The 72,089-nt window shown below is 37.7% G+C and overlaps 2 protein-coding genes across 4 annotated transcripts; both read left to right on the forward strand.

The window, feature by feature from the left end:
* The first annotated feature begins 11,764 nt into the window (after window positions 1-11,764).
* LOC110681172 lies at window positions 11,765-48,025 on the forward strand. The gene is made up of 6 exons (XM_021856944.1): window positions 11,765-11,953; window positions 12,049-12,779; window positions 38,013-38,815; window positions 46,421-47,576; window positions 47,651-47,718; window positions 47,788-48,025. The coding sequence occupies exons 1-6, from the start codon at window positions 11,892-11,894 to the stop codon at window positions 47,833-47,835; spliced, it is 2,868 nt and encodes a 955-aa protein (XP_021712636.1). The 5' UTR covers window positions 11,765-11,891; the 3' UTR covers window positions 47,836-48,025.
* A 6,716-nt stretch (window positions 48,026-54,741) lies between these two features.
* Window positions 54,742-66,301, forward strand: LOC110681173. 3 transcript variants are annotated; one of them, XM_021856946.1, is made up of 2 exons: window positions 54,742-55,116; window positions 65,151-66,301. In XM_021856946.1, the coding sequence occupies exon 2, from the start codon at window positions 65,165-65,167 to the stop codon at window positions 66,284-66,286; it is 1,122 nt and encodes a 373-aa protein (XP_021712638.1). In that variant the 5' UTR covers window positions 54,742-55,116; window positions 65,151-65,164; the 3' UTR covers window positions 66,287-66,301. The 3 variants fall into 3 exon arrangements, with proteins under 3 accessions (XP_021712638.1, XP_021712637.1, XP_021712639.1); XM_021856945.1 differs by lacking the exon at window positions 54,742-55,116 and adding an exon at window positions 64,319-64,521; XM_021856947.1 differs by lacking the exon at window positions 54,742-55,116 and adding an exon at window positions 64,883-65,024.
* The last annotated feature ends 5,788 nt before the right edge of the window (window positions 66,302-72,089 follow it).

Below are 72,089 nucleotides of genomic sequence, written 5' to 3' on the forward strand. Positions count from 1 at the left end.
TGGATAGTTGAATAGCATAGGATACATTGATAAGGCCTACAAAACACAGCTGTCCAATCCTTTGAAAGTATTTCAAGTAAATTTGGATGGTCATACTGATTAAACTTTAGGACACTATAACTTTACTAACCGAACCAGCTATCTTTAAGAAACCGGTCCGGGGTATGCTGAGAGCGTTCAGGTAGGACGGATCCAAAGTTCTCTATTTTTTCGCATTAGTAGTAACGCGCACAAACTCTGGTATATCCCAGAGCAAGAACAACATGTAATATCTCGGGATTAATGGTGAGCGTAATGGTTTATCCTCAATATTGGTTATTGAGGATGTAACGGTACACACGGGTTACACGATGGACGGAGGTGTCGTAGAACGTTATTTATGCGAGATGTGACTTAAAACTCGATAAGCTTAATTTTTGATGGAGTAATCCTCCAAGCAAAAGCCTTCGACCGACGAGTAGTGCAAAATCTGATGAATTCGAACTTCGTTTATCCTATAGCGATCCCGCTGGGCGGACTGATAATCTCCAAATGTCATTTGAACATCTCGTCCGATGGCAAATTCTCAAAGGAGTGAGAATACATCCTCTACATAACCCGATCTCATTCAGCAGCCCTCTCTCGCGTAGAGCAACCGGCTCAAATAAATAATATGTGCTGGAAGCATGGTAGGCATCACACTGAAGTCTCTTTTCTGCTTTCCGCACAGAAATCATGTGTCAACACTAGATGCCGCACTCCGGATCTACAAATTGTCATCGGCGCTTCGCAAAGAAATTATGATACACCGGCCTCTGTTTCTTTTAATTCTCTTTCCACCGTCGGGCTAAACAGGTGAGAGATACCTATTATTACTCGGGTACGTGGCAGAAGCACACACCAGGTCTTGTGTGTATAGAAATTACTGTCACCGCACTTGGCAAGTCACTTTCCACTGCATCCTGGTATTCTATCATCGCCATCAGTGTCGTCCGGATTATTCGATTCATCCGTCTTCATTCGCTATCAAACAGGATACGTCCTCGCTTCAGCACCATTAACTCTCCTCCTCGATTGCCGAGAGCTGGGAAGTGGGAGGGATGGGCGAAACGTCCCCAAATCCGTCCCCCTGCCCGTGGGGACTGCGAGCTGACAAACGACGCCGGATACGTCGTCTACTCGGCCCTGGGGTCCTTCTACATCTCCCATGTTCGTGATGCTGTTTCTTCATTACTGGCGCATTTTTATCGGGCGCCGAGCGGACCACACGTGCCATCAAATCAGGGATTTTAGGACACCAAAGGTAAGTGGAAATGCAGAACGAAACTTCCCCCAGACCCAAAAGTTTCTCTCCGATTAACTTTCCCTGTTTTTCTTTTTTTTCTTCTGCGGATGTTTTCCTCCACCTGAATCCGTTTTCCGCCGACAACAAATTGTCATATGCGCCTATGTCCTAAGGGGTTTTTATGCAATTTTCGTGTTCCTCTAGTGATTTCTTCACAGGAAGTTGCTCTTGGTCAGCATACCAAGGAAGGGTGAAGTGGCATAAAACCCCGTTATTGTCATAGCGTGTGCCATTTCATTTGGGATGATTCAAAATATACGTAATGGTAAATTTGTCAATTTGCCCCCTCCCTCCCCTTGGTCGCGTTACGTTATATTTGAAAGATCCCCTTCGCGGCCAAAAGGGGCAGTGTTGCCAAACTTTCACATCCAAAATGCATCGTGTGACTCTTTGCCTCTTGCAACACTGCCTACTGTCTCTTACCCTGAACGCTCATTTCTGGGGTTTGTCCTCAACATTTCATAACCTTAAATATCTTTTTTAAAATATTGGGTTTTCCCCCCGGTGGAAAAAAAAAAAAAAAAAAAAACAAAATTTAAAAATGTGGGGGGGCCCTACTCGTGTTTCTAACCCCATCGTAATGGAGAGAGATTACTCCTCGCTAACCCAACCCGACAACAGCGGATACACCATCAACTGATTTAATAAAAATTCCATTCCGAGAGATTGATGGCTTGAATCTAACCCTCGTTTCCCCGCACACATATTCCCACACCCACACGGCACACAAAAAACTGGCGGGAGTCGAATGGTTTCGACCAGTCACAATCATTTTTGTTCACCTTGCGCGTGCTTCATTTCACGTTTTTATACAAGAAAATACTTGCACTTCTGGACCATTTTTATTTTTGGGAAAAATCGTTTCGACGAAAAAATTTTAAGTTACACGTCAAAATCGTTGATTTTGTACAATAAACTTGTATTTTAACATACAAACAATCACATAAAACGCAGTTAATGTCGTAAAGCAGTTTTATGTGGTCATAATAAACTTTGATGAGATATTAATAATTGAAAAATTATTGGTAAGCTTTTCTTCCAAAGAACACGGTTCCTTCAATTAGGTTTTCCGAATTATTCCCAAAAGCTGTCATATTTTGTTTTTACTGATGGTACAGCGGAAATACGCTGGGTTAGAAACACTATTGCCTTCCAGACTAGTGAATCCGATTCTTAGTTGAACGAACTGACAGCTAGCGAAATGTCAAACACTCTCCATCTGAGAGAAAATCGGTCACGAAACGCCACATTTGTTCTAATATGGAGACTTCAATGCGACGGCGCTCAAAAACCATCAAAACCAGTTTGAAAAATCTATTCTTCGAGACATTCGAGTGCTTTTTAGCTGAGACGAGACTCGCGAAGACGAGTCTTCTTTTTTGATTGCTGAGGTTTTTCTTATTCCACTTTGTGTTTATGCACCATGCGCAAGCCGGTCAAACCCTTACATTGACGCCTCTCAAGCAGAAAATGATTGCGTTTTGCATCACATCGAATTTATACAATAGCCTTTTTTGAGTGAAATTTCAATGGCCACAAGCGTAGCAGACAATTAGAAATAACTAATCTTGTGTTAAGACTTATCAGCAAACTTGGGAAAAAACTGCTCCGTCGACATGATGTTTTTAAATAAACAGTTAGTGCGAATACAATACTTTTCACTTTTGAGCCAAAAAAGATAGCCTGCATTAAATTTATTATTATTATTATTTCTTTATTACGAGATTTGGCAGGCCCGAAGGCTGGCTCAATCTCGGTCCTGCATTAAATCAATTTTTGACGTTTCGGCACATTGGAAATCTGGGCTGCATATGACGTTTTTTTCTGCTTCGCGAGTTCTCTCTCAGCATTTAGTAAGGGAATTTATTCCAACCAGCGAACATCACCATCGACCGATTCCATGTAACAGAGCCAATGTATTTCCAAGTGTCTGAACGACATGAAAATGAAAGCTTTTAGTCTAATTTGAGTTCGTCAATGTTATGTAGTCTGGATTTCTTTTTCTAAAACCTAACCATTTTTTTTCTGGCGCATCAAATGGGCTCTGCACTGTTTTTGATTTTGCATGGGATTTTGACGTTTACTGGCCTGTTGTTTACAAATTTGTGAAGGGGTGAAAGAGAGGAGAAAGATTAATTGTGCAAGCCCCATATTATACTAGTGTTTTTATGGTGAAACATCTTTGGAATCCAAAGATGGCCGTCACAATGCCGAATTGTGCCCTTACTCACGCCTCCTAAAGCACAACTGAGATAATGAGTTGAAAACGTTTCCGATGCTTCTTATTGTTTAAGCATTTCCGCTAGTGACCAGAGCAAAAATAAAAAAAATCAACGTGTTTGTTGGATGCTTTCTTCGCAAAGATTTGTGCCTTTGAAGTTTCAGTTGCAATGCTAGAAGCTAATTTCCAAAAGTGTGTCACCTTAAAAGTGAGTCCGATTGACGAATCTAATCTCAACATCCCTCAAGAATTCATTTTGGACTCTGCAAGTAGAATGCTGCAATGTAATGAGTTTTTGGTTATGAAAACAGCGGTAATGTACTAAAATCAACGATTATTCAAAGTTACGCCTTAGGAAAGGCGTAAAAACCTTCTAAAGGGCGTAAATCAAAATGCAATCTAACGACTCTCCTAAGCACATTAACCTTCCTGTTGCATTCGGGTCAATATGACCAAACGGCGCCTTTTGACGCACTTTAACATTTTAAACGGGAACCACCTTTGCTTTGAAAACTTTGGTGACTTTTTCCTGTTTTCTGGAATACTGTGTTCTGGGCAAAAATCAAATTTTCCTAGCATGTTTCTGAAGGGGCGCCCGAACAAAAAGTTACACTTTTAGAGGCAATTCGGCGTCATATGTGGACCCGGATTTGACATTGCAAATTTTGTAGGTATTTTCCAGCAAATTTCAACTATTTATACTCAAAAGGAAATCGTCAGTTCATGATTTTAAGAATTTGAGCGTGACAAGCTAAGAATTGACCAGGTTTTAACGGCTTAGAAATTGGCGACAAACGGATCAAGGTTTAGCTATTCTTGAAGACCCGAAATGTGGCCAAGTTTGGCTATTCCGCTAGAAACCAGCCATGGGACATATCAAAATTTGCAAGAATTTCATACAAAAAAACATCCGAGGTAATCTGAGCAGTCCTGAGCATGATTTGCCTACTCGGTGCCAAATAATGCGTTCCGTAAGGTTTCCCCAGAGGTCCCCGGTAATGTGGCCAATTTTCCATTTTCCAGAATCCCACCAATGCCTGACTATCCAAAATAGGCAGAATTTTATGAAAAATCGTCCTAAGCTAATCTAAGCAGATAAATGGGGCCATGTATCACGCCCATTTTGTGGCCATATAATTCGTTCCGTATTTTAAGAGGTCCCGGCAAATGAGTCATTTAATACTTTCCAATAAGAATTCACTCCCATGCGAAATGTATCAATATTTGATGTTTTTTTTTATGAAAAGAATCACCTGATGTTATCAAGTCCACTCTCCACAAACTCGGATATTCTTTAACCGCGATCCTCTATATCCTCGTGGGTTCTCACAAGGGAAGGGTCACGATGTGTTACACGGGTTCAACCGACTATTTTTTTGTTTAGATCCTACATGACGAAATATGAAAAACCCCAAAGCCTTTCGGGTGCCTGGAACTACGTGGTGTAGCCAGGAAAGGGGCTCTGAAAAGGGTTAATTTTTTGCGTATAATAATATTATTGATTTAAATTAAAAATTTGGACGAAAAGATTTTTTCAGTATTTTTTGTGATAGTAAAGAAGAGAATTTGTATAATGTTTGTTTATAATGTATTTTTTCGTGCCATAGGCGTAACCAGTATGGAGTTTTTATCTTGAATATTATTAAAATAAAAAACAGAATTTGTTTTAGGTGTTGATATTCGTGCATTCCATGGTTTTTCTTATTTCTTTACATAGAAGACATGCCATTTTTTTCAATATAGTGCAACAGAAAGGATTGGTCAAAAGAATGAAGCAGTAGTGTAGCCATAAGAAGTTCCATGTGGAATCATTTTGCCACTTTACCTTTTTATTTTTTTTTTGTTTTTTTTTTGAGCCCTGGTTATGGAACTAATGTGTACTGTTTGTATGCTTGATAATTCAGTTGTAACAAAATATAAAATTTAAGGTGAAACTATATAGATACTACAGTTGCACTAGCCTGTATTGTAAACTTAACGTCCTACAGCTATGTCGCAAATAAACTGTAAGAATGGTTTGTTGACTACTAAGTTGCGTATATAAATTACCCGTATGCTGTGTTTTAGGAGACAAATAACTCGAGTGATATATCTTTCTGCACGTTTAATGGTCGCGATAAAGAGAAATTACTGAGATTGGCATGCTAACACAACCAACATGCTGAAATGAGACACAGAGCAAATGATGATTTAGAGACATGTTTACTTCTTCGAGAAATCAATAATTAAAGTCACTCTTAAGAGGTAGCGTGTTTGTATCTTCTCAGAGTTCGAAGTTTAGTTTTCATTATCGTTTCGCACTTCTCCAGATTACCCATCGCATTTTACCAAAGGTAGATTTATTTAGCTAGCAGGCTGGCAAAACCCGGAGCTCTTCACATACTTACTGATTCGTTTGTAATTCCTGACTCCAGCTCGCATGGAAGAAAAAGATCCTCCTGATTATAGTCGCATTTGATGGATAAAGTCACAACATCATATGTACACACTCATTCGCTCGAGCGTTACTCATATACAATGCAAGTAAAATGTATCAAGAGAAGAATAATTGGAGGCGATTTAGGGGATAGGTTGACTAGGGAAAAAACGAAACAATCCCTGAAATTCTGAGGATATTTATTCTACATTTGAGAAAATGTAGAAAAAAAGGAACGCTAAATAGAAAGACATGGACCATTAAACGAATGCAACAATTTACAAAACAAAAATGTTGGCGGAGTGAGGGAATTGAATGAAATATTAAGTGAAATACTAGTATTAGAGTTATGTAAATGACGTAAAATGTTATCAATTCATGTATAATAATATCATGCTGTGTTTGTACTGCCACGCTATCTAAGTTTATTTAATAATGTCATAACGCAGAGACTGTAATTATACATATATAACTAAAAGAATGCTGAATATGGTGGTGCTTTGTTATTGTCAACGAAGAATTGGCTCACAACCACCGGTACCAACGGGCAACGGATTTGGATGATTCTTTTCCATTTTTGTTCATCAAAGGGTTCCTACGTGTTTGTGTGTATAAAAGTTCCAGATGTTAACCGGTAAAGTAGGAAAAACGGGACGAACGGAACTTGTCATTTTGTATGGGACGATTCATAGCGGTTTTCAAACAGCCTCTTGATGGCAAACGAAGTTTGGCCAGGGAACCGACTCCATTTAATATATTTGGAATATTAGAAAATAATCTGAAAAAAAATACAAAAATTTGCTTACATCGATGCTTTTTACTGACTACACTACTGGTTTACGACTGGATACGTGTTGCAACAAACTTTGGAATTCTACACATATTTGCAATCTGGAAACAGTCCATTTATTGAACCTCGTAGGAATTTTTCTTGGCAATAATCTTGTCAAGTACTAATTTGATCTCCATGATCTTCTTCATTATTCACTGGCCCTTTCCAAAGCTTTCTTACTACAACACTAAAAAAATAATATAAATAATACACTAAAGCAGAAAAAACATTAAGTGGTCAATGTGTTCTATTGATAGTATGTATCTGAGAATATACACGATCAGGAGAGTGGTGAGGGCGGAATAAGAAATATTGACTCACAATAAATAATTTGATTTATTGGAAAAGTTGACAAGAAGACTTATTCTAGTTAACGCCTATTGGCATAAAATACATTTTAACAGGCAAATCCCAGGTCAGTTGAGACAGTTATAGTGATAACTACTTCTAGTTTGTGGTTACATTCATAAACAAAATACTGTCAGGATTGAAAATAAAGATGGCAATGACTGTTTTGAGTAAAAACGTGAACTGTACATATCGAATAAGAATATTATTATATAGGCGTACAAGAAATTGTCCTCTTCTCTGATGTCAAGCCCCTCCTGGCTACACACACATGGCCCATCACCGAAAGGACCTCCTTGGGGTGTTACAACTAATTTCCGTGTACTTGTGGTAAATACGCATGCAAAAAGTAGTTCCGATTCGTGAAAACGCAACATGTGTTAACCTACTCCCACAAGTGAACGCCACATATCAGTTTGCTTTTAATATTTCCATAGAGGTGCTGCCTCTCGACAAAAGTCATATAATATGCTAAATCGAGAATCTCTTCCAACAGAGTCCGATGTGCAACGTAATTTTCTGTCTCCTTCCCAATACTAGATATCATTATGAACTAAAATCCGTTAATATTGGGTACATATATGAGATCAAAATTCCTGTGTTTTGACAGTGAATAAATAACTTGGCAAGTGCTAAACGAATGTTCGAGAATAAAGCCTAATATATCAATAATATCTGTTCCATGAAGCGAATAATAGGTTTGATATAATTTACTATAACGTGCAACAGAGAGAATATTGAGTTTTCGTGAGAAGTGTATTGCTTATTATTTATTCGCGGAAATATCACAGGGGCTCAATTACCAGAGCGATTTTTTTTGGCACAAATATGGACACAATTCGTTTCAGTCTGGCTCCAAAAAAACGAACCCGGTGGCATAAAATCGGCAACAGCCATTTTATTATATCAAGACTAGTATAAAGCTAAGACCTCTCACCCATCGGTTCATGAATCGAGCAAAGAGAAATTGAGTTGCACAAGGCGTTCCACTTCACACAAAACTTTTATTTAATTGCTGAAGAATATAATCACTATATATGATGTTTTTATATGCTTATGCTAATTACTATTTTGTACACTGGACCAGTATCGAAAACATAAAGCGAAGCAAATAACGTGATCATTCTAATTCAAGAGATGACAACACACACCTCGGAAAGATCACAAAATATGATGCGGTGTGTGTGAGAACTAGCAGAAAAACAACAAATTTCGAGAAAAATTTCAGTCCTGAAAATTGTAATAAAGGATGCTTTCCAGGCGTGTCAAACTATGCAAATCATCATTCTTGAATAATCGCTGTAACCTTAACCGAGCCAAGCAACCACATAACAAGATTATGAGAATACACGAGTCCCTGATCTAGCTCGAGCAAGGTATATATAGAGAAATAAATCAGAATTAATGAATACAATTGTGTCATTAATCAATAGGACTTTCGTTGTCTCAACTTTGGTCTATAATTTCAAGTTACGACATTCCATTAGCTAACATTCTTATGTATATTTAACATCGTCGAATGTCTTCTCATACAGTCCGTTTATGTAGCTAAATAAGATTATGGAGTAAATTCGGAAGGAACAAGATCGTTGAACGCCAATATGCACCGTGTAGTGATGGTTATTTCCAAAGATCATCATCGGTGTAACCTACTTTGATAGCGGACTGGTACGACAGAGAATACAGACCTGCTAATAAGGAAACTGTGGTGAAACGAGATTGCGACAGGTTTTTTCACGTGTCCGGCGAACTGCGTACATTGGGTCCAGGCAGGTATCAGAACGGTGTCTACGCTGTATTATTCGAAAAACCAAACCTCAAATACCAAATGGGACCAACCCACGAAAGTTAAGAATTACTCCATACGTGCCGTCCGTTCACGTACACCTGGCGTGGACTATTGCGGTCCATTTCCTTCGTGAAAGTAGGTCGAATTTTGGTAAACGTTGGATCGCCCTTTTTACTTGCAGTGACCGTGCAGAGCAATTCATCTAGAAATGCTTACAGCTTGTCTGCTGACTCGTTTAAATGGTAAATAGGCTTTCATTGCTCGGCGGGGTGACTCCTTGAAATCTTTAGCGACAATGGCACAATTTTCGTGCGTGCAAAGTAACGAGCTGAAAGAGGAGATAAAGATGATCAACCAAGAACTTGGCGGCTCACTTCACAACACCCGACCACAAAGTGGAGATTAATCCCGCGTTAGCTCCGCACATGGGAGGCTGCTGGGAAGACTTGTTGCGTTCCGTAAGACGGCAATTAGCGGGAGATTAGAGATGGTCGGAAAAACCCAGAATGATGAGACATATCGAATTAATGGTTGAAGCCGAAGCTATGTGAACTCTCGGCCCTTAACGTAGTTCCTTTAGACACTGTGGAATCAGGAAGGCGGTAACGCTAACATTTCAATGACTGCTGAGATTCAAGTGGAGTGTGTCAGCCGCCGAAGGAAGTTAGTTAGATGACAGAACGCAGATGAGGACAATTGGGGTGGAATACAGCATTTGCTAAGCAGTTTTGGAACCTGGATAAAAGAGTACTTTGCCCGACGATAACGAGGAGAACCAAGTGGTTTAACGAGGTCAAGCCAGTGAAAGATGGTGATGTGGTGATAGTGGTTGAAGAAGGTACGAGGAATGGATGGATACGAGGTCGGATAGTGCGAACGCTACCAGGCAAAGACGAACGAGTCCGACAAGCTGATGTGCAAACAAGTAATGGAATACTACGTCGGCCGGTTGCAAAGATAGCGGTTTTGGAGGTAACGAAGGGTAAAAGCTTAAGGAGCGTTACGGGTCGGGGAATGTTCGTGTCCGTGTGTTGCCGGATCGATCAGTTTTACAACACGGCTCCTGATCTTGATAAGGTAGATCGCATTGTTTGGGTGATTTGTTGTCATGTTCAAAGGTGATGATCATTGTGAAGAAGATAGTTGAATGTGAAAGTTAAATTATAATTGACGAAATTTATCAATATTATTTGAAGCTAGAATGCGCTAGAAGAGGAAAATTGCTGAAAAGATAAAAAGGTAAATTAGTTATATGGAAAAAGAAAACGAATCTTACCTGTATGACTAACTTGTAGACACTATCTGTGAGGCACGATTAGTATCGGTAACCAATAATCCTATAATGGTGATTTTCAATAGCCATGTAGTAATGTTGGAATCACACTATATTTGCTTAATTTTATATTGTATAAATTATTCAGTAGGCCTCGAAGTAGTAGGCAGACCAGATTTGGGTTCGGATTGGTCAAACGAAAATCAAGAATTTGTAGGTATATAGATGTTGAAATGAAGATGATGAACTAATTAAATTTATTAACAGTTTGAGCTGTCTGCAACGAGATTGCTGCAAAAACACGATTTCGTCTAATCCGAACATAGGCAGTACATGTATAGATTCGGGCACTCAGAATCTCCTGTGTGCTCCAAAATTGTGCTGGTGTGGAGAAAACAGCGGAGCATGTCGTGTTCGATTGCCCGTGTTTCATTATTGTGGCATGTCGTATGTTCGTTACATACGGAGGGGACACGTATAATCCAGAGAATGTGTGCGGATGCCGAGAAAACACAATAATGGTGAATGTGACGTATTCTCAGTTTATAACTGCGTTAGTAATTCCCATAGATGTAGTTTTTGTCCCAATGCGGACGTTATGCCAGGTAGTAAAAAAAAAACTTCTTCTAACCGCGAGGAAGCTATAGAGTACCGTCAACGTACCAGTTCCCGCTCATGTTCCAATAGCCCGCTCATGAGTTTAAGAAGTAAGATAATTTGAGTAAATACACAAAAAATGGTCCGCAGTATAATTCAATTTGTGGATTTGAACTGTATAGCGGTTCTTCTTCTTTCTGGCGTTACGTCCCCACTGGACGGAGCCTGCTTCTCAGCGTAGTGTTCTTATGAGCACTTCCACAGTTATTAACTGAGAGCTTACTTATGCCAATGACCATTTTTGCATGCGTATATCGTGTGGCAGGTACGAAGATACTCTATGCCCTGGGAAGTCGAAAAAAATTTCCAACCCGAAAAGATCCTCGACCGGTGGGATTCGAACCCACGACCCTCAGCTTGGTCTTGCTGAATAGCTGCGCGTTTACCGCTACGGCTTTCTGGGCCCCTCTGTATAGCGTTATAGTTTTTCAAATTTACTTCGTGTAAACTTATCTTTTTTCAGTATGAGCGGGCTACTGGAACATGAGCGGGTACTGGTGCACTAATGGTATATTTTTGAAGAACTTTTCTCTTAAGAACTTTAAGGTTTCGATCAAGTTATAACGTATACGGGGAGTTTCTTAAACAGCTTTAAAGTTTAACAACGATATCACAGTGAATTTCACTGTGAGCACTTATTTTACGATATAGCCTTATATTAAACGGAAAGCGAATACAAGTGCTATTGTATTACTTGAGTAACATAGACACTCTTCTGTGCTATACTATCAGTACATTATAAAACGTAAATGATCTTTTTAGAATAAACCAAAATAGGATTCAATATTGTAATGTGTGATATTGAATCCCTTGGAAGGTTAAGCACAATATTAATATATGGATTCCCAATCACTTAATATTTACAGGATATAGGTACCTTCACGTTCAATCGCAACGTTTAAGGCTAGCCATCTGGTCTGTGCAAAACTGAATTATAATCCAACGGTTAGCTATTTGAGGGGTGACCATTGGCCATCGCATCTGAACCTTGAAATGTCGAATGCTTATGTCCGAGGATTCATAAAAAACCTATGCTACCACCCCCACTTTCTTTACAACACATTTCCACTGAAGCCGTTCTGCGTGGATCCATGTAAGTATACAACTGTGCCATAATTTTCTGGTTCAGAAAAACTCATCACATGTTCGGCCCCCATAACGTATTACTTCGACTGCCCCTTTTTATAGGTCCACTGTGTCAGGCCGTAAAGTCTTCACTGGTCAGCTTCATACCGATACCTTGGTTGCAGATGGAGTCGATGCAATCAACGTTCAAAGCTTGGCAACTGACTTCAGCACTATGGCGTTCCTAGACGGAGTCAAAGAAATTGAACATTTCTCATCAGAGGAATGTTATATCGAGCTGCTCGGTGGATTGACATTGCAAGAGTACCAGAACGTCTCCTTCAACGCTATAGTGGAGAGCACTGTAAATACGCACAACCCGCAAACTCTGGAGTATTTGTTTCTGCCGGATATAAAAGTTGAACATTTCCGAGCAGCGCTGATCAATGGAGTTAACGCAGAAGATTTCATAACCGAAATAGATAATTTTACGTATCGTGTAGATCCCTTCGCGGCGCAATTTAAAATCGATAACCTCATTGTTAAGAAAAACGTGATTTCCACCAGCCAAATGTTCATGGACTATTTGAACACAATCGCTGTGAAGGAATATTTCAAACTGCTGACCCTAAAGGGTGATAGTGACAAAGCGCAGCAGTGGGAAATCGGAGGCAGCAAAACCTTGCAGAAAGGCATGGCCGTCGATGGAAAATTGAATGTGGTTCACGTAAATCGGCTAATCCTAGTTAACATACTCTATAATTCTGCCAGGAAAACAGGTCCTATGAATATTGCGGGATTATGGAACATAACGAAACTGGCGACGAAGTACTTGGCGACCAAACAAATAAACGGTAAGTTGTTAAGGTGTTATCCATCAGTGTGAAAGAAAACGGTACTTCTGGCCATTATCAGACATATATCTAATCTAATCTGTGTTCACCAGTTGATGTATGTGGCTAAACTGGAAAAAATAAAAAATAGTGGGTCCCGTTTTGGACTTACGTCCTTATTGGACAAAACATTTTAAAATGATCTACTTTGGTAGGCTAGATTTAAGTTATTTCATAATTTGAATTTCACCATATATTTTTGAGTAACTGATGCGTGTTTGTCTGTGCAAAAAATATCTTCTTAACTTGTTCTTTCACCGAAATTTACAAATGTTGCAGATAGGGTAAATGATGGCTTCGGCACCCTGAGGGTGTTTTCGGCAGCACTAACTTATCGTCCTTGTTTAAATTTATCTACGGAACAAGAGTTAACTTCAATGTACTCAACATATTCCTTGAACTATAATCTTCCATGTAAATCACATCTTACACAAAAATATAATATATCATGGGTTTTATCATTAAATCAAATAAATGCTTACGAAATTATCGTCATTTGTGAGCTGCCGAATAAAACAACACAAGAACAGCTTACAAAAACTCACCACTTTAAAAGGTCCAATTCTCCGCTCCAATGCCATTTTTCTACAAAAGCTACGCACCGATCACTTATGCACTATTGAACTTTTGATTTATATATAAAGCACTCGATAATACTTAATTTTTATGCTTTAAATCACAAATTGAAATTAATGCACTTTGATTTCCTCGGCAATCACTTTTTATTACTGGACTAGGTTGCCAGAAAACCATATTCAATTGCGGTGTATTTATCATTCACGATTTAAATTCACCGAAGAAATCGAACACAACAAATTAATTTATTTGAATTAGGCAACAAAGCATGCATTGGTAACAATTGAGCCTTTTAATACTTTTTTATTAGAAGATTGTAGTGCATAATCTTCAATATATTGAGAAACATATAAAATATACGTCTTTTAATAGTTGAACTATTTTGGCAACACTCCTGTTGTTCTACAGGCAATCAGAGGATGATGTTTTTGTGTCAAGTCATAAGTGAATTGATTTGCAAAGGGCCTATTCTGATTTTCTCATACACTGAGAAAAATGGGAACGCAAATAAATTTTACTGGCAAAGTTTGGATTTTGATCTGAATGAGCCGATCGAACAATATTCATAAACCAAAAAAAAGTCGCATTCGGAATTTTTTTTAATGTTACCATTCATTCTCTCGGTAATAACTTGATGATAGAGCGTTCAAGAGCAGCAACCTTTACAGACCACAACCATATCGAGCCATTCAGCGTGTCAGCGAATAGTTCAACTCATGGTGAAATTATTTACCTTTCGAATTTAAAGAAATTCGAAAACAAATGTGCAAGTACCGTCGTTGGGGGTGAGATTTGGCCAAAAATGCGTTAGTCCTCATTTATTTTTGAACAAATTTCGCAATTTGACTTGATGTGTCCGGCTAAATAAAAAAAAATATGTATACTCATTGCAAATTCTGAACAAACAATTGAAATTTGATTATTTTCCTTTAAATTGAAGACGTAAAATTTCCCTACCCATAGTGATAGTATCATTTGATAGTATCAAAAGATGGACGTGATAATGATAAATGAGAGGGATAAATTTGAAGCCTGTTACCTGGAATCGAACCAAGAACCTTGTGATCGATAGGCTCGTGCGCACTCCCCTCGTCTATCGGGTTTATGGACAAAAGGTCGAAAGACAAAAGGTCGAAAGAACAAAAGCAGTGTTGCTCAGACTCATTTCCCCGAAAATAACATTTTCCGAACTACGAAGCCACGAACTACTACAACCATGCTCTATCCTCCTAAGCTAGAAAAGCAGATGGTTAAGCTTGAGTACTGCACTCAAAATCGATCAATTTTGATCCCAGAGAGCCACAATTGAAGTTTCGGTGAAATGAAATGAGTGAGTGAGTGAGTGCGAATCATTTCACCGAAACTTGAATTGCGGCCCCACCGAGATCGAAACTGTCGAATCCCATGTGCAACACTCAAGCCCAACCACCTCCCCCTCCATCTCAGGAATACAACGCACAGTTATAACAGTTCATGGCTTCACAATTCGAATTTCGGGGAAATGAGTCTGGTCAACACTGATCAAAAGGTCGAAAATGATTTGCTTGGTGGTAAATTTTTCTTTCTTTGAAAAAAGATTTTCGACCTTTTGCCCCCCTATTTTGTTCTTCGACCTTTTGTCATTTCGACCTTTTGTCCTTTCGACCTTTGTCTTTCGACCTTCTGCCCTTGACCTTTTGTCATAGATTACGTCTATCGACGCCTTGATGTGGGGTGATGCTAAAACGATACATAAAGCTTTTGTATTGCAATAATCGTTCCTTCTTTCTTAAGGCAAAATGTATGAATTTCTATAGTCCAGATCGCCGCGTGTTGAATTGATACGCAATAAGAACAAATCAAGCTAATCGTGTTCGACCATTCCCCCCTCTGCAACGGTCCTTGTATGAAAAACATATATTTTGTGTTTGGGCCGCAACGTTTGAGCCTACTCCCACTCCCCCTAGAGCGTTACGTAATTTGTGGACGGCGCCTTAGTCTGCACAAATTTAGTGGCGTTGTGTATTCAATATGACTCTCAGCTATTCTATTTATACCTGCAATGCTGTTCTCAGTGTAGTCTGTATTTTTCTGCTTTGGCCCTTTCAACAAATAGAACATAATGAGTGACGTTCAATTTCAGGCATTGTCAACAAAAACAAAAAAGTTATCAATACATAACCTAGTTTTTGTATATTTTTGGATTGCCGAAGAGAACAATTTTGTTGCCGACAATAGTAATTGCATTGCCGATAAAAGAACAAGTACCTCGTGACTTTGGTGACGAAAAATAGTCGATTTAGAGAACAAAATAGTGTTTTGTGCATAATGATTAATAAATGAAGTGTGCTCAAGTGTAGTTCAGGTGTCTCCTGTTAATTATTGTGCTTTGTTGTTGTGTATAATTGCCTTCCTAAAAGTTCAACTGCTTAGGCTGCCGACAATACGTAAGTTCCCCTACCTATCAAATATATATATTTTTTTTTTTTCATTTTCATTGAATAGTGGTTCCGGATAAATTTTATCTGGTAGCAAGACAGTTGGCTGTTGAAAATCTCTCATACAATGTGTCACCAGATTTGTCTTCTTTCTTGACGAATACAAAAATGGACGAATTATGAAAATCCGTTGACCCGTTCTCAACCCAACTCGTGACAACAAACACCATTCCATTTTTTATATAAATAGATTAAAATTCACTGCAGTCAAACCGTTATTGCTTTTGAATTCGTGATTCAACTAAACATACCTATAGGTATGTAGAAATTCAAGTTCGGTCTGACGTGCTGTGAAATTTTATTCAAATTGTTCCAAATTGTTCTCAGCCTCAAAAGTTGACCATTTTGTATGGAAGCGTTGGAAGTCCAATACTGCATATGAGGGATTCCACGGAGGCATGCAAGTCGATTCTGATCGACCATTTCAAAAATATCTGTAACTTTGCACAGTTTTTCAGTTCCATCTAAATCGTCATTTCCGGAATCAAATCTTCAAGTTGAGTCACGACTAACTTTTCAAAAGGGTGTATGTGTAAATGGTTCAAAAATATTCAAAAAGCTGCACAGCAAAAACGGTTCGTTCGATTGTTAGACAACTAAAGAAACAAAGTTAGACAACTAAATAAAGATTCCAAAAAAAAATACACACAGTAAAAAAAAAAATTTTGCATTAAAAAACATCATTTTTGTCACAAAAACTAAAATATCTCAAAACCCTATCGGAATACCAACGTAATTTTTTGAGGGAAAACGGTCCATTATCTACCATAAAAATTTGGTGATGGTAAGCCAATAAACAAAAAAGTTATGACATTTCAAATATTTCACAAATTTGACACTTAGTGAAATTTTTTTTTTTTCATTGTTAATTTTTTTTAGGACCGCAGTTTGTTGCTGATTTTTTTGTTAAGGGTACCACATGAGGTTAACAAGTTGTTTTCATGATATTTTATTTAATTATTCATAACTATTATAGCATCTATTAGAAAGTTAGACGCGATCCAGTGTTGTGATCTAAAGTCTTGATAGTGTCATATTTTTTATTGTACGTAACTGAAGAAAAATTCTCTCAATAGTGTTGAAACCTTTTGATAAAAGAAACCTATAAGAAATCTAATATTGAAGACAAAAGCTACAAAAAAAGTTTTCTATACAGGTATACGACTAGTTTACCTGCAAAAAGTTTACCTCGTAGAGAACGCGGGTCTATACCCAGGTGATCTAGTATACGTAAAGCAGGTCGGTTTTCTCGGCGCTGGTTTTCTCCACAAAGTTAAAATCTGATTACACCTGGGTATAGACCCGCCTTGGTAGAGAATAGACTTTGTTAATCATATTTGGGAGAAAGCGAGTAACTTCAACAACATCAAAAACATGATAGGTACATACCATGAACATACTCACGAAAAAGCTAAAAATATACTACCACTATGGTTATAAAAGATTTAATTGTAAAATTTTTTCTTTAGTCAAGCAAACGACACCAAACTAGTCAGTAAAAACTTAAAAGTGATTTTGTTTATTAAAATCTAACGAGCAACATGAGTAGTCGCTTTCTCAACTGTTGCAGGCCGTTTGCAGAAAAAAAGTGTTCGAAAGAGCTACGAAATCTCACCGAAAGCACCATAGATAAACTGAAAGCGGCTGGTTATGCTCCAATGTCTACATTGAATACAAATTTACGCATTTGTACGTCCTGCCGTTTAAACGTTGACAAACGGGCAATCTCAAATGAATTTCGGCTCCGTAAAGCGTTAAACGCATTTGAGCCTCAAATAAACGAAATAGATAAAAAAAACGGGCAATCTGTACATCATCGGTGGATCAGGTTGCAGGAAGTTCGAAAACAACAACAACTGAGGAATTACTAGATGCACCGACAACAACTGAGGAGTTACCAGAAGTACCAAGTGCAGATAGTCTTGCCACGGTACCATCAGCGACATCTGTTTCAACAAATCAATCAGAAGATGAGTGCATCCAGAAGGTTAACATCGAACGCTTCAACGAAGAGATAGCTGGAATAAAAGTGACTCCGATTAAATGGACGAAGATGGGTTACGTCAATTATCCCGAGAAAAAATACCGTGAAATCAACGAAGCTGTACGAAGAAACCTCTTCAAATTAGGACCTGAGGATGTGGAAAATACAGACTACGATGAGATAATTATGAATATGAAGGAAAGGTTCTCGAATCTAGCCACGACAAGGAAAGAAAAATTATTGATTTTGTCGATGCTGTCAAGCTCGTGGTCTATTCAAGACGCCATTGATGAGTTCAAAACCAATAGAAATACAGCAAAAGAGGCAAAACAATTCAAAAATAACTGTCTTGCAACCAAAAATGGTAGGTCGAGTACTTCATTAACAGATGAGACAAAAGAAAAAATAATTCAATATTTTGAAGACGATGAAGTAAGTAGAGCTATGCCTGGCCAAAAAGATTATGTACAGGTATACCTCGATTTAGTGGACCCTCGATTATATGGACCCTCGATTTTATGTACTTCGATTTTATGTACATTTTACCTCGATTTTATGGACATTAAATTTCCATGTTTTGTTTTATGTCGTTTTACCATTTCTAAACATGCGTTTTGTAAACTAAAAAGTTTCTAGGGTGTTTCCATTAAGTGCGCTATGCTTATAGAGTGGTGGGGTCCAGCCTGTAAAAAAAATTCCATAAATGTACAACGAAGCCTTTACAAAATGAGAGGAGTTTTTAAACATGACGGCTGCAGTGAGACTTCTTTAGTCCTTTTTGTACATTCAAGGGCTTTCTATTCAAATTTTGTTCTAACCAGCGAATACTCTCTGCGTAATGTAAATAAAGGGTTATTTTTGATATGTTGCGATTTATATAAACGAACTCCATTTTCCACAATTTCGAATTTCTCATTCGTCAAATTTATAGCATTTACAGATTTTCCATGCGCTTTTCCAGAGTTTTCTAGAAGAATTACTTTAAAAGTTATTTAATTAGATTCACCAAGGATTGCTTAGCAGATTATTTTGATAATCGTTTATCATTTATCAGGATTTTTTAGACAAATCCATTGAAATTATTATGGTATTTTTTTATTACTGTAAGTACCTCTATGAGCTCTACCATTAGTCTTTCTTCGGATTCTTCCAGAGGACAGAACATTATTTCCAATGATTCGTGAACAAATTAGTCCAGATGAATGTTTCAATTAAATTTTCCAGGTGCCTTCGAGAGTTTTCCCTGACACAAATTCGAAATTTCTCAATCAACATCCTCAAACTTTTTTAAAGATATTTTCAAAGTAATTTATCTTGAAAACTTAAACAAAACTTTATTCAAAATATTTGTTCTCAAATACGTGCGTTACAAGACGTATACTGACGAAACTGGTCACACAGGAACATAATGAGAAACTACGAAACGGCATTCCACAAATCTTCTTCATTGAAAGCTTGTTAAAATGTTAATTCTTTCTCATTCTTGTTCCATAAGAAAATATTATGAATTTCATAAAAGCTCATTATTATAAGAGCATATTATTTCATTGTTTTTTTCCATAAGAATGATTTAAATGCATTGTGCATTTTATGAGTTATCCAATTATTTTGATAATTGTTTAAGATTGACGAAAATGTTCTAAATCAACTGGCCATACGTATACCATGTGTCATCGCAGCAATCACCCGATTCTCCATGAGATGATTTTTTTTCTAGCAAATCACTAATGGTGGTAAGCTCCATCGAAGTTACGACGCCAATCGCGATTGGCGTATTAACTTCGATGGAGCTTACCACTATAAGTTTTCATAGACGGTTATCTCGCGGATATATCTTGAATTGGTGAATTTGATCGCTATAAAAAAAAAAACAGTTATATAAATAACAATTATCGTTTTACAAATAATCTAAAACATTTTTTTTTGCAATTCCTTTGCATATCAATCAACTTTTTATAAAGCAAATAGGCAACATAATAGCCTGCTTTTCCTATCAACTAAACCACATCTTTTCGATGCTGAAAAGTAGCACTTTCCAGAACTGTTTTGGTAGGCGTCAACTAAATATCTTAGTCTCTTCATACCATTGCAATAGATTCTACTTCTGGGATTCAACTCAGCGAGCCTTGTTGGATAAATGTAACTCGTGCTGAAAAAACATCATTTTTCATCTTGTTGCATGAATAACTATTTCACTTCAAATCGAAGCAATGATCATCAAAATCTGTCATTGCACTGCGTTTGCTCTCTGACATGCAGTGAAATGATATTGGTAGAGTTTTCTTTGAAATTGATCAAAATACTGGGTTTTAGTTTTAGTGGATTCTTGAGTCTTAAGTAGATTTTCATTTTGTGGGCTTCGTGGCCGTGCGGTTAGTGCCACCAAGCATTTAGCCATATCGATCTAAGGAGTAGAGGTTCCTTCAAAGCCTGTCAACGAAGCAAGTACTTATTTTTGTGAGGATGCAGAGAATAACCTAGCATAGCCTAAAAATTATGAATCATCAAAGTTACGTAGGAAGGCCCCCTCCTGTTTGAAATGCTGAAAACATGGTCTATGTTGTTTATGAATGATCATCTACGATTCTTTAGGAAAATATCATGGAAATTTTTTGGATCAAAAAGATTCCTGCAGCAAATTGCCCACTTAGCTCAAAACCTTAAATTTCCTTCCGAAGTCATTCATACATACACTTTTATAACGAGGGGAGTACCTCCAGACCATATCCTTTAGTTTTTTCTTTATTTCTTTTTCTTTTTTTATTTCTGCCAATGCTCAAAATATTTGTTATCCCTAACCTCGGTCAAACCACGATTATCTAGGGTTCCCTTAAGCAAACTTTTCGATGTAAGGAATTATACGAAATTATAATATTTTAAATCAGTTTGGCTCCGTCATGCCTTATGACGCCTGAGCCTTCAAATAAACGACTAAGTAAAACAGAATAGAAGCAGCTTTTGTCTCGTATTTTTTAAGGTATTCTAATAAAAAATGTTTAATTTTAATTAGAATGCAATACTTCAATGACGGCCTGCTTTCCTCAAGAATTTGTTAACTCAAGCCAGCCTTGAAACACTGAACCTTGTACAGTGAAACCTCCATAATATCGATATTGGCTCACGACAAAATTTCAAGGTTACTGTGATGATTCCCTTAAACAGCTTTCCAAAGCATTTCTGTTTTATTACTCGATATTTTCATGAGTCTATGGTCCCTTCAGATATCGACTCATGGAGGTTTGACTGTATCGAAGATTAGTTTTTCTGCGATAATAATTCATTCTAATGAGCTTTAAACTTAATAGAAAAAAAAAGTGAGATAATAAATTTGCTTCGATTTTATGTACAATTCGATTTTGTGGACAATTTTGAAATCAAAATGTCCACTAAATCGAGGTATACCTGTATCTGTAAAAAAAGATGGAAATCGTCAAGCAATCCAAAAACGATTAATGATGACTACTTTGAAAGAAGCGTATACACGCTTCAAGGAAATTAACGAAAATATTAAGGTAGGTTTTTCCTCATTTGCAAGCCTTCGTCCAAGGCAATGCAAGCTTCTATCCAATTCAGGAACACATAATGTTTGTGTGTGCACAACACACGAAAATATTAACCTAATCTTACATAGTTTGAAAAGAATCAATTTATCAAAGGATATTAGAATGTTAACTGGTAGTCTTTTGTGTGAAAATACAACATCAAATTGCTATCTACGATCTTGTTCGGATTGTCCAGATTCTTCATCATTGGAAAATACTTTATTCGCTGAGTTTGAAGAAAATTATATTGATCAGTTATCATTTGAGCAATGGGTGACCACGGATAGGTGTGACCTAGAAACTATTGTAAAACCTGTAGATGAGTTTGTGTCATTTTTTTGCTTGAAATTAGAAAGTTTAATTCCTCACGACATTATTAAAACAGAGCAATCCCGCTTTTTAAAAAATACGAAAAATACATTACAAGATGGTGAATTTTTTAGTCATTTGTGATTTTTCTGAAAACTATAGCTTTGTATTTCAAGATGAAATGCAGTCCCATCACTGGAACGTACAACAAGCTACAATTCATCCATTCGTTATTTATTTCAATGGAAGTACGGCAAATTGAACATTTTAGTTTTATTGTAATTTCCGAAGATTTAAGACACGACTCAGTATCTGTAAATTTGTTCATTGCCAAAATGATTAACTTTTTACGCGTTGATAAGGATAAAGAAATCAGAAAGATATATTTCATGTCTGATGGAGCAGCATCGCAGTACAAAAACCGTAAGAATTTTTCGAGCCTATGTCAATTTAAATCAAAGTACGGAATTGATGCAGAATGGCATTTCTTTGCTACGTCACATGGCAAAGGTCCTTGTGATGCTATTGGAGGAACCATAAAGCGCATGGCCACAAGAGCAAGTTTAGCCAAAGAACGTGAGCATCCAATTAAAACTGCAAAAGAACTATTTGATTGGGCGAATCGCAGAAAAGAAGAAGATTTAACAAAATTATCATTTTGTTTTACTACTACTGAAGAGTACGAATTAACGGCATCAGAGCTCAGCGAGCAATATAATAACGCGAAAACGATCCAAGGAACCCAAAAATTTCACTGTTTCATTCCATTGTCAGAAAATAAAATTAAAGCAAAACTATACTCGAACTGTACTGATAATGATGCAAAAGTGTTCGATATTGTAAAAAAAATCAAAGATGGTTAGAAGGAAAAAGATAACCAACTCTCCTCTTTTTAAGGCGACATGAAAAGCGCAGCTCTGGTGAGTCAAAAGCAAACTAATACGTAACGTTCTCCTAGTGTCCACCAGATGGCTAAGTGTTCGTTTATGACTTTCAAACTCAAAAAAAGTTACACAGCTAACACGGGGTTGTTCGATATTGTCAATCAGCTCTGAATGCCATAAAATGTAAGGAAAAGGAGAAGAAATCAGTACAGGAGCGATTTTTTAGCATTTGTGGAAATAACACAAATTTTGTGTCGGTTCATAAGAGCCTGATTTTGTAGAAGTCATTCTCAATTCTGTGTGACTTTTTTTAAGCGTGTTTGTTTTGATTTCTTCCTCTTTTATCGTCGTTTTTTAAATGCACGATGATTTTAATGTAGCTAAAAATAATGTTTACGCGCTTTTCACTCAACAGATGGCAGTAATGTTACTTGAATAGCGTGTCGCCGGTAAAATATATGGCAAAACAAAGAGTCGTTCATCTTTTTCCTTTTAACCATCTTTGAAAAAATTGAATAACAATAAATAAATAAATAAGTATTAATAAAATGTTTTCATGATCTCATAACGCATACCCAAATCCAAAACTTTTAAAGTTTATATATAACATTTAGAAACTCATCGATCACACTCTAAAAAAAATATCCTGGTTTAAAAAAAAATTATTTTCGTGTAATCTGTTAATTCATTTTAATTTATACATATATACATATACATATAATATTTATACATATACATAATATTTATACATATAATACACATAATACTAATGAATACATGAAAACGACTTGTTTAATTCACGCAAGGCCCTTAACAATAAAATCAGCAACAAACTGCGGTTCCCGTAATAATTTACACCGAAAAAAATTTTTTTTTTCTACTAAATGTGAAAATTGTGACATGTTTGAAATGTCATAACTTTTTTGTTTATTGGTTTACCATCACCAAATTTTTATGGTAGATAGCTAATATAATGGACCGTTTCCCTCAAAAAATTACGTTGGTATTCCGATAGGGTTTTGAGATATTTGAGTTTTTGTGTCAAAAATTATGTTTTTTAATGCAAAAAAAAATTTTTTTACTGTGTGTATTTTTTTGGAATCTTTATTTAGTTGTCTAACAATCGAACGAACCGTTTTTTGCTGTGCAGCTTTTTGAATATTTTTGAACCATTTTCACATACACCCTTTTGAAAAGTTAGTCGTGACTCAACTTGAAGATTTGATATCGGAAAATGACGATTTAGATGGAAAACTGTGCAAAGTTTCAGCTCAATAGAAAAAAATGAATTAAAAAATTTACCAAATTTTGGTGCTGTTGCTTGGAATCACTCATATGTCAACAAATCCTAAGGGAAACGACGATATATACAAGAGTTTTTTCGCATTGTTTGGATTTGGATCAGAATAAGCCGATCGAACCATATTCGGAGAGTGTAACAGTTCGCGAACCATAATAGTTTGTGGCACATCGCATTCGGAGAGCCCTATGAATGTAAACATTCACTCTCTCGTTTGGTACGTGGCACGAGAGCGTTCAAGAGCAGTAACTTTCATAGACTGTAACAGTATCGAGCCATTCGGGTCATTTAGGTTTTGCATTCAAGTGGAAATAAATTTCATATTTTCTGGTAATGCAGCCCTTAACAACCTAATTATAATCTATTGGACCATTGAACACCCCATAGCACAGAAAATAAAAAAATATTCGCTTCTGTTTCTTGATCAGAATGAGAGTGGGTCATTATATCATTATTCGTTTTTGGAAAATTCAAACTGTCCGGGCATAGAGGCTGTCCGGCCATAGAAGACTTCCCCCTGAATACATGTTGATATTTCTTCAAGATGCACTTAAAAATGTGTTTATTTTTCCATTAAAATGAAAAAAAAAGTATTGATATTTACTGGACAGAGTTTCTATTCGCCTCATTGCGGGGTTAATAGAAACATACAGCATTTTCATAAATATTTGTACGATATATTTTTTTATTTTTTAACAGCAATTGGGGTCTTAACAAAGGAAGACGCGACCCATATTTAGGGATAATAAAATTAGTTTTTATCCACACCGTTTGAGTTGTACACATTCAAACATGTCGGAAAGTATTTCTTTTCGCCCCATTTTACGGTTCCGCTATATGTATGACTGATTACATGTTCTTTTGACCTTACATAATTCATAAGTGTAGGGGAAGTCTTGAGTAGAAGCAAAACTTAAAGAACCTCAGGTCAAAGATGTTCCGTTGCCTACTTCCCAAACTCCAAAACCCCCGTTGTAATGTGGACTTTAAACTAATGCTGGAGACTAGGCCCCTGACGCCCTTGTACACCAATGAAATAAAATATGAAAGGAAACCTAATATATAATTATGTATATTTATTGCATGAACTTTTATATGGAATTGAAACTCTCAATGATTACATTCACGGTGCCCCGACAGATCGTTATTATGCAAAAAAATTGTCCATCAAATCTGAGCACAGGGATCGATTCCTGAGGTCATTCTGCATCTCTGGGCCAATTAAAAAAAAAACTCGAGAAATCTTGATTTGAAGATTTTTACTTAAAAATTCAATATTAAAATTATTAAAGTTTTGCAACAGCACTGAAAAAAACCTTTAAAAACGCTCAGAAAGTTGGTCAAACTGTTCTCAACTGGTATATAATTGTTACCGTTGTTATACCGTGTACGCACCTAACTTTGCGCAGTTAAGCAATTATCATCCTATTTACGCTTCAAATAAGGCTAAAATCTGTATTTTTTCATTCAAACTTTTGCCAACAATAGGCTTTTAACCCTTCAGTAGAACACATAATTAAAAAAAATAAAAATAATGCATAAAAAAATTAAAAAAATACAAAAGGTGATTCACCACCTTGTGCCTAACATTGCGCACAAAATCTGAATTGTTCCAAACTTTGCGCATGATGTGCCTAACTTTGCGCATACTTTAAAATGCTCGTTTGCTTTTAATAATTTTACGTTGTTACTGGTTTTGCATTGAACAAAAAGGGTACAACTAATATGAGTTTCATCAGGAGTTTTTTTCCGTGAATTTCAATTTAATTTATTCAACCTCCCCAAACATAGAGTGATCACGAATAGTGAGTTACTATGTTCTTATTTTTTTATTATATACTCACAAGATTACAATCCGAACAATATAGTTTACAGCCGTAGCTTATGATTATTTGTTTTCGTACGTTGCTTTATATAATTTTTTCTCTTGTTTTTTTTTTATTTATTTTATTTTTTTTTCTTATTTTGTTCCATTGCTTTGAATAACTATAAAATTATATTATATATTATATAAGTGCATAACTACAAAATTTGATGCTCGTATCCACTGCTGATGGCCGTGACCGAGTCGATTTCGCACAATTCGGAAGCATTTTAAAGAAAATCTTCTCTGTTGTACATGTTGTACATTTCCAGATAAACTTGACGAGTCTTTAGCAGTAATGGGCTTCAACTGAAGCTCAGGCGAGCTATGCTCGAGAGTTTTCTCGTTTGTCTATTAGTATTTCAAGCTGCAGGTTGCTTAGGATCTGTCCCTTAATGGACGAACTCTTACTTTCCACTGAAGCTTCATCGAATCCATGAAAAGCATCGATAAGTTCGGGAGATGTATCGATCTCTCGCGATTAATTATTTTTTATTGAATTGCCGCCAGTACGGATATTCCATAATTGAACGCTTTTTGCTAGGCAACTGGAGCTTGAATCATTGTCCATCAACTGGGAAGCCAACCTTTGCGCTATCAATTATCCAAGTTTACAGTAAAAGTCTCTTCCTGCGTCAATACAGTGTTTTTTTTAGATTTTCAATGCACACCTTGCCTTCTGCTTACACAAAAGGTACTTTCAGGAATATTACATGTAGCCACTGCCTTATGGATTGAGTGACCATTCCTGGTAAGATCGACAGCTTTTGTCATTTGCAAGGACGGACATGTATTTACATGCCATTCCGAATTGCTAGAAATGCGCAAAAATTAAGACCCTCATCTAAAAAATGGGGCCTAACATTGTGCATCGCTTTTTTCAAATAAAAATTCGACATATTATATGGAAAATTAATGGAATTACTAGAATATTACCTTTTTTTTGCAAATACACCGCAAATATACTTTTCACAACACAGTTTTGTTCAGAAAAATGTTTATTTTTTGCAGCGCCACTCCTTAGCGCTTGTGCTAAGACGGTGTAAAAGTTGACGTTTTATAAGGTTTTTTGTTTATTTTCTAACATTAACGAAGGTTTTTTAGTAAACAAATGTATGTCAAATACTTATTTCACATAAACGAACATGTTGCTGAAACTAAATTGTTAAAAAAAATCAATGATCAATTATAATTTTTCATGCTTCTAAAAAATGCGCAAAGTTTGGAGCTGCGCAAAGTTAGGTGCGTACACGGTAATTAGAAATATTTACAACTGACCTTAATTACCGTGAGGGCCCCTAACTCTGCGCACTTTTACCAAAATCCACCAAAATCTGGTAAAATACTTGTTTTTTGTTTAAATTTGTTTGTTCATATATTGCTACAATAGTAATAAAAAAGTACGCGAAGAATTTTCTTGACAAATTTACGTTTATTACTTTAATAAAAAATAAAATACCTTTAAAAATATTGAAAAACGTCCAAATTAGTCCCGTTAGCAAAAATGCTAAGGGAGTACATCATCACTTAAGTCATTTGAAGCAAATTAAAGAGAACATATTTCAGATTTTTAGTACGTAGGCACTAGTTCATTTATCGAGCAATCATCACTGGTAAAGTGCAACTTATTTTCTCTTCATTTTCTTATTCTTCTTAAGTGCGCATAGTAAGGAACCATTTTTCAACTATGTTCCTTACTATGCGCAGCAGTTATAAAACGTTATTTTCAACATACAATCAACCCTCCAGAGGTCGGTATTGAAGGGAACCATCGACTTGTCGACACCATCGAGATATGGAATAGAAATACTTTGGAAAATTTGTTTGAGGGGACCATCATAGTAAGGGAAGATTAAAAAATGACGTCCATCATATTTAAAGGATTTCTACACTCCGTCCCCTCAATCCTCTGTCGCGATTTTTACAGTACCTATTGTCACATTTTCGTAGACTCCTCCTCCCCTGAACGATGGACGTAATTTTTGAATACTCCCTAACCATGCAATAATAGTAGTTTACGGAACAAGTTGCAGAAAGATGATTTTTACAGCACGAGTCTTAAATTTATCCTACGAGGCTTGCCGAGTAGGATAATTACGACGAGTGCTGTAAAAATCGAGTTCTGCAACGAGTTACGTACAACATTTTTTGCAAATTCGTAGAAGACCACTTGAGGGTACCAGAAATCATATCGGAATGCATTCACCATTATTTTACTATTTCTGAGAAATCGTTGTGTTATAATTCATTACGCAACTCAAAACAGTTGCGTAATGGGAAAGCGTTGCGTAATGAATCATTACAGCACTGGTTTCAGTTAGGTAATGACTATTCCCGCACTGCATACTTCAGTGCAGGAAAGTAGGCCGTTCCATGATAGATTGACGTGATGAAAAACAGCCTATTACGATGAGAAATTGCAAAAAATAATTTTGATTTTTTGTATAGTTTTATGAGTCAATATTGAGTAAGAAACGCCAATAAAGTACTGTTATTGATCTGTAATAGGAATCGTTCATTAATTACGTCACGCTTATACAGAGTGGCAATACTTCTCGATTGAGTGATGAACAATACATTAAGAATGGATATACCCTTTCGCTCAAACTATTCTTCGTATTTAGTAGAAATGTTCGGGTTTCGCATATAACAAACCAGAACCAGGTTCTTCCCTGGCCACGATCACAGGGTTTGACGGTGCCAAAGTAGAAGGTGCACCATAATAATACCCGTCTGTGAAACATATCACCTTCCCAATACTTTGGCACACCTCTAACGGTTCATGATTTATCATGAAACGGCTGCATTCAGGCGGAGGATCTGTTAATATGTTTCGGCATATTATCAGGTCCTCTTCGAACGGAGGGACCGCCAGGGCTCATTAGTTACTTATAAAACAGTGCTGGTTGTTGGTGGTTCAGTTCGTTTACACGAGCTGTAGCATCCTTTGTACTAATCAGTAATGATTGTTAAGTTTCGAAGCTAACGTGTGATCAATCGTTTTATAATGCAACATAACAATGGGTGTTTGGTGGAACTGCGCGTAACACTCGTTGTTATTAAATTTAGTGATTGTGAGGGTGCTAATAGTGATTTTATAATAAAATCTATGGTGATGAAAATTTGAAAATGAAATTGGAAGTGATTCTGATAGTTTTGTTAAAAATATAATAATGATGATGTATAATGAAGTGCACTCTACTAATTTAATAAAGGCCATAATACATTTTGCAATCATTTCTCTGAATATAAACATTACTGCCTAGTTCTTTAAACATGCATGATAAAAGTGTTAAAAATGGCAGCGAGTGCAGAAGAATGGATCGAAGTGATTTTGTTTTACTGTAACTTTCTTGATAGAGATAAATTGTAGTTTGAATAGTAATGACTCTACAGCAACAAAAATAATGAAACATTTAAATTGAATATCTTTTAATTACTTAGTAATGCTAACAGAAAGTAAATGGTAATAACAATGAATTTATATGAAAATGGTGTGATATGAAAAATGATATAATGAAAAGTATATCTGAAGTGTTTTACGAAAGTTGATGAGTGATAATCGGTGATATACGTGCTAGTGTCGAAAATAAAAGTGACGATAATGAGTGATGAAATGAAATGGGGAATGAGGACCTTTTAATAAAACTATTTCGTTCTTCACTTTAACCACTCTAGTAGCATTTCGGGCCTCATCATAGTTTGATAGTAGTCTGAACTACTAGACTGCAAAACTACGGTAAGGGCCGACTGCTGCTAGGGTACACAGTGACCATTTGAGCAACATTGCTTAGGAATGTCTGTGTGATGAACGCAATAGAGGCTTATAAAAGCAAATGCTGGGAAGGAGCTTAGGGCAGATTAAGAGTGCCAGTACTACCCCTATCGCTACCGACAAAAAAAAAAAAAAAAAAAAACAAACCAGAACCAGGTTCTTATTTATTTTCTTAAACCCAGATCCGACCCGAATCCGAGACAATTATTTAATACTAAACCCGGATCCGAACCGAACCAAAGAAAATTTGGTTTTTATATTTTCTAGTGAAAATACATAAACAGTCAAAGCTAATTTTCCTCTACACGCCAAGGGTGAACGCAAAAAAGACGTAGTTTGTACCCTTTTTGTAAGTTGGTTTAGATTTTAGAAAACTAAGTTAATTACATGTTTTGGAAATCATTTTATGATTTCGATTATTTTGAGAGTTGCACTTAATGGCATTCAGTAACAGTAATTATCATGGATTGAATTATAGATAAAATTTAATCACTTAGTAAACTTCTATGTTAAAGACATTCCACGCTCCACTGGGGACGTAAAGCCGTATAAAGCAAGAAAATGAAGATTAATTCAGTGTTTAAATTCTAGTAATGCTTTTAGTAAAATACTTCAACTGTTATAAACAATTTATCGAGTGCGCAGAGTTAGGAACCTAAATGCGCAGAATAAGGAGCATTGCAAAAATGAGTGCGTAGAGTTAGGAACAAGGACACCTTTGAGAAAAATTAAAAATCTACAATAAAAATCATTACTTAGTGAAGCTTTTATATTTTTTCCTTATAGGGTAGAAGCACTAGATTTCGCCCCCCTAAACCATGTAATCGCAGGAATAATAAATTTCTGACTCTATTAATCAATATCAAATAATGTTATTGGGTTTATTCAACTATTCATCTATTATTTTAGGATGATCAAGCTGCAAAGTTATCCAAAACAAAGTTTTACTATTGAAAAAAGTATAATTTTTGGATTGATGGTGTGCTTTAATTTTCGTCCCCCCAAATTCAATCTTCGCCCCACCCATGCTCTAATCTTCGCCCCCATTAATTGAAGTACAGGTTTTCGATAGTTTAATCAAGTACTTATTATCTTCTCACTTTTCATCTTCACTGGTACTTATCCTGCCTATTTCCACTATGTCTTTTTCTTTTTGGCATTACGTCCACACTAGGACAGAGCCTGATTCTCAGCTTAATTTTCAAAGAGTACTTAGTTCATAACTAAATGGTTTCTTTACATAAGTTGCCATTTCTACAGTCGTACCGTGTGGCAGGCACGATGACACTTCATGGACAAGGAACTCAAATAAAAATTCCATTACAAAAATATCCTGAACCGATAGGTAATCGAACTCAGACACCTTCAGCATGGATTTGCTTTGTAGCCGCCTACTAACGAAGGCTATGGAAGGTCCTGATTTCCACTATGTATTGTTTTTATTTATTGCAAAGTAATTATTTATGCTCTTGTAGCATTTATGTGATATATGCAGGGTTCTGAATTTTCGTATCAATGATGCGAAATCTACGATTTTTCTCACGTAAGGAGAATGTTTTTTTCGCTTCCTCACGTGAACATCTTTTATCGTTCACACTAATTTTCCCTGGAGCTACGATGGTGGATAACCGAAAACCACTCCACTCCGGGGATAATTTATTTTTCACTCCATCATATTTTCGCTCACCAACTGCTCCCGAGAATTATCACTATGTGGATAAACAAAAACTAGTGCCGGCGACGGGATTCGAACCTAGTACATTGCTAAAAACAACCGCGATGCGTGCACGCTAACCATGCTACCACCCCAACTTGACGAAAGGAGTGGTTAATTTGGTGCATAAAAGCAACTGCTGCTTGTGGCGATGGATACAGGAAAAGTTCTCCATGGATCGGAGAAAGAGGAAACAAACTTCTCACAGCTGCGGAAATGTGCAATTATCTATTTTCGCTTTGTTTTGTGGACGGATAAAATCGCAAGGCAGCTAATCGCTGAAAATTGCTGTGAGGGATAAATCCATTATCGTGAGAGTGAGTGAGGATTCGGAAGCCTGGATATATGTTATTATTCCCAGGAAGTCGAGAAATTTCCCAACATGAAATAATCCAATGTCAGAATATCGGAATCAACCCCGATATGTCATACATTAAAGTTCTCCAATATTTTTTAACACTTCAGTCGTCGCGCTGTTGTATTTTGTACAACAGTGGTGAAAAAACCTCGCTTATCGTGCACAGCATCAGCGTGGTGGTTCTGACGGTTGCAAACCGCGCGACGACTGAAGGGTTAAATAATTATATCAAGTACCGTTATTTCGGGAGAAATTTATCATATTCAGCGTTTTCAATAATGTTAGCAGTGCCAAAAACTGAATGCGGAAAAAAAGTACTGCGGTAAACCCATTAACTCATGTAGTGGTAAAAATAATATTTAATATTAAAAATCGGTTGATCATATTTCGTTTCTATTCCATTCTTGCTGAATATGGTGGGTTATTTGATTGACAATAATAAGTTCAATTTGTTCTTCGTCACAGACTATCAGTATAATGATGAGCAACAAATATCATACACTGAAATGAATTTTATTGTAGAAACTACTGAATGCATGGTAAAACTAAGAACTACACCAACAATTTTCAAGACTACATAAATCTGTTAACTTTTTTGAAGTGTAGTCAACATCAATACACAAGAAAATTTATTTATTTAACCAGAATTGCAATATTTATGACTAGAAATAAACTTGATTTGAACCACACTGTGCTGTACGGTAGGTGTCACGGATTTAAATGCTTTGTAGTTAATGCTTCTATGGAAATGGTCACATTTACTGCACAGGATTTTTACCAGATTATGGTAAACTAAACAGATTTTAGTAGTCGGTTGAAAAACGTTGATGAAGTTCTTAATCCCACCTAATTCTAGTGGTAACGTCCGCGTCTACAAAGTAAAGCCATGCTGAAGGTGTCTGAGTTCAATTCCTGGTCGGTCGAAGATCTATTCTTAACGGGAATAATTTGACTTCGTTAGGCATAAAGTGTTTTTGTGCTTACCACAGAATAAAAGAATACGAAAATGGCAGCTTATGCAAAGAAACCTCTCAGCTAATAACTGTGCAAGTGCTCATATGAATACTGCTGAGAATATATAGCTAAGAACAGGCTCTGTCCCAGTGAAACGTAATACGAAGAAGAAGGAACTATTCGGTACATTTAGAAAATCCTTTAAACTTCCTGTAACCTCCTGTAAACAGTTAATAAATCAATGAGTTTGTTTTGTTTTTCGAACAATTTCGAGGAGGGGCGAAAATTAATGCACGCACCACTGAAAGAACGTTACAGGTAGTTTCGCCAGGGGCGAAGATTAGAATCGTACGAAAACGTGCTTTAGTTTTCGCCACCCTGAAAAAATAGTTTAAAACTGGTTATAATTGCTGGAATAGTTGAAAAAATCTATTCGTGTCTCTTGCTGATGCATGTCTTATCAGAACTATTCATTTTTTAAAGATGAAATAGTTATCTTAATATGTTTTCCTTGCCTTTTTAAATAGACGCTTTTCTCAATGAACGCAAAAAATAGCGTATCATTTTTTCCACATTTTTATATGTGATTATTTGGCGGTTTAGAAGATTACTTTAATTAGTAACATTTGGAAACTAAGTATATTTTATTCCAATCTTTTATATAAGTTAAAAAGTAAAACATTTTTATTTTATTACAATCTAGAACAAGCTAATGTTCTACCAGGGGGGCGAAAACTAGGGAGGGGGCGAAGATTAATACATCTACCCTACATAAGATCAATAAGTATTTGCTCCCAAAATTTCAGAGTATTGTGTTTTGTTTTCAATTAATTACAATTGTTTGAAATATGAAAAGCCTTAAGTGCGCAGAGTATGGGGCCTTCACGGTACCAGAGTGGCTTAAGGTGATTATAAAACGAAGCCACACCTCAAATTTTCAAGAGCACAAGACTTGAGAACCAAACAGCGCTCCGCGTTGAAAATTTACCCCATTGGTCAGCACCAGCAAGCAAGTAATTTGATTGATTTTCAACGCGAACTGTTGTTGGATTCACCAGTCTTGTGCACTTGAAAATTCGAAGTTTGGTTTCGTTTTATAATCACCTTAAATATGTTATTACATGGCTTAAACCAGTAAGCTTAGTTTAATAGAACGAAATCTAAAAAATAAATTTCAATATTATATTGATGTTATATTCGACGAACGTCACGCATTCAATGCTGAATATTATTTATTTTAAGCTTATTTTTCGGCTTTCACACTACGTGACCAGCCCATTGAAGTCTGCCGTATTTATTTTACTTAATAAAATTTGCTTCTTTGTACTTCTGGCACTACTTTTGATGTTACGTCAAGTTTTCCACCGAGTATTGATCTCAGAATTTTACGTAAAACTTATCATGTTCTCAGCCACAACAGGATTTTAACTTGACGGAAAACATGATTGTCATATGTCACAAGTGTTCGAAGATTAACAAGTTCTTTAACAATTTCAAAAAAATCCCCAATAAGTACTACTTAACTATCAACATCCCTAGGATTTCCATTCTCTATATCTGCAACCATTTACTTCGTTAATAATAGAATTCATCGTCAATCTGTCACAGCTCTTGTTCGAGTCAGTAAAGAAAATCTAGCTGTGGCATGTTCATAGACTTAAATAGTAGATGGTAATATCTTAACATTAACTAGGACAGGTGATTAGGCTGATACATACAATAAAGTGTGAGAATTGTAGACGAGGTGCCTACTTGATTTTACAGACGATTACTTTATTTGAATTGATCGCAGGGCCCCAATCCTAGGGCAGGGTTTTACTAGTTTAAAGAGGAACAACTGGAATAAGCTTGTAATGCCATTTACTCTGCTCAAACGTATATGGTTGCATGTGAGGAAGAAGCAGGTTCAGTTGTGTTGGTGCTGAGGCAGTGCTTGGTGGGAATGTAGTTGAAAAGCCATAGAACACTTGTGACGTATGAAAAAGATGTTTCCCGTATAGTAAAAACACGTGTTCTTGCTGCGAATATCTCCTTTTACGGATCACGTAACCAGCTTAAGGTCTCGCAACTTACAAAGGGAAACGAAATGTCCACACTATTGCTTGATAAAGGCTCGTCTGACTTCATAGATCCATTACTTCGTTAACAGCTTCGCCAGAACACCTCGCGATCTTTTATCGTACAACATTGAAAAGTTTTTCGAAAAGTAAATCAGTTTTCAATAATAATGCAAAGAAGGCAACAATGAATGCAAGTGTGCCCAAATGAAACATCATTGTCAATTTGCCCTGTAGAAAACGCTGATGCTTGACTCTCTAACCACATTTACTTAAGAACAGGAGCGAAGACTATTAAGCAAATAAAATACGGCAAGCTTCAGTGAGCTGGTCATTTAGTGCGAATGCCGGAATAAAAAATTGCATCATTCAGATGATGGTCAGCGGACCTGTGGAAGACATCCGCTTATGTTCATTATGATATTGACGTGAGCGTACCAGAGCAACCAAATCATTCCAGATTTGAAACAAGCGTTTGGTCCGTGCTCTAATCTACTACAGTATGGCCCATAAAAAATGCGAAAATATTTTGAACGTAAAAATAGCATCCACAAGCGTTATTTTCATTGTTTTTGATAGTGAATGTAATTTCTGATTTATGTAGTATATTCTGACACAACTTCGCTATTCAGGACAATTTTTGTCATATTTTTCTTACTGTCTTAAATAATGTTATAAAGCAAATAAGTTCAAGGGTTTTGTCCGCCCAAAGCTAGAAACCTTCCACTTTCAAAAATCACACTTTATTGTTGAAAATTTTAGTTTGTTTGCTATCAGAGGATGGAGGAGTTCTTAGAGAACGTGTTTTTCATAATCACAATAAAATATTTGCCAGGGTCATAGTTTTGAGGACATTTGCGTCTTATAGGTTTGATATGCTTTTATTTTTTGTTGAGGTTGAATAAAAAATAAATACGGAGGCCTATAACAGATTTTTGAGGATTAAATTTGTTCCATCGGTTAGAGACAACTTATATCAATACTAGCTCATAGGTTTTGAGCAAAACGGAGCCGCTTATCACACCTATATGAAGGTTCAATCAAAGCTCTCCAAAATGAGCCGTTTTTTTCGAAAATATGTTTAAGTCTCCAATTACCCAGGTATGAATCAATTCTATCATTTGATATGGGCGTATGCTGGAGACAAGGCCTGTGAAGAATCCCACGTCATCGTTGATGTTTCAGAAGCTTTCATCACACAGATATTGAACTCGACGTCCGCATGATAAAATTTGAAGGTATGCATCGAATTTCTCTCTGGGAAGGTGAAAGTAACAGATGAAAATCATATCCAAAGCGAAAAACTGAGTCTAAATAGATTAAACAATACAAGTAATGAATAATATTTATGTTTCATTTACATGTTCTATGTAAAAACTACCATAAAACATGATATGACCATTTTCGCATTTTTTTATGGGCCATACTGTATAACCGTAACCACATGGTTTATCTTCTAACTATTATTGTGGTACATTTATACTAAGGTCCTTTTTCTCGAAATAACAACATTGTGAATTGTTAATTTATTTGTTTGACCTTTCAATTAGTTTAACATATAGAACAACAATCAGTTAAACTTAAACCAGTAAATTATGAAAAAAAAACATACTTAAGCCACTCCGGTAAGTTAAGTCACTTGTAAACAAATCTAATTATAACAACGGTAACAATTTATATACATACGAGTTGAGAACAGTTTGGCCAACTTTTTGTGCATTTTTGCAGGTTTTTTTCAGCGTTTTTACGTAATTTTAATATGAATTATATTGAATTTTTAGGTCTAAAACTTTAAATCAAGATTTCTCGAAATTCCTCCTAGGGATTTTTTTAAAAATTTGGCCCAGATGTGCAGAATAACCTCAGAAGTCGAGCCCTGCACTCAGATTTGATGGAAAATTTTCTTTCATAATAACGGTCTGTCGGGACACCGTGTACTTAAAAAAAAAGACTAAAGAACAAATTAAAAAAAAATTCGGGTTCCCAAATGACAGGATCAAATAATGTTTCAGAGGAAAATGACTGCAAGTTGATCGATAATGTAGCTCTTCATTGAACCTTCAATTATTTATGCTATATTCAAAAATATAGTAGATTTTTTTCTGCTACTTTAAGACATTGAAAACCTTATATAAAAATTTCATATAATCTTGCGGCAATATGGACACCGGGTGACAAAGTAGAGCTGACACCTTTAAATATAAAGAAATATAACTTCAAACACAAAATTATCCAAAAATATTTAGCATTTAATGCAATGATTATAATGCGGAACCACAAATCGGTTGAAAATGTGAATTTTCTAGATTAAAATTAATCTGGAGGCAATATTCAAAGCATCTCTACGAAAAATGTCGTTAATTGTTTTCAATTATGTTTTCAGTGGCACAGTGACCTGTCACTAAGGTTTCCTGAATATTTACTTCATTTCAAACTTCAAAGTTCTGGGAATGCTCGCGGGACAATTTTCCTATAAACGAACGATTGAAAGACGAACAACAGTATTCGAAAACTACACCCAACTAATTGAATTGAATGTTTTGGACCTTTCGCCTTAGAAGTGTCGTTTATCAAAATATTTTGTATCTCTGAATTCTAACAGGGGTAAACCAAATCTAAACATGCCTTTAACCAAGTTTTGATGGTTTTCTAATTCTGATAATGACGGTAAATCAAACCCTGGTAGGGGAAAGTGGGGCAGTTTGGCCACCTTAAGGAAAAGTCGATAAAAGTGCTGAAAATATTATGAATTTTTCGAATGTTTGCATAATTTTCAAAAATTTTTAGATGAGTACACTAGATCCGCATGATTTTATTTGTTTTATAAAGTTCACGGATGAATGATTAATTTTTCAAAATTTGTCATTTTTCGAGTCGATTTTTTACTGATGGGGTTGATATGAGCACCCCATTTTTGATTGCAATATAATCTCATATAATCTAAAGATTCCAATATGTTGTTACTACACTTGAAAGTTATTAGTATTTATAAACACTCCGTGCAAGAAGATATATTTTTTTAAGAACATTCTAACAGTCAAACATCATCATTCTAAAATGATGAAATTTAAAAAAGCCATTCGGTGCAATATGGGCAGTTTTTTCGAACATCATCTATTTATTTTTCTTTGAGTTTTGAACACTGACTTATAACATGCCTATTGTTTCATTTCATCATCAGCTTTGGGGTTGCATGTTATTTCAGATGAAATTTCAAGAATTTATGCAGTTTCCAAGGGGTGCTCATTCCACCCCATTGGCCAAAGCGCCCCGACTACCCCTAAACATCACTGTATGCTTAGAATTTCTGGACTACATCAACTTTAAAACGGGTCAATAACTTTCTGCGGAGCACCGTGTATATAAGTTGAACTTGTTCTAATTATATGTTTTTTTACAGATCTACCAATAAAACATTTGCAGAATTCCAATTTGAAAAGCTTCAAAATTAAACACGACATTTCGGTTGGAACATTGGCGATTTCTGCGAACATGCATGGTCATCTGTTTCCAAATAGTTCATCAGTTTCGATGCCCCCAAATATCCAGATGCTGGCCAGTTTGACTGTCCATGGATCGTTTTTGCTGGAACATTGGAAGCCTGGAACACTCTTGTTCGATGTGATGTTATCAGCCGTAACTGGTTCAACGAATGTTTTTAATAAGAAGCTTGTTTTCCGAGGACACCACGTTGAAATTGAGAAGTTACGAAACGAAGGCAAAATTTTCAGCAAGAGCTGCAATTTTGTCAATTTGCTAATGGACTCAGTGAAGAGAAGACAACCCAATCTCGTATTCAGCAGTCTCGGAAAAACGTTCAGGGAAGTGGTTTGTCTTGGATCAGTGGCATCTAATGATTTAGTTACCGCAACGCTGGTGAATGGAATCGATGTAATTCATTTGAATAGGAGCATTCACTCAGTTGGTCACCACCAGGAAATGATTAAATCGACAAAGTACTTTGAAGAAGAAGTGAAGGTTGTGCAGTTGCTCTGTCATGACCAACTGGTGGACGGTATTTATCCTAGCAATTTGGACCTTTACTCGGACGCAAGCCAGATGGTCAAGAAACGGTATCAGTTTGAAAAACCCATTTCGGTCATCGGGAATTTGTACGTCGATGCAATCAACGATTTCTCGTTGCAACACTTCCTGGCGACTCGCGTGGTGAAAAATAGGACGTATACGCAGGAATACCATCAGGTATGTAGAGTTTAGAACAATATTCAATTACGAGGTGATCTGTAGACGTTGTAAACAGATGAAAAGTTTTTTTTTTTGTCTTCTTTTGCTGCCGTGAATCGCAAGTCAGTCCCATCTGCATTTTCGTCAAAATTGAGTTGAGTTCAATTTTCAACATATCTTCCAATGCACTTTCAGCTGCCCTGATAAAATAATATGATTTGTTCGGAAAAAGTAGGAAAAAACAGCAAGTCAAATTGTCCCATAATGAAAAGTAACCGCATATCAGTCCCACTACAGATTTCCGCACCATATAACACAAAAATGAACCGTGTTTGATCATCTTTATATTTTTCTCAGAAAGATATAGTAGTGAAAAGCAAATTGTGTAAATTTCATTAAGATTTGACCATAATCCAATCCTCTGGAATTTTTTGAATATTCGTATGGAAAACGAGTTTGAAAACTTCACACCCTATTTTCTCAATGCCTCCTTTTTACAGATGGGACTGACTTGCGATTCACGGCAGTTTGTATCCCATACACGTCATTACATCTTAATTTCCCATCGTCCTTCTGCAACTTGTACACAAGCTTTAATAACATTGCACGCAAGCATTACATATAAGTTAGATTGACGATTGAAAGCGGCATTTATGTATTGAGTGATTTGTTGTATTTCCTGCAGCTATGTTTTCTTCGTCACCACATGTAAGCACTACTTCCACTGAAAATGCGTCTTCATATTTCACAACTCACGTTGTTGTCTGACGTTAACAAAGATCCTAGGTAGACAAATTCACGCTGCTTCTTAGACGGGCCCACCGTTTCAAATTCTCTCTCATTACCCACCTGCTCTCCAGGTCGTCCGCAAAGCAAACAAACTCGACTGTTAAGGTCTGACCTCTTTACCGACTTAAACAATGTTACAGGGGACCAGCCTCTGCATAATGTGGGTGACAGCCGTAGTTACTGCATTCCAGCTCTCGGCATCCGCACACATTGTCACAACAATGAAACAGTACTGCGATGTCCCGCACATCTGCAAATTGAGGCACGCAGGAGTGCCCAAACCTATGCAGGTATTGCCGTGTCCTAACAGAAACTGCGTCAGGTGGAAGTTCACTTCCCCTTGATTTCTTTGCCATTTTTAGCCGATGGGTCTCTATGCTTTTAGTGGAGTTAGCCCAATGAGAATATATACCGAGGTGAGGAAATAGACATTCAGTGTGCGTGACATCCGTGTACGGTGCAAAATGTTTCACAACTACAAGCGAGCGAGCTCCCATAAGAAGCCGTGTAAATTAGTGACGTAGTTTTTTTTGTTTACGTTTTTTCTCTTTACTAATACATAGTCGTTGCTTCTTCTTCCACACCTTAGTATATATTCTCATTGGAGTTAGCCCATTCCTGCTATCAACCTCTAAGCGTTGTCTCTTCACATGCGTTCCGCGCTCTGATACCTTTGGTTACGCTCTTTTTTTTTCCTTCTAAGCAATGGGGGGATAATCTGCTCAACAGACTCCGGACCGAGGTCCGGGAGTGTGGGGTTGGGGATCATTTACTACGTACAAGCAGTAAACAGGACTACACCCCCGACCCACTAAACCATTTCCATTGCCGCCAAACCCTTCGTCTCTCCGGGACCACCAAGAAGGCATTGCTTCGGAGAGGGGCTATTGCACATCGCATCCTCCAGGTTAGCTGCGTAGCCATGCAGCAACGAACATCGATGACACGCTTATGGGGGTCTACCAAGGTAGCATGCTGGCGCATTGCCAGCTTCCCGGGTGGTCCTCACCTCCCGTTGTCCGCTGAAAGCGGGCAGGGTCGACCACTAAGCCCGCGCCCAGCTGCACCGCAGGTATCAAGAACTGATACTGCGGGCTTCGCAATTTGACCTACTGAAGGCTCAGGCACCAGCTGGGATTGCAGACGAAGGGGCCTCCACCTGCCCCGAACAATCAGAGGCTCGTATCCACCCAGTAGGCCGGCGCCACGACAGCAGCGCTACCAGGATGTTCTCCCCGCGGCCACTTAATCGCTGTAAGGGTCGATTTCGACCGTAGGGCACCGGTATGACCTACGTAGCCGACTGCGAACCCTTGGACCACCTGTTGATTAGCGTCTGCACTAGTCACTCCTCGAGTCCACACGCCACCTCCTTTGGAGTTCCGAGACAATGTGGGTGATAGCCGATGAAACGGCATTCCAGCCAAACTCGTCTGCACACATCCTCTGGACCAAATTGTCCGGAGTCGTGTCCCGACCGCATGTGGCAAACATGCGGTCACGCATTGTGCGGAAACGCGGGCACACGAACAAAACGTGTTCCGCCGTTTCCTCTAAACCTGCACAAACTGGACATTCGGGAAAACCCGCATGACCGAAACGGTGTAGATACTGTCTAAAGCATCCATGGCCTGAAAGGACCTGTGTTAGGTGGAATGTTAGTTCCCCATGGCGCCTATTGACCCAGATATCCAACCTCGGAATCAACCTGTGAGTCCACACTTCCTTGGTGGAACTGTCCCACGCGCGCTGCCATTTGACCATGGAGGCCAGTCTGGCAGTCCTGCGTATGCCTCTTGTGCCGCGCATTTCGAAACACTCTATGTCTTCCATGATAAGGATACCAATAGGCATCATACCGGTGATGACACAGAGTGCATCGTGTGACACGGTACGGTACGCGCTCGCAACCCTCAGGCACATTAGCCTATAAGTACTTTCCAGCTTGCTACGGTAGCTATCGGTACTCAAAGCCGTGCCCCAAGCCGGGCCACCATACCTCAGTATGGACGAGGCGACACTGGCCAGAAGCTTACGCTTGCTGGCGTACACCGCAGAGCTATTGGACATCATCCGGGACAGTGCCACAATAGCTGTGGAGGCTCTCTTGCAGGCATAATCGACATGGCTACCGAAGGTAAGCTTGTCGTCGATCATCACCCCCAAGTGTTTGACGGAGCGCTTCGAAGTGATTGTGCAGTCGCCTACACTGATCACCGCTTGCTGCACCGACTTTCGGTTGTTGACAACAACCGCCTCAGTTTTGTGGTGAGCCAATTCCAGTTTCCTGGAGCTCATCCACTCCTCCACAATTGCGATCGAGTGGGCTGCAGTCAATTCCACTTCTTCGATCGATTCACCGTAGACCTCCAGCGTAATATCGTCGGCAAAGCCAACGATGACCACACCCGCCGGGAATTTTAATCTCAACACCTCGTCGTACATGACATTCCATAACACCGGACCCAGGATGGAACCTTGTGGGACTCCTGAGGTTATGTGAAAGCACTTCCGACCCACCTCTGTGTCATAGACTAATACCCGATTCTGGAAGTAACTTCCGAGAATCTTGTACAGGTACTCGGGTATCCCCAGACGCAGGAGCGCATCAGCAATAGCCGCCCAACTGGCACTATTAAATGCGTTCCTTACATCCAGAGTAACTACTGCGCAGTAGCGAATACCCCTCCTCTTACGCTGGAGTGCTATCTCAGCGATTTTCATAACCGTCAGAATAGCGTCTACGGTGGACCTCCCTTTCCGGAAGCCGAACTGGTTGCCTGAGAGACCATTTACACCCTCGGTGTACCTCGACAGTCTGTTGAGGATGATCTTCTCGAGCACTTTCCCCACCGTGTCAATCAAGCATATTGGTCTATACGCCGACGGGTCACCGGGTGGTTTCCCCGCCTTTGGCAATAGTACCAGGTTCTGCCTCTTCCACGCATCTGGAAATACTCCCTCGTCCAGGCATATCTGCATAGCAGATCTGAACATACCGGGAGCCTCCAAGATTGCGACTTTGAGGGCCAGGTTTGGAACTCCGTCCGGACCTGGTGCCTTCCCCATGCTTAGGGATTTTGCAATCCCTACAAGTTCCTCATCAGTTACTCTATCCTCATCGCCAGCCCCAATCCCCGGCTGTCCTACAAAAGGAGGCCATGGGCTAAGGTTGTGGCGCGGGAAGAGCCCCTCGATGATCCCCTCCAGCATCTGTGGAGATTGCTCCGTAGGAGCAATTGCACCTCTTGTCTTCGCCATTACGATCCTGTAGGCATCACCCCACGGGTTCGCGTTGGCACTCTGACAGAGTCCCTCGAAGCAGGCCTTTTTGCTTGCCCTTATCTCGGACTTCAGCGCGACTTTGGCAGCGGTGAACACCGCCCGTCGTTCTTCACGCTCCTGCTCGGTACGTGCTCGCTGCATCCGTCTCCTGGCCCGTAGGCAGGCACGGCGCAGGTTCGCAATAGCTTGAGTCCACCAGTACGTCGGAGGTCTCCCATTCCTAGGGTGGACTTTCCTAGGCATGGTCGCATCGCATGCACGCGTAAGCACCGCTACCAGTTCGTCCCCGCTTAGGCCGAGTAGGTTACGCTCACGGCGGAGCGCCTTCCTAAGTACTTCATCATTGAAGTACGATGTCTTCCACCTACGAGGGCTTGGCCTTGACCTAGCCGCTTCCTCAACCCGCTGCCTGCAGTTGTTGTAGTCGATACTGTAGCGAACCGCCAGGTGGTCGCTGTGAGTGTAGGCATCGTCTACCCTCCAGTTCGAACTACTCGTTAGGCCAGGACTACAAAAAGTAACGTCGATAATCGACTCCGCTCCGTTTCGGCTGAAGGTACTTTTGGTACCAACATTAGCCAGATCGACATCCAGCACGGCCAGTGCCTCTAGCAGGATTTGACCTCGCTGGTTCGTGAAACGGCTTCCCCATTCCACGGCCCAGGCATTGAAGTCACCCGCTATTACTACTGGCCTTCGCCCTGTCAGCACGGTCGTCATGCAGTCCAGCATCTGCGTGAACCGCTCGGTTGACCAACTCGGAGGCGCATAGCAGCTACAGAAGAGGACCCCGTTTACCTTGGCGATCACGAAGCCCTCGTAGGTAGTAGACACCAACTGCTGGACAGGGTATTTACCCGTTGTCCATATCGCCGCCATTTTTCCGGATCCATCCACGACCCAGTTGCCGTTGCCGGCGGGTACTCGGTATGGGTCCGATATGATGGCGATGTCCATCCCCCACTCAGCAACTAACTGGTACAGCAGTTGCTGAGCTGCGTCACAGTGGTTCAGGTTCAGCTGCGTTACCTGCACTGTGACTTTTCGTTAATGGCTCGTTTGAAGGTCGGGCACCTTGAGCCTCCCGTTGGGTGATTGTTGTTCACGGACTTGCCGGAACAAATCAAGCACTTGGGAGGGTTCTTGCAGCCTAGTGCCTTATGACCTTCCTCACCACAACGCCTGCACAACTTGGTCCTATCAGGGCCTTTACAGCCCCAGGACTTGTGTCCAGGTTCCCTGCACCTAAAGCAGATCACTGGTTGCTCATGTATGTTCAGTGAACATACTGACCAACCAACTTTGATCTTACCTACCTTAGCGGACTTATTTGCGTCTGCCACAGGTAGGTGTACTAAGGCCACCTGAGTACCTGCCGGACCTTTCCGTAGCTGAACGGCGGTGGTGGGCACGCTCTGGTACGCTTTGGTTGCTGCATTGCACATCTTCCTTGACGATTAGCTTTTACGTGCTTCTCAACCGCTTTAGGTTTCTGCTCGTTCTAAGCGCTTTTGACAATTACAGCAGAGCTGTTGGACATCATCCTCGAAAGCGCCCTTATAGCCGTAGATGCCTTTTCACAGGCATATTCAACGTGGCTAACGAAGCTGAGATTGTTATCTATCATTATCCCTAGATGCCTAAGGGATCGCTTGGACTCTATAGTGCAATCACCTACCGAGATAAGCGCCCGTTGCTCGGACATGCGGTTGTTGACCACCACCCCATCAGTCTGGTCATGGGCCAGTCCTAGTTTTTCTAGACCTCATCCATTCCTCAACTATGGAGATAGAGTACGTTGCTGTCCACTCTACTTCCTCCATCGATTCGCCATAGACCACTAGGGTGATGTCGTCGGCGAAGCCACCAATCTTAACACCCGTCGGAAGGGTCCTTCTTAGTATGTCATCGTACATCGCATTCCATTATATCGAGCCGAGAATTGCACCTTGAAGAACTCCCGCGGTAATTCTAACGCTTTTCTGCCCCTCCTCTGTGTCATACAGTAAAATCACACCATCAAAATAGCTTTCTAGATGCTTACACAACTGCACCGATACCTTGAGACGATGAAGTGCGTGGGCTATCACCTCTCAGCTTTTGCTGTTGAACGAATTCTTCACATCCTGAGTAACAACCGCTTAGTAACGGATGCCACTTTATGCTCGATCGTGGTCTGAACCCCCGACTGGATAGCATCCAGAGTAGATTTACCTTTCCTGAATCCAAACTGGTTGTTAGACCGACCGTCCGCACGCTCCGTATACGGTACTAGCCTGTTGACGATTAACCTCTCCAACAACTTGCCCGTCATATCTAGTAGACAGATAGGTCTATACACTGACGGGTCACCTGGGGGGTTCCTCTCCTTGGGTAGTGGCACCAATTTCTGTCGCTTCCATACATCCGATAAGATTCCTTGATCCATGCAGCGTTGAATCGCGGTTGGTATGCTGCCTTGAAGGCATATACAGTTGTGTTCAGAATAATAGTAGTGAAAGCCGATTTTCATACAAAATGCTCAACTTTGGCATGCTGTAACTTTGTCTCCATATGAGCAATCGGCATAAAATTTTGGCAGTGAACTACAAATATACTCAATTTCATTATCACAAGATTTGAAAATTTTCACACTACCGGCTAAAAAGTTAAGCACCAGGTGAAATCGCTCAAAATAATAGTAGTTTTTCTTTTGTAAATTTTTGTTCAGCAACAATTTTGTAAAAAATTGGCTTGTTTATACATTTATAGCTTGGGTGGAAATAGTTGAAATAATGAATAAAGAAAAATTAAAAAACTCAAAATACAGCAGATATTTAAATTATTAAAACTACTATTATTTTGAGCGATTTCACATGGTGCTTAACTTTTTAGCCGGTAGTGTGAAAATTTTCAAATCTTGTGATAATGAAATTGAATATATTTGTAGTTCACTGCCAAAATTTCATGCCGATTGCTCATATGGAGACAAAGTTACAGCATGCCAAAGTTGAGCATTTTGTATGAAAATCGGCTTTCACTACTATTATTCTGAACACAACTGTACGCCTTGCTTTTACCCCTCCGTCGCTGTTCCGTCTTCAAGGCCAACCTCTCCGAGCCCATCTTGATGAGTTCGGCTTCAATACTATCCCTGGCAGCATCCTATCGTTCTTAAGTTTTTAAATGTCATCCTGAACTTCCCCCATCGTAATAGCAGTATTGACGTAGCCATCATCTTTGCTGTTCTAACCCTCTGTACATGTGTTCTCTGCACGTTCGTCTGTTCGTCGAAGTGCTGCGTCCACCTTGCAATCATCTCACGTCCGTTCGTCAAGATGCTTTCGTCTTTATTCCTGCACTGTTTGACTCGCGGCACCGATGGCTGCGCGTGATACGTTGTGCTTCTGGTAGAACTTCCAAGATTTTTTGTGAACGGTACAGCAACTCCATCTCTTGGTAGTTCACCAGTTGATAACATGTTCTACAAAAATGCTATACAAATCCATTAAGGAGGCGCAATTGGAACCATTTTCTAATTATATTCCGTCGTATTTTCGCGCGTTTCAGGAAAAGTCTCAACAAGTAACAGGATTTATCACATTTTCGAACCTGGTTTTATCCGGTGAATACAACACAGTTCACGTAGTCAACGGTATTCCTGTAAGCGAGATTGTATCCAGATCGTCCAATGAGCATCAGGTTATGGTTGAGACAAAGCATTTGACAGGCACCATTCAGCTTATTGGACCTACATCGGTCATGAAGTGTAACAACGTCTCTTTGTTGGATGCATACAAATCTAGCTTTAAAGCCAATTCTGCAGAGATTGCTTTCAAAGACTTGATTTTTAATTCTAATGGTGTTTTGCAAAATGGTTTGACCATTGAAAACAAGCTGAATGGAGTATCAGTGCAGAAAATGATGAAGCTTCGGCTATCGTCGGTAGAGGAGCTGCTGCCATTGATTCCAATAATCCGAGAGCAGATATCGGTCTCCAATAGAGCATACCTAACCAACAAACCAAAGGATTTACACATGTTGTACATAGAAAATATTCCGCTGGATGAAAGAGGCACCATGGTCGGAAAGAGCGAAGGTCAACGGACCAATGAAGCATCTGATACTGTTAATTTCGAGAAATCCTGCAGTAATGGCATATATCGTTTCAACGTTACTATTCGGCAGAAATCGTCCAACGGAGATATAAGTTCTGCCAGAACCGTATTGGATGGAGTGATGATAAAATCCGATTGGATGGAAATAGCAAATAACGGCGAAATACAAACAATAGTCGTGTCACAAGTCGAAAAGAATGCCAAGTACTTCCTACTTCTTTACGTCAATCGCAATGGAGAACTCAGTGTTCAACAGGAACTTCCATTAAGCTCATCGGCGGCTGTATTCTACTTCGTACACGTAAACGATTCAGCACTTTTGCTGGCAGTATCAGATTCACACCCCCTTCAACTGGGCCATTTGGCACCGAAACTCAAACTATTCCGCTATGATCCGGATGTAATGCGCTTCGTACATTTCAAAACGCTCAGTGGCCATTACAATGACGTTGTTGCTATCGATGTCGAGGACGTTATAATGTTTGCAGTTTCAGAGCAAGGTTCTAACATGGTGGAAATATTTGTGCTGGACCGTTCCTACTCGGCGTTATTCCAAAAGCTTATCTTCGATTCGACTTTGGCGTCAATGAAAGCGTTCAAATTACAAGGTCAGTATTTTCTTTATCCTGAAGACTGATTAAGTTAGTACATGTGCTTAACATATTTTTTCGTTTCTCCCCAGGATCCCCAGTTCTACAGATATCAACGGTCGATAATTTGGTCTACGTTTACAATTACAGTATTCTTGAGGTGCGTATCGATGAAAAAAGATGTGTAAAATGATTATCGCTATAATATTATCATTGTTTTTTTTTTCAGGGCTGGCGGCAGTTGTCGTACGGCAGGATTCCGTCTGACGTGAACTAAGCTGTTTCTTATTAAATTTTATCATTTTAAATGATATTTTCTATGTTTATTGTGTTATTCATGTTGTGAATATTTTGTTCTAGTATTTGTAGTTAGCAATATTGTGTTCTAAAAAATATTTCTTCACCTTCACTTAAGCCGTATACCACTCATATGATTATCTAGGGCAATTAAAATTGAGTCAACTTTACATTACACTGTTTTATGTGATGTCGGTTGCAGAATATGATTGTGTAAATTTTATACAAAAGAAATTCGTTTGCAAAATGATACCTTCTTCAATGTTTTGCTCAATTTGGTATTTGATGGCATACATACATACTTTTCGCTAGAATATGCATTTGCAAGTTTTTCGATTTTCCATACAAAATGGTCAACTTTAGAAAGTTGGACCGATTTGAATGAAATTTGTACAGTGCTTCAGAAATAACTTGACTTTTAACATATATTTTTGAGTGATTATTCCAACCCCGAGTTTAAAAGCAAAAACGGTTTATTCAAAGAGCGGTTCCATTTGAATTCGAATGTTGGTTTACTTTTGTAGTTTTTGATTTGGCTGAAATTTTGCATATTCTTTCTTTATACCCAAAAATGCCTATTTGCATCATCGGTTCGCCATTTTTACCCTAGCGTTACTTTTAAGAAGGGCCTAAGAAAAAAAGCCTTAACAATTTTCAAAAAATTAAAACTCAGGAACTATTTGTCTGATCAGTTTGGTGTCTTCCGCAAAGTTTTAGGTTATTGTTGGAACTATCTGGAAAAAATATACACTGTAAATAAAATGTTGTAATTTTATTTTTTATTTTGTAAATAAAGCTTAAAAATCCATTTTCTCAAAAATCGTTTTTTTGATTTTTTTTTTATTTTTTCATATTTTGAAGAAGACAAAAAATGGAGTCTTTTGCACAGTGGGTCAAGATGGAGAAATCATGGACAAAAAAGTTATGATTTTTTAAAAAAAGGTTGATTTTTCAATATGGTCTAAATAAACTTTGTGAATGCTTTTCGACCCGATTTTATAAAAGTACGCAAAATTTGCAACAAAAAAGGTGCACGAGAAAATTTTGCTAATTGCTACCGTTTCCAAGATACAGCGATTTTAAAATTAAATTTACTGAAAATTCACAACTTTTTGTTGTTTTCGGATGTTTTTCGAGTTGATAAAATAAAGAATATTTTTTTTCTGAAAGCATTTTATTTCATGTTCTTATACAATGATGGAGCGTCCTATTTGGATACAGATTTCTTACTTTTTCATAATGTTTACGATTTTTTTACCATCATTACAGTTTGAAAATTGCCTAACTTCTATTTTATCTACGGAAACTGGAATAAATGAATGGTATTTTTGTATTCCATGAATAGTTATTGCTTTCGAATATTGTTCATTAAGCTGCTCCTTGATATGTTCATACTCTGTTGTAGTTGCATAAGAAAATAAAATTTGTGTTAGTTGCTCCTCCTTTCGCTTTTGAGCCCAATCAAATAATTCCTTGCAATTTTTGATGGGATGTTCACGTTCTTTAGCTAGACTAGCCCTTGTAGCCATGCGTTTTATTGTTCCCCCTAATGCATCGCAGGGCCCTTTGCCATGCGATGTTGCGAAAAAATGCCATTCAACATCTATAAGGTACCGTGGGGCAAGTGGGTAATGAAATTCGCATAGTTGAGATTCTTCAAGTTCTAGAGACTTCAAATTGAAACAAATGAGGTCGTGTATATTTTTTAGCTTGACTCCCACAAAATATAAGCAGTATGCTGAAATTGATTTATATGAAAAATTAAAGAAAAAAATAAAGAAAAAGTTTTTGAAATATGTCTCTTTACTTTTCACTTGTCCCAAAAGTGGGGCAAGTGAAAAGTTTACCGTTTTGAATAATTAATTCAAAAATAAACAGTTATATCCACGATTTCTATAAGCTTTAACATTTGTTAAGGCTTCCCAATGAACAATAACATAAGTAAAATGTAAACAAAGAAAATGTTATTCTTTTCACTTGAATTTTCTTCTGTTCAGTTATGTTAGTTGAAATGATTCGACAACATTATAACTGCAACATTTCCAATGTTAGTTCTTACATTATAGGACAGCAATTGCATTTCTGCTCTGTATAATTCCCACCGCTCGTTATTTGTTTTTGAGAAAATCGGATATGACGTCGGATAACTCTTCGGGAGAAATCAAACGGAATCCTTCAATAACGTATTTAGAATCTTTTTTATGTGGATAGACCTATATCCCATTTTTATGTTTTGAACTAGCTTTACATAGACATTCCACGAGATTTCCGTGTGTTCTCTAATATTGCAACTTTTCAGTCAACGTTTTCCTTTTAATTGGCTGCCCGAAGTAGACATATTAATATTGTAATGTTTGGCAACATCTTTTAGAGAAGTTCAATGATTTCTAACAGCTTTTAACGCTTGAGTATAGTGTTACTTGAATTATCAGCACGTTATGTTTTTCTATGATAATTGCGAACCATGTTTACTTATGGCAACCTAAAGAGAAAACACAAATTCAATCTCTAATGATAAACTTTTCACTTGCCCCACCTGATAAGAAAATTGACGGTGTTTTAATTTAGTTATTTTTAGGTCTACGTCGAATTAATTCTAAATTTTTTTTTTATTGCAGTTTGAAACTGTCACCGAGGACAGCTAAGAAGTGGTACAGGAAATTGTTTTCCGAAACTTTTTTCCACTGAAAATATTAAAATAAGATTGTACGCTGCCAACTTGTTACGGAGTAACAGTTGACAGGTTAACAATTTTTCACTCTATTATGCAATAATGGCTGGAAAATCTCAGAAATATCTTACCTATCGTAATGTTCTCAATGGCCTCAAAGGTTTACGCATGAGTTCAAAACGTTATTTCACAAATTCAGTGAAATACATCAATTGTTTTCACTTACCCCATTTACCCACTTGCCCCGCGGTACCTTATCATAGTTTTTCTTAAATTGGCAAAGACTAGAAAAGTTCTTTCTATTTTTATATTGTGATGCAGCTCCATCGGACATGAAATAAATGTTGTTCAAATTTAAGTGCTTTTCTTGGCATATAAAATTTATCATTTTTGAGATAAATAAGTTAACAGATATAGAATCATGCCGCAAATCTTCGGAAATTACTACAAAGCTTAAATGATTGAGCATGCCATTTTCCTTAAAATAAATCGCAAATGGATGGATAGTTGCTTGCTGCGCATTCCAGTGATGACTTTGAACTTCATCCTGAAGTACAAAAGTGCAATTTTCTGTAAAATCACATATAGCTACAAATTCTCTTTACTGCAAGTTATTATGCTTCTAATGTCTCCTTACTAGAAACATTCAAGTTGGAGTTCGTTGATTCGCTTGAAGTTGCTGACGTTGCTTCCAATGACTCCTGACTAGGAATATTCATATTGGAATCCGTTGACTGTATTGAAGTTGCTGATGCTGATGCTTCTATTGTGTCCTCTTCCATGCAAACATCTTCCTCTTCACTACTTGATAAGTCATCACTGCTTGATAATGCTGTTCTTTTGGTCAACTGTAAACGACACGAATCGCAAATTTTAAATTGTTTATTAAGCTGATTTTTATCTGCAAATCCTAGTTCAACTAATTTGGCAATATTACTTTCCGTGAGATTTCGGTAACTTTTTGAATACTTTTTTGAAAACACATTTACACAACCTTTGTTGATGGTGTTCATTTTATACTTCATTGATCTAAGCTATCTTTTACTTTTCACTTGATTATCACTTGCTTGTTTATCACTTGCTTGTGTCTTTGCTGCATCAGCTCTTTTTTATACCAACATGGGTACTTGAATCAACTATTAGGTACGTTTCTGTCCGACCACAAAAAAAAACCAACGTGCTGTACTTTAAGAAAACATCAGGTATATTTGTGTGAGACAACTGGGCCCAGATAGCCGTAGCGGTAAACGCGCAGCTATTCAGCAAGACCAAGCTGAGGGTCGTGGGTTCGAATCCCACCGGTCGAGGATCTTTTCGGGTTGGAAATTTTCTCGACTTCCCAGGGCATAGAGTATCTTCGTACCTGCCACACGATATACGCATGCAAAAATGGTCATTGGCATAGTAAGCTCTCAGTTAATAACTGTGGAAGTGCTCATAAGAACACTAAGCTGAGAAGCAGGCTCTGTCCCAGTAGGGACGTAACGCCAGAAAGAAGAAGAAGAAGAACTGGGCACGTTACTCCTCTACTCATAAAGCTTTTGTTTTCGAATGGAAATATTTCATTTGTGCTTATTCTGCGCGGCGTGTGAGTCGAGACGAGTCGCTCTCACCGCGAGTGACGTGAGACGACTAATGTTAATCAAATGGGAGCGAGTCGACAATTGTCACCCCATTCGACTCGTGTCACCTCACACGCCGCGCAGAATAGGCACGATTATCTTAAATCGGTATAAATGCATTTCACGTATTGATTGCTTTATATTTGTTATTTTGTTATTTTAAACTTTTAACATTTTGTTCCATATTTTCTTGATAATTACATATCAAAATATCACAATGTTGAATGTTGAAGTTGTGTTTCGTTAAAAAAATAAATAAATTATTTTTACAGGGCACATTTTTTATTTCGCCTCATACCATGAAAAATTACCAAATCAATTGTGCCTATTCTGCGCGGCGTGTGAGTCGAGACGACTCGCTCTCACCGCGAGTGACGTGAGACGACTAATGTTAATCAAATGGGAGCGAGTCGACAATTGTCACCTCATTCGACTCGTGTCACCTCACACGCCGCGCAGAATAGACCCGAATATTTTTTCAAACATTCTAGTCAAAAACTATCTGCTCTTTCAGACAATGAACACATTTTTAGGCTTATGAGCCTCGAAAAACATTCGAAAATGACCGAAAATTGAAAATTACATCATAATTTTGTATTAAAATCACTGTATCTTCAAAACGGTAAAAGTTAGCCTGATTTTCCCGTATACCTTTTTTGTAGTAAATTTTGCATACTTTCATAAAATCGAGTTGAAAAACATTCAAAAAGTTTATTATGACCATTTTCAAAAATTTACCTTTTTTTAAAAAATCATAACTTTTTTGTCCATGATTTCTCCATCTTGACCCACTGTGCAAAAGACTTCATTTTTTGTCTACTTTAGCATATTGAAAAATTAAAAAAAAAAACGATTTTTGAGAAAATGGATTTTTAAGCTTTATTTTTGAAATATAAAAAAATACAACATTTTTTTTTTACAGTGTTTACTTTTTTCCAGATAGTCCCAACAATAACCTAAAACTTTGCGGAAGACACCAAACTGATCGGACAAACCGTTTCTAAGTTATATTTTTTTTAAATTATTAAGGATTTTTTTCTTAGGCCCTTCTTAAAAGTAAGGCTAGAGTCAAAATGGCGAACCGATGATGCAAAAAGGCATTTTTGGGCATAAAGAAAACATGTGCAAAATTTCATCCAAATCAAAAAATATAAAATGAAATTTGGGAAAAAAGTCGTCATTTTCTGTGGAACCGCTCCAAAGTGAATTTTTTGGCGATTTTTTATAATTGACATGACTTAACAAATAGCTTTATGATATCTTCAGCACAGTTGTAGTTTTTAGTAAGACAAACAAATTTGCTGAAAACAGTTTTTTTGTAGGGCTATTAGATTTTCAGATAAATGGTTTTGAATTGTTCGACGAAAAGTGTAAACTTTAGTAAAATCGTTATTACTTTTAAACTCGTGATTGAAAAAAATCATTCAAAAATATATGTTAAAATTCAAGTTATGTCTGGTGTTCTATGAAAATTTCATTCTAATAGGTCCATCCATAAATAACTGAGATCTAGCTTACCAACAACAGGTATTGGTGGACCGCCAGCAAGCTAAACAATTTGCAAAAAAAAACATTTATATATACCTAGTTATTATACGGCGTAAAAAATACATTTTTTTTTAGTTTGCAAACTCACAATTAAGTAAATCGATAATTTCCCACGAATGTTGTCAAAAATAAAGAGAGCTACATCTACTTAATAGAAGTCAGCCCAAATTTGAGTAAATAAATTATTCTCAAGCTGGAGTTGAGCTGAAAGAACTCAATTTTGCGTTGAATCTACCCAAATTTGAGTTTATTTTTTTATGGATTCAATTGCAAATTTACTAAACCCAACCTTGAGAATTCAGCCAATTTTGGGCTTTATTATAGTAGCCTTTCGCGCTTGAAGAGTTCGCCAATGCCTATTGTAGTGTGTAATATAGAAATAAGCTTTCTTTCATTCACTCAGAAATAAAAATAGTCACAGAATTACTAAAGTTTATGCATTAATGACTATTTTCTATCTGCCTCTCTTTCATTCTGCTGTGAGTTTTCACACTAACTGTCATTTCGACTGGGTTGAAGCTTAGCGATGCTTCAACCCAGGTAAATTGACAAATAGGAATAAAATTCCCTGCAGGATGAAAGAGAGGCAGATAGAAAATAGTCATAAATTACTAATGTCGAATTCGTTTTTGAACCCAGGTTGGAACTGGCGCAACCCGTTCTGAATCACAGTTTCTACCCCAACCCGATTCAGGTTCGACCGGACTACAATTTGTTTGACGTTTGTTTATTTATGTGTTGATCACCGACCCAGTTCCTAAAAACGAAAACGACATAAAATTTAGTCATTCTGTGACTACCCGTGTTTCTGAGTGTTCAATTCAATGACGCATGTTCTAATCTCCGTACCACGATTTTAGCCTCATTGGTACTGTACAGCTCCATCTGGTGGACTCTCTTGCTGCATTAGGGTGCGCCAAATACTATCGCTGAGTTCTATGTAGTGGGTTGTAAGACACTATGTTGCTAGTATGCATACGTTTGTGTTAGTCTTCTGTTTTATTATGTCACAATTACTTCTCTGACGCTGACCACCCCGTTGATTGTGACATGTGTCATTGAGCTGCTGAAGCAAAGAGGCGTACAAGGAAGAACCGTAGAAACATCAAAAACTGTTTGCTTTTATTATATCTTCACATAGGCATTGACTCTTTTATGATTCAATCGGGGATTCTCGCATTTTTGGTCATTATCAGAAAGATGAAGTTTGAAAGTTCTGCCGTTTCCGTGTCGCGCTCAGCTAGTTCAAAAGTGATATAGGAAATCTGTTTACACAATTTCGAGAGCAAACTGGATGGATCATGGATAGACGGATTGCGCTGCTAGTGGAAGAGCCTCGTCATCATCGGCGTATTAAATTGTAAAATCGCAGTTCGAGCATAGACATTATTTTAGGCATCTTAGGAGTACGAATCACCACGTAAGTTTTTGGGTTTAGTTTCTCATGATATCTTTCCTGGGGTTCCACACGACAAAGTATGTATGGTTCAAGTCTCAACCAGATTACGCCAGCACTGGAGAGAGAGCCACTTCAATGCCAGTGCGAGGGCTCTTGAAACTCATTTGGAACTAATATTAGATACATTAGCTACGGGTATCTTGACACGTCTTCTGATGTTTGTGGCCCAGTGAGCCATCTAAATGCATTTATAATGCAAGGCTCAATTGCTTAATTGGTGCAGTGGATAGGTTCTGTTCATTAGGATTCTTGCTGTTGGAAAATCATAAAAAAACTAAATGGATTGAATGCCAAACAAATTTATACCTACATAGACACATGAGCAGGGGTTCTCAAACATTGGTCCAATAGGAGAATCAGAATTAATTATATAAAAAAATAAAAGTGATTATTCTCATAACAGTATGGAAATAGGCTGACGTAAAGTAAACAATTACATGAAATCGAGTCGTGTCGGACGTTTTTCTGTAAAACATTGACAAGTGTCTCATTTTTCCATTTTTTGGCGCAAATCTGTTTTTTTTTTAAATAATATTCTTAATGTCTAAACAACCGATAATAGGTTTGTATGATGGTTTCTATCCATACTTTAAAAATATATGGAATCTTTAAAAATATAAGTCGAGTCTAGTACACGACACTGAACACAGTTCAGTTCGAAATACGCGTATCCGTCAAAGGATACACACTCTAGCGCATAGTTTCCCAAACTGTGGGTCGCGACCCCTAGGGGGGTCGTGAGCCGATCTTTGGTGGGTCGCGAGAAAAAATCTGTTCTCTAGGCTTTTGGTATTTTAGGTTCAAATATTCTGAAAAAAAAAAAAATTGGTTTGACGTTGTTCGTCACACTGCCATTTATTAAAAAATGCCATTTATTAAAAAATCAGTCCGAAGATCAGTTGAATCTCGACCAAGATTCTTGAAATATACATTTTCAACATGCTTGAGATGATGACGATTTTACAAATTTTGATGAGAAAAATTGGTTTACTGCTAAAGCCCTTCTTTCGAATCATATATTTATTACCGTATTCGAATAGTTTTGCAAAAATAATAATGTTTAAACAACAACTTTGCTGTATATGGAATTGTGATAGATTTTTAGAAATGCACACCATTTATTTTCTATTGATATTACAGTGAAGGTTTGCTAAATGTTGCGAAACTCAAATTTTGAAAATTTATACGATAGATTCAACCAAAAACGGTTAAATTTTCAATGAATTTTAGCTGACTACCACCACTCCTGATAAATCATAAAAATGATCATAGTCTGTCAGTTTTATGGAGCTACGTTTGCTCAAAGATGCTAGAACCCAAATATGGCGGCTTTAATTTTCACGCATTTTTAAGAGTCGTAGTCTCTCCATCCTAAAGAAGCTGCTCGTTCCTTGTTTTATCTTAAGAATGGTTGATATTATTATTTCTGTGTTATTTGAATACTTTTCTCTGAGGTATATGAATGTTTTGGTTCTGAAAATTTAATACGGATAATGATGAAAAATGATATATGTTCTAGGTAATTATAATATTTGAATTTATATCTTGATAGATATATGAGACTAGAAATGCATAGAACACAAATTCCTACACTTTCAATGTTGAAAACATTTAGAGTTATGTAACTTTTAACCTCTTGCGATTGAATCCCATTGTCAATAAGGCAAAGGTTACAAAAAAGTTGTACGCAAAAACTTATTTATTTAAGATTTTCCCTGGTGGGTCGTGAAGAATACGCATGATGGTCAGGTGGATCGTGCCTCTGAAAAGTTTGGGAACCTATGCTCTAGCGGAATTGAATGGTATACCATCAGTGCACTAGAATCCGCTCATTTAAGGGAAGTTATGTGTTCAAATGTGTATAATAAAATAACTATTGTGTCGATCAATACTATTTTTATGTCCAAGTATAGGTAATCAGCGGCAAAACAAAAAAAATGGAAAAAAAACTTTCATAAAAAAATATTTAATTGCATTTGTTACTGCAACTAAGTGTTCCTATTTCCGCTCACGGTGAACAGATTTCGTGACGAACTAACTAAAACATGCATTGTTTCGAATTTTGTTATTTATCCTGATATTTTTTATAGTCAAATCATAGCTACTACTGCAATAAAGAAGGTTGTATACTAAAATTGACATTATTTTCGAATTTTAATTTTTTGCGTGAGCGGTTATTGGAACACACAAAAATACCTAGTGATCCAATAACCGCTCACGAGGTCTTGTGTTTTCAATACATATAAAGAATTATTTTATCAAATGAAAATACCGTCAGACGACTTCATTTAAAAGTTGTTAATATTGCTAGAATATACCCGCGCGAAAAAATTTGAATTATGGCACGAAAAATCAAGTTTTACACTTTTGAGCGGAAACAGGGGCATGAGCGGATACACATTTAAAACTTCAATAATATTTCATTGACTTTAAAATTGGAAAAGTTAATTGTTCTAGGCCTTAAGTGGTTTGGCCGGAGAACTCATACCGTCAAGCTACCATTCACCGTGCATTTAAGAAATATCTGCACATCAAAAAATTATATTATTCTTCAAAATCATTTAAAGCAAACTAGAATACCACTAGGAGGCGTACAATTATACGGCTTTATGCTGAGTAAAGGCGCTGTAGGGTGACCATTTCCTGGAGATTCAAAATCAGGACAATTTGCAATTTTCCTGTACAAATTCCATTTTGTCTCAAATTCTGAATATGGCTCATATTCCGACCAGCAGTGATTACAAAGATTTTCTTTTAATTTTTAACGTTGAGGACTTGTAGTGTACGATCTCGAGAAACTTCTAATTGACGGGAATGAGCATAAGCATAAATTTAAATTTAATTATAATTAGCAATTTTACAAGCCATTAATCTATCCCTTTTACGAAGACTCTAGTGTGTTTTTACTGACAAGTATTTTCTCAAAGTTATTGTTCGAAGTCAAAATCCACAGTAGAAATCCTGTTTGTCAGACTGTCACCTAAAATTACATCAAGCATCACGTCAGTAATCCTTTAACAATCTACTGACGGTCTTTGAACATCCATTTATCTATTAAGGGGGCAGGATCCGTCATTGATTTCGGAATTTTCAAAAGCAGTTTTTTCGTTCAAAATCAAGAATGTTTTTAGGATAATGTGTTCACTGTATTGTATTCTCCAACCGAAACACAGTGAACACATTTACATCGAATAATTTTTAGTTTTGAACAGAAAAACTGCTTTTGAAGTTTCGATGATTACGATGACGGAGCGTTGATCGTTAAGTCCAAGAAAACCTTCAACAATCTCGCCAATCTCACTGATCAAGATTCTGCAAGAAAATTCCCAAGAATATATTTCATAGAATCTAAAAAACATTTGAAATCTGCTTAAAGTCTTTTCAGAGATATATCAAAGATCGAGGAAATGTCACTTGGATTCTTCGAATCATGGTTTCAAAAAGAATGTGCTTAGAATCTTTTTAGAATTTTTACAAAGAAGCTTACGATCTCGTAATAATTCGCTAAGGATCTCGCTAGAAATTCATGAAGAGTCCTATAAAAATAATCAAAGTTTTTGAGAGAAATCTGGGAAAATTTTGTACTGGAAACCGACAGTGTTTTCAAGACGATTCTAAGAGTTATTCGTTAAGGATTTTTCCAGAAACTCACGAAGGGCTTACCAACTTTAATTTTGTAGTTTCGGCCATGGTGTTTATAAATACATATTAACTTTACTGGAAGATCAAATGGTCGCAGTTAGAATATGCTCAACGGAAGAAAAAAGGTAGGTGGCTGCGTGACTACTCTAGGGTGGTGGAGTATATCTAAGGCCTATAGCTTCTCGGGAGTTTGAGCTATGGACACCTAATATTGTACAAGTTTTCCTGACATTTTACAATTTACATTCTACGAAACGCTTAACACGAATTTCCGATGACTCTCAAGACATAAAATAACCAACACTTACACGAGCTCAAATGATTTTATTAATAACATATTGTCAAACATCGACTGAATTTGAAGGTATTGTGACACAGTATGAAACGCATCCCAAACTTTCAATGCGGCAGAACTCGATTTCTGAACCACAAAACGCAACATAGATTTTGGAATAGATTCCATTTGAACATTCTTGCTGTTTTTTGGCATGAGGATAGCTTTTCCTAATCCGAAATATCTATGATATTCCACGGTGTTCGCCAAGCAGGACAAAACTTGAAATATGAAAAATAAATCAGGACGCCTCAACAGAATCTTAAAATCAGGACATGTCCTGCTAAATCAGGACGGATGATAACCCTAGGCGCTGTACATACGAACGAAAGATTCTGTGCGATCCTTTTACTAACAAATCTACTCAGCTATTTTTAGACTATTTTGGCAGCTTTCATTCATACCTCTATCTCCACAGTTATACAACAAGTAGCTGTGTAACATCTTCGAAAGGCGCTTTCTCAACCCTTTCGCAACTGTTGAATAATTTTTATACAGCTTTCCTATATTATTGAAAAAATATTATTTCCAAGCTGTTTCACACAGCTTCCGGAATTCATATCATAAGTATCTGATTTAATGTTCACAACGTTAAAGTACCTCCCACCGCTTGGGATCAAACTCACGATCGCTGCATCCACAAGCATTGACGCTGTCCTTGCTGCCACCACAGTATACATATATCGATGTCAAAGAAAACACACCGTTTTGTTCTACATCGAAAACGGTTCATATAATATTCTATAATGATGGTAAAAGATGTTACAGCCATGCTTACACCACTTCATCAGGCTGTAAAAGGGTGTGAAACGTCAAACGCAATGTTTACGTCCAACAGGCTGTGTAGATTTGCGCTCCCATTTGCGTAATCTTCTTCGATCAAGTGAAATTGCTGCTCAAAAGAGTGCGCGATGACTTTCGGTGATTATCCAGCGGAGTACAACCCGAAGGTCCACGGACCTTACGATCCTGCCCGTTACTTCGGCATGCCGGATACGCCCTTGGGCCAGGTGAATCTGAACGAATAGGGTGCTTGGTTTGGCCGCCGTGACAAGAACCCAAGGCTGCCGCTGGGGCCGTGCCTTTTGGAGCTGGAAACACAAGTACAGTCAACTATCGTTCGTTGCACTAAACCCGTAGCCCACTAGTGAAAGACTTTCGCTAATCGGGCTGAGTTTCGAGCAGTCAAATAACATAGAACAAAAGATAATCAGAGCTACCAACATTTATAAATTGCGTCTTATTTCAGAAAATAACGTTTGCCTTCGTTTTAGGTGGGCTATAGCTCAACTAACGGGAGCCCAAATAAAACGAAGCCCACCTAAATATAGTGCAACGAACGAAATTCGACTGTACTGGCATCATCGGCGGAATGGTGTTCTTCTGGGAGGGAGGCACCGATACTACACACGAAATATTAAACAAAGTTTTTCTCAAACCGCAAGATAACTCCAGTTCGCCAACGACAATCAAGGCAGACTTGATGAAAATCGCTAGTTTTTTTTTTATTGTGTACCTTCGATCTTTCCGGACTAACATGGAAAAATTCAATATTCATTTTTATTCGAAAATGTAAAAAGATGCGTATTTCAATACTTTGTATTCAATCATAATGAAAGGTGTTATCGTGACATTACTTTTGAATACTTTTGAATTGATTTTGGTCATGTTTTGATCAATTACGCGCTATTATCATGTTATTCCAGTGTTTAAGATCTGGGCTCACAGTGACATTTCGTGACAGCAGAATCTCGGCTCACTGTGACGTACATAAATTTCGTATCGGTTTCTCCCTCCCAGGTGTTCTTCTATGCCATCAACTACGGCAAACTGAAGCACCACAGGAACTACAAGTACCACTAAACGAAGACACCCTGGAAGCAGGGCAGTGAGAAGCGGAACCTATCCACAGTTCATTATATAAGCACGATCCACGGAGAATAATTTTGGCAGGATCCGGAGGGTGGTTTCGGCTTGTGGAAGATGTCAATAGTCCCATTTCCGTCATATCTAATCCCCGGTTTTTGTTTTTTTTCTTCGAAAGACAATCGTTTTTAATGAATATTAACGCTTTCCGATTTTGTTTATATGCGCTCCTAATTTTCTTATGAATTTTTGAAAACATGGATACTCACCACATTTTGAAAAATAATTCGAGATGTGGCACAGTTGGTTCTACCCTATGGATATAAGCGTGGTGATTTTCAACAGTTTTTCGATTCCACCCCTGCATTGGGATGCTTGTTTACATTTGGAATCGTCAAATCAGGTGCGCGCTCAAACTGACCGTGATCCCGGTCAGGGCGCCCAAAACAGGAGCGCTAACGAAACTAACCTGAAATTACTCAAACAAACGTTTTTGAACCAGGTTGGAACTGGTACAGCCCGTTCTGAATCGCAGTTTCAAGCCCAACCCGATTCAAGTCTTCCTGAAAGAAACATATATTTTCCTCCACAGATTCAAAAATCAAAACCACCCCCTAACAACAAATCTCTCAACCACCCAACAGTTACGGTACCGCTAGTTCCATTCGAGGCTATTTTTTACTATCCATGACGACAAATGCCACGTGAATTTTTTTTGGCTTATATGCTCTCTGTCAATTTACTGAACAAGCTTTCCTAAGAAACCGATATGTTTTGGAGCCTTTAGCTATTAGAAAACAATGAAAAACTTGCGGCACGTTAGTTCACCCACCGGGTTGAACCAACTGTGCCGCATCTCGAGTTATTTTTCAAAATGTGGTGAGTATCCATGTTTTCAAAAATTCATAAGAAAATTGGGAGTGCATATAAACAAAATCTGAGGGGCCCAGATAGCCGTAGCGGTAAACGCGCAGCTATTCAACGTGACCATGCTGAGGGTCGTGGGTTCGAATCCCGCTGGTCGAGGATCTTTTCGTAAAGGAAATTTTCTCGATTCCCAGGGCATAGAGTATCTTCGTACTTGCCACACGATATACACATGCAAAAATGGTCAATCGGCAAAGAAAGCTCTCAGTTAATAACTGTGGAAGTGCTCATAAGAACACCAATCTGAGAAGCAGGCTTTGTCCCAGTTGGGACGTAATGCCAAAAAGAAGAAGAAGAAGAATATAAACAAAATCGAAAGGCGTTAATATTCATTAAAAATTATTATTTTTCGAAGAAAAATACAAAAACTGGGGGTTAGATCTGACGGAAATGGTCTATTCATTGAAAACTTGTTTTTATAAGAGCTTGAAATATACCATAATTTTGATCCAAATCCACTGAATTTATTGAAGTTGTGCAATATTTTAACAGCTCTGAATTTGCCATAAAATTGATCCAAATCAACAGCATATAAACACAATTATATTTCCCTTGGTCCCTAAATAATTGGCGCAAATGGATAGATTATTAAGGTAATTTTGCTAACACAGTTAATCAATTCGCTTATTGCTTCAATAAAGACTGTCATTAAAAATTATTAAATCGAAATATCTGTTATCCAAATTTCGATGAATGAATGAATTCTTGATTTCAACTAAAACATTTTTAATTTTGCACTTGAATGAGAACATACAGTCAAAATTCATTGTTATCATCTATTATGTACAATTATACAATATAAGTATTTTATATAGGTGATTTATGTTACGCAACATTTACGAAGAGAGTATAATTAAATTCGAGAATTACTACAATATTTCTGGAGTTTTTGCGGATATTTGATTTTCGTTACCGTAATTTCGGGTAAAAATTGATCATTTTTCACGGTTTTTCTAGTCTGTTTTCCATAATGTTGACAATACCAATAAATGCAGGAAAACAAGTACGACGGTGAGCCGCATTGGCTAATATACCGACATTTCCATACAGATGTGATATTAGTGCTGAAAATCATCTCTGAAATAAAAAAAATCAGACAAGTTCAGACAAGAGTTGAATTTGATCACTTGTCAAAACAATTCTACATACGTAATTTGGTCTCCTCCAATCCAAATATGCTTGCTAAATTCTCAACAATGCAATATTTATGGAAATAACAAACCATCAAATTTATAAACACCTAAATGTAGCCAATTCCCAAAGAAATCTCCAGATATCTAACAAAATTTCAATAATTTCAAAAATGTTCAACACAACAAATTGGTACGCATTTCGGTGGTAAAATCTGTTTTAGGGAAATACTTCAAGTATCCTTAAAAACTTTCAGGTTGAAATCATGTCTAAATCCTTGTTTAAAATTAAAAGTTTATAGATGTCTGTCAATGTCGCACCGAAAAAGATTATGGAATTTTACATTATTTTCATAGAAATAAACATTCTTTGACGTAACAAATATCTCCAGCTCTATTAGTAAGAATAAAAAATCGTACGACATTGTGATCAATTCCATCCTACTGATCAATTTCACCCGAATTGACGGTATACTAAAATTTCATATGCTTAGCGTTTCGGGCTCATTTTGTACCAAGGGCGTCTAGAGATCTGACCCGGGCCCCCCGAAGCCCAAATCCGGCACTGCAGTAGTGTCAAAATTAAACCATGTGATACATTCGTACAAACAACAACAGATTTTTTTGAATTGTTGATGAGATTGCTCGCATTTCTCCCATAATTTCCATTTCGAAATACCCTAGGTACCCCAACACATTTGGACCTAACTCCGGAACCATCACAGAATTCAAAATTAGTAATATATGAATCAAAAATATGGTGGGACGGGGCAAGATGGATCACCTAAAAATGGATTTCTGTGAATCCCTGGATAAAAATCTAATGGATTTCTTTTCTTCATAGCTGATTAAAAAAATGTAAGCTACAATAAGTAATGAGCAATTTTCAAATCGTGACCCATCTCACCCCGTAATTTTTGTACGGGGCAAGATGGGTCAACCTACATGAAATTTATTTTTTTCTCTAGAGAAAAAATCATCATTTTTTCTCTATTCGCCTAAGCATGAATAAAACATGTCAAATCAAATCTTATCATATAGAATAATAAATGCCCCGAGTTACCCTATAACTCATTTGAGATTTTCCCTGAAAATCTCAGCAAAATCGATCGAACGATAGCAAAACTTAAGAATTTTGAAATTTTGATTTCGCCACCCAGTCCTTAAAGCAAACAATAATTAAATGTCTGTCGTAAAATAAGTGGTCACATACGGAACAAGAACGACCATTGAGAAGATATTAAAGTATTTTCTTTTATTCAATTTTGCGCTCCTTAATAGCCGGTCCGCCACAACGTCACATTAGGAACCACTGTCGTCGGATACAAGTGTGTTCAGTAGTAGTTAACTCGTCGCTATTAACTACCAACTGAGGTTGTCGCGTCTCTATGTACATGTTCGGGCTCTCCAACCAAACAATGATGACCAATTTAATGCTGCGTTAAGAACGTCTTCTTCGTATGCCATGTAAGCAATTTTTACAACTAGCTAATCTCGGAATTCGCCTCTTCGCTGCTGCTGCTGCTGTTGCTATTGCTGCAAGGTCGCGCTTGGAGAATGACGAATGTGTCAAAAACATTGTGATAATTTGATGCCATGCTTGAAAAAAAAAATCATTAGTGGGATTGAATCAGTTTATAATGGTGCGCCGTTAGCCCTAAGGGTTCATTCAAATATTACGTAACGCAAAATTTGCCATATTTAGACCCTCTCCCTCCCCCACGTAACAGCTTTTGTATGGAAAATTTTAAATTTTTGTATGGATCGTAACACCATGTAAGACCCCCTCTCTCCCCCTATTGCGTTACGTAATATTTGAACGATCCCTAATGGGAAGCATTGCACTAAGGAATAATGTTACACTTTATTTGAAATGTGCAGATTCGAAGTGAAATTCTGCTCAAATTCAAAATGTGGTAGCTGATATTATTCGCATTTCCCTCGAATTATGGAACAAATGGGAACTTAAAGTAGGTACTTCATTTTGGCCATTGATAACCGCAATCACACCAGATGTTCTTTATGGGATAAAGTGACGATATCATTCAAGCTTTGATAAGCTCGTTCCGCTAATCACATTTTTATTTCAATTCTAGGTTTTCCATGGAAAATGGTTAGATCATTACTGCAGAAAAAAATGTGCTACACAAATTTTCGCATCACACATTTGATATTCGGTGTTATCATACTGGCGACCATCATATTCTATTCCACACTGAATAGTCGACAGTTTGACATACCACCCTTAAAACGATACCCGGAGTTACGTTCCAATAGTTCGGATAAGTACTATGCCGCGTTTCAAGTGGCAAACTCGACATCACGATCGGTGCAGCAGGAGAAACAACCGAGTCGAAAGAATTGCGGATTCTTTACCTTCCTAGCGAATGGCTGTGGTTCATCTACTAACATTACAAATGTGTTGCAAAAACTTGGCGAGGCGACACTAATCTCAAATGAGTCTACGGTCAAAATAGACGCGGAAAATGATAATATACAACGAATAGACAAACTATCGGAATCCCAGCCGGTGGAAGAAGTCAAGAGGTTGATCATACCTACCAGTAAAAATGTCACATCCACGGTTAAAGCAATTCCCGCCAAACCCGCTGACGTCACAACGGAAAAAGTAGTTAAGACTAAAGATATTTATGAGCGTGGTCACATGGATGACCCGTCCACTATAACTAACATTTGTCCGAACAAAGGATCTGACGTGAATCTACTTATACTGGTCACTTCAGCGCCGACCCATCGCGAACAAAGGTTGTCCATTAGGCAGTCCTGGGGGCACTACGGTATTCGACGGGATATATCGATCGGTTTTGTGCTGGGACGCACCATGGATCAACGCATTGAGGATCAACTGTCGGCGGAAAACTACATGTACAGTGATATTATTAGAGGAAATTTTATCGACAGCTACCGGAATCTCACACTGAAGACATTATCACTACTCGAGTGGACGAGCACTAACTGTCCGAATGCAACGTATCTGCTTAAAACTGACGACGACATGTTCATAAATGTACCGAAACTACTGCAATTTATCGAATCTCACTTGAGTTACAAGCGTTCCATTTTTGGACGCTTGGCGAAGAAATGGAAACCAATACGGAACAAGAAATCCAAGTATTACGTCAGTCCGGAACAGTATTTTCCTCCAGTATTTCCACCTTTTTGTACTGGTATGTATTGCTTTCATATCTGTGTTTTTTTTCAGGACTTTTAGTGTCGCTTAGAAGTAATGCATCATTGAATGTAGTTTTTGTCAGTGCTCACCGCATCAAAACAAAGGCGCCACTGTATATGGGATTTAACATTATGACAGCTTTGCTGTTCTGTCAAACGCACAAGGCTACGGTGGCGCTATCTTTGCTTTCCATAGCGGCCGTTTTGGTTATTTTAATGATCCATTCTGGCGACGCCAAACAAAACAGAATTACCTTCTAGGCACTGCAGAATATAAGGTTTTTGAAGTTTTGAAGTCTACATGTACACGACGAAACACGTGTCAAATGTACAAATTGAAATTGAAACTGCGACACGTGCTCCGGTGGGGATCGAACCCACGGCTTCAACCTTCAAGCTGCGGAGCCCCTTAAAAGACCACCGCTTCATAGCTTCAAAACCTTATAACAGCAAAATTCCTTACACGGAGAAAATGAAGTACTCAAAAGTGAGTTCATTCCACTCAATTCGGGGGGTTTGTGCGTTAACCTAATTTTGAGTTGATCGGGTTGAAGTTGTTTTCATTTGCAGCCATGCGAAAAATTACCTACTGGCTAATTCTTTTCACTCAAGCGACAGATAAAATAACTCAACTTCCAGTACTAGGTACGCCACTTCCTCAAATTTGAGGTAACGCACTAAGGTTGGGTGTTTGGGTTGTTTTGCTCTTCGCTCTCTGACAACAATAGCAGGAGCGCATGAAACAGGGAGAGAAAAATAACTCAAAAATAAGTTAAAAAATACTTAAATATGGGTTGCTTGTTTTCTCCGTGTAGGCTGGAATTGCCTAGAACTGTGCAACTGCAGAATATAGTTGTTTTCGGAAGTACACCTTAAAATTCGCGGTTATTATACGTAAAAGTGACGATTTATATAGACATTTCAAACGTTGTCAACAGATGTGGATCAATGGGAGAGGAGGATCCTTATTAGGATAACAGTGGCGCGGAAAGTGGGTAGGACACGTAGGACATGTACTATGCACAAAAAAACCTGGGTAAGACAGTCAAAGGATTGTCCTATCCACGATTCATCCGTTTGTTATCTATAAAAAGATAAATAAATTAGAACATCCTCACTAATTATAAATGCAAGCAGTTTTGTCTATTTTTGTCACATTTGTTTAATAGAATTGGTGGTGGTTGGTCCCTAGTGATAAATCCTACCTCCGTTCTGGTCACGATCTTCAGATTATCGTGATTCGTCAACATTCTTATTGATAAAGTGGGGGGACTGGCTTGAAATGGAGTTTGAAAGAAAAGAATGTCAGAACAGGTATCCACCGGCGACGCCAAACGGACCAACGTAATGTGGTGTAATCTGGGATTTGTGGATTGAATACTGATATTTTTGCCAAGCATCAATATGGGTGACTTCCGAGGATAGCGAAACGTAAGAGGGGTTATGACAAGGTTGTGGGTAAATCCATCACATTGGGGTTGTGACTCTGTGTCTTGTAAGGAATAGGGTCTGCTTGGTATTGTAGTATGCAATAGAGTTCGGAATTGATAGACAGACTTTGAGGAAAGAAGTGGCAGCAGCACCTTGGATCTTCGAGGGCGCAGGTCTGGAGAGTTGGGCAGCTGTTAATGCTGGGTTACATTACGTAGAAAGTGGAATCTGTTTTGTCTCGCATAAATTATGGGAAGTATTTGAAAATGGTTTCTTGTTCAGAATGTGTAACGCAAGAAAGAATCTTTAGCTCTGCGTTATATTAGGAGGTTATTATAGTGCAGGGTCGAAGAGAGGATGAATATTTGATTACTTAAACTTTACGCTGCAAGATATTCGTAGTCGTTTTTCGTTTTTTTCTGATCTGCCCATAACTGCATATTTGTAACATTCGACAAAAGTAGGCATTGAGTAAATGGAATACCAAGTTTGCATTTTATTGCATTATGGGAGGAAACTAAAATTTCAAAAAATCACTAAGAATTTAATAGCGCCTTTTTTAAGCTGAAATTTTGTACAACTCGTATCGCATATTGGATGAATGGTCAGAAAATAATTCTGATAGAAATTTCGTTGCTACTGCATTATGAGGCTGATGTATAATCTCAATGTGACTGTTATGCGGTTACAATTGCCAATGTGACAAATCAACTTGGTATTTTTTTCGAATTTTCTAGAACAATCTCACAGATTTCAGTAAGTTGATCGAATGTATTTGTCATTTGATGACTCTCCCCGGTATTAACTCAAAATTGTCAAAAATGTCTAATGTGACAAATATGCAGTTATGGGCAGTGATGTACAGGTATAAACAGGTATATTTAGCCTAAATAACCTAAATAATGAACAATCATACGCGTAGAGCCTACGGGTCATGAAGTTAGGATTGAAATCAAAGTAATATTGCGCATTTCTTTCACACCACAGGATTATCGCAGAAGTTTTTACATGTGCGGAGGTGCCGGTAGAGGCAGTGTTGCCACATTTTTTTCGATTCTCATCTGTGTTTTTAGGCGAAAAAATCTTTTTTATCTTAAGTCAACCTCCAAAAATCTTGGTAAAAATCTGTGTTGCGCTAAAATCAAAATAAACCCTTTTTAGATCGAAAAGAACCTTTGCAAACGTATTATGACTATTCTTGGCATATCAACAATTTTTAATTTGAACTTATTCTACTAAAAATAAATTAAAAGTGCATAATTCATTCTAAAACTATAATGCACTTAAGTATTTCAGTAAAAAAAAACTTTTCTGCTTCATATTTTCCAAAAACCGTGTGCTAAACAGCTGTAATATTCTAAAATCTTTTTTTTTTTGTCTCAAAAATCTGTGATCTGTGATCACAGATATCTGTAGGCAAGAACAGGAAAAAATCTGTGTAAGTAGAGATAAATCTGTGTATGTGGCATCACTGGGTAGAGGTGCGCGATTGCGCCGAGTCGGGTCGGTGTTTTCAGCGGACTCATATTTCGCAAATCGAAGAATGAGTGCTCTGAGGGCATCAACATGATGCGATGCGGTCCCACACTTTTATTTGTGCTTTTGCACTTGTCTTATTAAATAGGAATACTTTGTGTTAGGGAAAGTGTAGGAGAATAAATTATGAATTATTAGAATTTTCTGATAGAGGCAGAGTTCAAATGTTACTTAGGTATTTGAAAGCAAATGAGAATTACATTAAATAATAGATAAACACTAATGCTCATATTTTTATATTTTATATTTTTCATTTCATCGCGGTCCTCATTGCCCGAGCGGAGTCGACAAAACTCGAGGTGGATAGAATCTACGGAACTACGATACGGAAAAGAAACAGATGAGAAACTATCGATACATTTATTCAACTATAAAAACCACGTTTTAACGTAATAACTTTATTTCTTTCTTCTCGTTTCAGCAATCCAACAGCCAAACCATTTCTACTATCTTTTCATTTCCTCTTCGTTACATTTATAGTCCCTCTGGTACTGAATCGAATGGCGCATTCCGCTTTTATTAGCGCTGTCTTTGCTGTACGTTGAGCATGGTGTCGGAGGTGGTGTGCTCTGTAGAACATCTGATGTGCTACACGGCACGCCACTTCCGGCATTTTGTTTGGCGTGCGGGATGGGCAGTGCTGGTGATGAGGTGGAGGGCGCTATTCGGTTTAGTGGCAGAGTGACTATATCTATTTAATGTATCTGAAACTTGTGGGACCGCTTTAATTCCGGCGCCTGCTTGTGGAAGAACCCGGTGTGCTAAACGGTATAGGACATGTTAACGGGGGAGGCTTGGTAGGTCCTCACCCAGCCCGTGTCTAGATTGGCGGATAATTGTCTGCCAGGGTGTGGATTGAGCAATTACAATTACAATTTTGTCACATTTGTTTAATAGAATTGATTTAAAAAGGATATTTATATTATTTAATATAAATAACAACAAAAGTTGATCCAATGACAAGACTGGTAATAGGTTTCTTTTTTAGAGACTTAGTCGCTATTTGAACGCAAGATTTTGAAAAGTTTCTGTTTTTGATGGAAGGACTTTAAAGTCTATTTCATTCAAAATGGTGCTTGCATTGAATACTTTTGCGTAATTGTACAGGCTCTAAAGAAACCTTCAGAGACTATAACGGGTTCAACAAGCTCTTCAAGAATTTCTTCTCAGGTTCCCCGAAGAAAAGTTTCAGGAATCATAGTAATTTTACTTAGAATACTTTTAGGGTATCCTACAGGGATCTTTCCAGAAATTCGTCTAGAGATTTATCTACCAATTATCCCAGAAATTCTTCTAGCAATTTTTGAAAAGGGTGTTTAGAAAAATTTGCTCCAGGAAATTCGTAAGAACTACAAAGCTACTACAGTGGGATTCCGTTTTTGGCATGCTCCGTTTTTGGCATGCTCCGATTTTGGCACCCCCCGATTTTGGCAACAAAATGGATCCGTTTTTGGCAACATTTTTCAATACCATTAAAATTTGTAAATTTTTGTAAATATTATCGTGTTTGTTGCTTTAGTCATTTGAATAGCATGTCAACTCCACACCGATTACATTTCAAAGCTTTATTTTCGTCAATAGTTCCCCAAACCTCACCAACTACTAAGGACTCGCGTACGCGCTTATTTACTTCAGAATGGTAATTGGTCATGCATTGGCAACGTTTCATGAGGCCAATAATCTCCTTCAGTATCTCGACTAAAGACCAATCTCTTTTTTAGGCATTCATATTGAGTGACCAGCCCACTTGAGTCTGCCAGTAGGTGATACAATAAAAAACACTGTTCTTCAGATTTGGAACAGCTTGTTTGAACAAAGCATTAGCACCGACATAAGAGCAACAAAAAATCTATGACTCACACAGAGTTACAATCATAAATTTTGTCTCATATTGTTGGCTCACTGTCTTTATTATTATGGATTCACATACATTGCGCATGTAAAAGCACACCGCAATAATAGATATAAATATGTACAGCAAAATGTCGTGTATCATAACTTTTAAAAAATTTCATCAAATAATATGACAAATGCGGATACAGTCCAAACTACAATTTATTCTCAATAATATCATTGGAGCGTGCGATAAATACGACTGAGAATGTTTTAACTTTTTGTCTGTGGTATTGGTCTTTCTGTGTCAACTATTTAAAGCTACGTTTCCTCTTTTCTATAGACTCTGTAAGGCGTTAGATTTGTTAAGAGACGATCCAGAATTTTGTACAAGATTGTTCAACTATACGGGCCTCAACATCATCAAAATGTTCCTTACGAGCTGAGTTTATGAGTTTCCTAACTGTACCCTGGAGAATCCTTAAGTGATTCTTGGTTCATGTGGGACTTCTACAATTCATGAGGATATCTACAGATTCTAAGTGAACACTGAGGGCTTCTTGAGGGGTCCTTAGAGTATATAATTGGTTATGGAGGATTATGTCCAAAATCTAGTGATTCCTAATAAACTCTAGGGCGTCCTGTAAATTTTAAGCGGGATAATGTGAATTTCTAGTAGTATTTTTAATATTTCCGGCGAAAGCTTGGGGATTTTGAAAAGGTTCACAGAGGAATTTAAGGTGTGCTAGTGGTAGCCTAATAAAAATAAACTTTTTATTTTTTTCATTGGAGACTTGAGAATTTTCAGCAACATCGCAGCGGAATTCCAAGATGTTAACTCCTAGCAAAAGCCCATGCAAGATCCTACGGATGCTTGGCAAGATGCTTCAGAGCTCAAGCGTTTTTTCTGTAGATTTCTTATGAGAACCTGAAGATTCCTTTAAGGTTATTGAGGTTTCATAACAGGATCCTGTAAATTTCAGTTGATTTCATAAGGTAGGTGTAAAACATATATCAAGCTTAATTAAAAATTATTTCAAGTA

The sequence above is a fragment of the Aedes aegypti genome, unplaced genomic scaffold, assembly GCF_002204515.2.
Source record: "Aedes aegypti strain LVP_AGWG unplaced genomic scaffold, AaegL5.0 Primary Assembly AGWG_AaegL5_hic_scaff_515_PBJ_arrow, whole genome shotgun sequence".
NCBI lineage: Eukaryota > Metazoa > Arthropoda > Insecta > Diptera > Culicidae > Aedes > Aedes aegypti.

Excerpts from the sequence above, each read along its gene's own strand:
- LOC110681172 (XM_021856944.1), top strand. The coding sequence starts at position 11,892 with ATGCTACCACCCCCACTTTCTTTACAACACATTTCCACTGAAGCCGTT. Across the intron at positions 38,816-46,420 it reads ATACGCAGGAATACCATCAG|GAAAAGTCTCAACAAGTAAC; the intron begins GTATGTAGAGTT and ends CGCGCGTTTCAG. Across the intron at positions 47,577-47,650 it reads GAAAGCGTTCAAATTACAAG|GATCCCCAGTTCTACAGATA; the intron begins GTCAGTATTTTC and ends GTTTCTCCCCAG.